This window comes from Nicotiana tomentosiformis, chromosome 10, assembly GCF_000390325.3.
Source record: "Nicotiana tomentosiformis chromosome 10, ASM39032v3, whole genome shotgun sequence".
NCBI lineage: Eukaryota > Viridiplantae > Streptophyta > Magnoliopsida > Solanales > Solanaceae > Nicotiana > Nicotiana tomentosiformis.
Window position 1 is genome coordinate 14,618,938 of NC_090821.1, and position 72,089 is coordinate 14,691,026.

Consider the following 72,089-nt stretch of genomic DNA (forward strand, 5'->3'; position numbering starts at 1 on the left):
ACCCACATCAGCCACATGGGCAACCCAAATTATTTCCTTCAAATCTAAACTCACGCAAGTAATACACGAGTAGAGAAATCAGGTAAGATGGAGAGTGTATCCAACATTGCAACTCTACACATCATTTGAATCAGTCATAATTGGTCCAAGATACTTGCAGATTGGCTTTTTTGGCAGTCAGACGCTCTATTTGAGCGTTAAAGTTGAAACCATCAGTCCAATGAGAAGCAGCAAACCATGTAGGAGCCTGAAGAGTGTGCTTTTAGACAATCAATTGTACAATATTTTCCTACCTACTTCAGGCTAATGCATATATTGCCTGTTAAAGGGGGGGAAATGAAAGACAATGAAAAATACAGAGGCCACCACGATGCATTTACGCAAGTTATAAGATGGTTGACACGTAGAAGCATCATAAAGTTATGGACACCAAGAACATGAGGGATGGCCCAAGTAACGATTGAAGATCCATCAGATTGCCCGTTGGCATTTCTTTCCTATTGACTGCTATCCTGATTCTGTTGCTATTAGCTACCACTTCAGCTATCAAGAGCACCAAGTGCTTTCATGTCCTCCAAGAATGCTGTATACGAGTCATCAACGCTTTGAGGTTTTGGTGCAGATGCGCTAGTTGATTCATGCTTGACAACAGCTGGAGCTACTGCTGGCTGGTTGACAATAATCGTGTTCGATGACTTTGGTTTGGGTTTTGGAACTGCAGATTCTCTCCTAACACGCACAGAAGCAGGAACCTGCACGAAAACAAATAAATAATCAGGGTAAGTAGCACATAATCAATACTCCCGAATCAATTTTCTATTTCTTTTTGTTTTCCCTTTTTGCATACGGTTATCTAGTGCAGATCATAATTGTGGATATCCATATTCCGATTTCTATTTTATGGATAAGGAAATAAGCGAAAAGGAAACCTATCATTTTATTTCATCTCTACATTATAGAGTGCATGATCTAATATTGCTCAAGTAATTGAAAGAATAAATCAAGTCATCTTGGGTTTCACCATTGCAATTTATCTTTCGCAATTTGATGAAAATCCTCATCACATTCTCTTCTTAAAGTTGATCAAGGAGAATTTTCATTTTTACACGAACTAGATCATGACGACCATTTTACTGTTTAAAAATATAATAGGTAACAACCAAAGATACCAAATACTATATACCATAATCCATCAACCAAATAATTAGATGTATCTTCTGTCATGTAAACATAGAATGTTCATGGCGTTCTGATACTAAATCACTGAAGTAAAAAATGATGAATGTTGTTTTAATAAAAAAAGTTACAATAAAGAGCCTGAATTTTTACTTCTTTTTAAAATATGTTGAAGTCAGTTTTAGCCTTTCACGAGTGACATTTAGTTTTAGCCTCTCAGAGTGACATTCCTTTGAATTTAGAGCATATGTTACAATACAAAAGTGATCCAGATCTCAGCATCTAAATATTACGGAGTAAGGATATTGAAGAGGTGGAAAAGAGTACTTGCAAATGAATCTTGTCATGGTAACCAAGCTGGACCCAATGATACAAGATTGTAATTATTGCCATTGGTACCCTTTTCAGCAGCTCTGGAATAAGACTCCATCTGCATCATTTATACAAGTACATGCAATTATTTTATCCTATGTGGAGGGTTGGGATTATTCTCCATTTCATATATCATATAAAATGAAGATTACATACCCAACAAACAGGATAATTCCAGTATTCCACTATCCTTTTCCCAATATCCTCCTCCTTCCCCTCTTTCTCTGTACCACATCTTTCTCCAGAGCTTTCCTTTCTCATCAATTCCCACAATCATTGGTGAAGAAACTTAACGAACAAAGGCTACTAGGATTTTGCTAATAGACGATGAAGAGGACTGCAGCTAGGTTTCATTTAATGATGAGAAAAGCTTGGCTGGGCTTCCATCTAACCAAATCAGGACAACCGTGGTTACGATTTGATCAAGTCACCTCCCCTGTTTCCTTTTCTTTTTCTGCAATTCCTAAAACATCTTATGTCAGCTATATCTTATCACTTGTGCTGTATTTTAGGTTGTTTCCAATTTTTCCTGTTTTTCCATCTTCTCTTTGCTCTAATGTGTTGTTTTATAACAGTGTTCTAACTTCTAACCGGCTAGGGCATATCTCGACTATTTCACCGTGTACCAGCTACCTCCCATTAGCACATGTACCACTCACTCTACTCACCAAGGCTTAGGCAGATGGAAGAAATCACCTAGAGCTTTTTTTGTCTCTATTGAGATTTGAACCATGGTCTCCCATGGTTTACCCACTTTATTAAGGCTAGACCACACCCTTGGGTGCCTCATTGTTGATCATTTTGGAATTAAAAAATAACTTGTCAAAGAATCATGTTGATGAAGGTTTCTGCCATGATAAAAAATTGACATGTTGATAAACTTGTCAATTTACTTTTACTTTGCAGCCAAAATATTTGATAACCGTTATATAAGTTCATTTTAAACATCTTACCTATCATTCAATAATTCGAAGTCATTTAACAATCAATTTTAAGACATTGCGATATTTCCCTTACCAAATCAACTTTCTAACAACTATATGAATGTTTTCTCCAACTACTACTAATATTATATCTAAATCAAATTACTTTTTAGTTCGACGCTAATGGGACAATCAGAGCAATTATAGCACTTACTGAAATATTTTGCACTTAAAAAAACTATACTTGCCCAAGAATGTTTTGGGTATATTAATTTTAGTGCTGCGTTAAACCAAAAGATGGATTAAATTATGCAAAGTTATCAACAAGTTATCTAATACCTAATCCAGTACACCAAATTATGGAAAAGGGTTTGAGTCAGCTCATAATTCCCTCCTGCAGCCTAGTCAGAGGAAAAACAATATGACCTAATCCAGTCCAGTCTACCAAATGAGCCTAAAACTACATTTAGAGGTTGGCCTAATGAAAGTGCCAGACCACAAAAATTAAGTATAAGCAAGAATTTGAAATGTTATCAGAGTAACTAACCATAGCTGTAAGTTCTGGTGTATGCTGAGCTAGAGGCCTCTTAACAACGGTTGAAGCAGCTGATTTAACATATGATGGCTTCTGAGTGGCAAGTGGTCTGGCACCATCTTGTAGATAAGGAGGGGGACCAGGCGGAAGTGGCGGTCTCATCATTGGTGGAGGACCAGGAGGAGGTCCGAAAGGTGGTCTTGGCATAAGTGAGAGCATGACTCCAGGTGGAGCAAGCTGGCCGGCAATTCCAGGTGGTGGCCGCATGTCAGTCGGGGGTGGGGGTGGAGGGAACCGAGGAAGTCCAGGAGGTAATACATCATGATGCAAAGTTGGGACCATGGCAGCTCCAGGAACTGAAGGCTGTTGCCTTGGAGGTGGTGGAGGTGGCGGTGGCAATCTAACATGATCTTTTGACTCTGAGGAAGCTTTAGCATCAGATTCAACAGATGTGCCATCTGACTTCAATGGCAAGCCCGGTGGAAGAGGAGGCTGAGCAAGCACAGTGGACCCATGAAAAAGCAAAGAGATCATCACTAGAAAATAAACATTATATACATATCCAGGAATTCCAAAGAGGAACTCCCTCGAACATATATTTTAAATAAGTTAGTGAGAAGACAAGACTACCGGCATTAGTTCTACTGAAGCTGGATTGTCCAGGTTATTTCTATCCCTTTCACTTCCACCAGTGCCGGGGGGAGGAGGTTGAGCAGATGGCTGAAGGGGAGGTGCGGGAGGTGGAGGAAGTGGAAGGTGAACGGCAACCTGTTCCTTTGGTGGGGGACCAGGAGGTGGTGGGGGCAAAGGAGGCAGTGGCAATGAAGTGCTCATTTCTGTCACGGGCTTTGGGGGCATAGGAGGTGGAGGTGGTAAAGGTAAAGATGCAGGCATCGCAGACACATCCACAGAATCTGCATCACCACTCTGGGGCAATGGAGGTGGTGGAGGTGGTGGAGGAAGAGTTGATAAGCTGCCATCTTCTCCATCCAACTGTGATGATGATGCTGTACCGCTTGATGAAGCCGCAGATAATGGTACTCGAGATCCTGTAGTTTGAAGCATGAATAGTATCAGAGAGACGCACACACGGAAAGCAACATTAAACTCACTAGAGAAGTGAATTATACACACCAATGGATGACTTAAACATAGGAGGTTTTCCAGGAGGAGGAGCTCCAGTTGGATTTAGAGTAGGGTGATAGTAGACCGAGTCCTGCAACCACATATTGCTAGCTGTGATTCACAGATCAGCACTAGCTAATTCCACAAAAAATGTAGGAGTTAAGTGAAAACTTACTTCAGGTTTTGGATGCTTGACCATTTCTTCCTCTTCAGCAGAGGTCCGCCTTCGAGGAGGGCCCAAGTGACTGTTGGAGAAAGTTGAGACAAGAGAACTAAGTATAGAAGAGAGTAATTTCTTGATTTTAGGGGTTGGGTGGGTCTGAGGATCGAAAACACATAAATTAGAAAAGGACCGCCTTCTTTTACCTAAACATGACTGGCTGTTCGCCCTTTTCTTTCAGTTTTTCTTCATACTCCTACCAAAAAGCAAAGCTTTAGAGTGAGTAACAAATACATCCCAATCGAACTATAGAATCAAAAGGCTTAGAAGCTGATACAAGAACACAATAAGAGTTTAACAGTTGCCATCACAATGGAGAAAGCACAAACATGACATGAAAAGGAAAAGATATGTCCAAGTAAAACATATTAACTGAGAAGGAAGGTTATATTTCAACCATCTTCCTGTATAGTCTAGTTAAACCACTCAATGCTATCAGCTGATCTCCGAAGCATCTTTTATCTATCTCTCCATATCAGCCTTGTTCATGACTCTTTTGATCATTATGAACAGTTGTTTACGATAAGCAAAGAACTTTTTCTTTTCTTTCTTTCTTGTTAGGGGGTGGTGGAATATGTGTCATGGAAATACTTGTATTTTTTCTAGAGCTGAATGGATTTTCAGTAGAAGTTAGAAGTTGCTTTGCTCAGTAACTATATAAGAAATATATAAGAAACTTCTGTCTGAACCATAGCACTGATAAAATAGGCAAAAAGGGGAAAAAAATGAAAACCTACTCCAAGTCTCTGAGAAGTTAAAAGGTTAAAGATGACCAAAGTAGTCAACAGCAACACGAAAGGTGGAGAAGGGAAGCTTCACCTAAAAATACATGATAGCAGTCTCCTTTATCCAGCCTTTCCCTCGTTAAAATTCAAGAGCACCTAGGATGCCCACAATAGTAAATAATTCTCTAGGATACTGAAATCAAATTTACCCAACTCTGAAAGTGTTGGCACTTCATATAGAGCTAGAAATGAGACATATTGACATCAAAACTTGTGATACAACTTGATGTTATGTTTAACTGAAATTTCTTCTGGTTCACTTAGAATATAAATTGCTAAAAGAAATTTTGTGAAAAACAAAAAATCAAGACGTGAATAGAATGACGGAGAGATCAATTTAGCCCAATTATGTTGAAGTTAGAAGTGGGAGCGTGAGAAATCTGGGCATTTAGACTTCCAGAAGAGTCCAAAGCAATAACCCTTGACCATATGTTTTTGAAGTTAGAGAAATCTATGTTTCTAACCGTTCTCAAAAAAAGATTTAGAGAAACGCATGTGCCCAAGCTGGTTCAGACATCACCATTATCAAAAAACAATTAGATACACCTGTCTCATTTTTACTTCCGTATAGCAAAACCGTTTTTCTTTGGGGAACTATCAAAAATCCCTTAACAATGTTATTTTTAAACAAAACACCGGAAAAGGAAACTCCCATTGGAAAAGAAAATGAAAGATTGACATCTTTTCTCTCCAATTCCATGCAATAACCAACCTACCTAAACTTGCCCATCCCCACTTTTCCTTTGCTCCCACAATAAATTTGAACAAAAGCAAAAGGGGAAAAAGTTTGAAGGCATTCAAGTATAAATGAGATATTGGTGATGCAGATCTTTTGAATTTCTCGAAAAGCATTATTGCCAAAAGGCTATGCTGGTTCATCCACAAAGAAGAGAACAGTTTTGTCAGATAAAACTAAAGTGGATTTTGGTAATATGAATATCTCCCTTCCCTTCTTTTTTCTCAAAGAACAGCGGTAGCTCTCTTTTACTAAGAACTAAAACTCTATCAAATGGCTCTCTCATTAATCCCCCAAAATGTTGACAAGATTGCTAATGCTTCTTGTACATTCTTGTATGGTACTTCTGTGAAACCATTCTCTTGGATCCTCAAAGTAATAAGATAGAACACTCCGATAAAATTTGACCACCAGTCTCAAGATCAAGTCTCTTAACTAGCTCAGCAGCTCATGATCTAAATTTGTTCTCTGCCACTTCAATTGGCATCCACAACGTCCTAAGCCTAAAATTAAACAAAAAGCTTTCACGTGTTTAAAGTTGCCAGCTGCACCAATCTTATAGTGAATTCTGCTGGGACTTACCTGATACGAGTATAAATTTAACACAGCATTTTACACGAGAAGAACCAACCATCCCACGAAAAAACAGATGACGATATCAATTTAGAAGCACCAAATATTTTGCTGTAAAATCAACTCGTTATGCAATGTTTTTCAGCATGGTTTACACTGATTAGCACATTTACTTCTTGATCAGTCTAATTGGCCTGTTATATGATCGGGAAAGAAAGACACCTAACATGGAGAGGCTAGCTCATTGCAAATAAATAGCTGTGGGACGCCTAGCAGCCTTTTCATAACAACTAAATATTATATTCCTTGCTTATCTTACCTATGGAACATAGTACCCAGAACAAGATGTGCCGTAAAGGATTGAAGGGATACCTATTTTTATAGAGTAGATGGAAACATAATCTAGAGGAATGGTTGAAAAAAGATATTAAGCTACATAATTACAAGTTGCTAATAATCTCAAGTTGCTAATAATCTCAAGTTGCTAATAATCTACAGCATACATGCTGTTACTACAATAGCTCTATGTTCTATCTCCTAAGGTAACGGAGCATTTAGTATGGGCATTAACTTATCAGACAATGACATTCAGGCATACATACTAAAAGAAGCAGCAATATAGAATTAGCAGGCATGGCATACAACAAATTTCTTATTGCGAGGACCTCTTATCTTCAACGATCATACCTAAGGGATCTACGTGTATTTTCTATATAATCACCCTAATAAAAGCACCAGGCGCACAAATAAACATTACCTTTCTCTTTTTGAGAACAAGATTAAGTGTATCTTCAAGTTGTCTCTTTTTATGTTTCCTTGCTTTGTCTAGCGCTCCCTCCGCCTCTGCATAAATTGATTACATTCAATTACAATAAGATTTTAATCTTCAGAACATCACAAATAATAATACAAGCTCAACCTTATTCTTTTCTTGATAGACAGTGCAACAATTTCTTCTTATACTTTATTGGCCAAACAAAGATGCATGACAGATAAACTAGTCCATCCACAGCTGGACCAGATTTTATTTGCCGAGTAATAGCATCAAAGGATGATATTTTTTCATAAGTAATAAATGAATCAAAAGATGAAAGTAGCTATTCAAAATTCATCCACCCAACCCTTTTCCTGGTTGACCCAGAGGTAGGTTCCAGCAAGAAAACCTCAAATTTTAAGTAACCAACAATAATCAATATGAGTTGTGTTATCATAGAAGTAAAGGAAAAATGCAATGCAACTAACAGTATAACAAAACAACAGTGAGTGCACTATTGGCTAGTTATCAGGCTGTATAACCTAGTATTCTACAAGAAGATTGGATTCAATCTGCTCACCACAATCCTATTACTACCACTAATATACTCAAAAGAAAAATCTTGCCTCAACCACTCCCATCAGGTATAAAGTTTTCACCTCAATTAACAAAACACAACTAAAAAGCTATGAGACAACTACAAACTATGTAAAATATTTAACCAATTAACTCAAAATGACAACAGGTCCAATGTTATATTACTGCTGGTAACCACTCTTCAGTCTCATGAATTTTTCTGAAGTCATTCTCCGAGCTTTAACTAATCCACTTCAGAATATGTCCTACTTCTGTCCTTCCTCTCCTTATTGCTATTATTTTACTGAACGTGATATAGGCATTACTTTATAATTCTCAGTCTTTCTTCAATGTCACTCAAAACAATCTCCAGAATTATCAACGTCAACAGAAGTGTTAAGCACAAGAGCATTTTATTCAATAGCAAATGATCCAAAAACAGAGCATTTTATTCAATTATATAACAAGAAGTATCACAGAGTTCAAATGCAGCAACTTATCCAAAGAAAAGAATTATATGGGGAACAACTTACTCATCACTTCTAGTTTCTGAATCTGATCTTTTAGTTGGTCCGGATCCTTCTTCAATATACCCACTTCTCTCACTTTCTTCCTCTCTTTCTTGTTCTGGGAAAAATAAAAACCAAAATAAATAAATTCCACATAAACCTCACCTAATAACTTGTTATGGGATATTCAAACAAATAGATCTTCCTTAGAACCATCCCTCAATTTTCCTTCTGTTTCCAATAGATGTCTCATAAGACTCAAAGCTTGTTTGTGCATACATAAAAACATAACAATAGGCTTCAAGTTTATGTTCACCAAAGCATATAAGCAAAACATTTAATCTAAACATCCCCCCGGAACCAACCAATAATGAAAGTATGAAATTAGCTGCACAATAGAATGGGCACACCACTATATGCATTGGCACGTGCTCTCCTAAGCACGGACTATATGGGTCCCCAAATGTAGTTAAAAAATGGGTAAGGGGTTTATCACATTTCCCCCTGGGTGTTACGGAGTATAAGTTCCCAAGTGAAAAATCAGCAAGGGTTCATATACTAAAGAATCCTCAACATATTCTGCTCTATTTGTTTATTAAGACAATTATTGAGTATTAGAGTGAAACAACCCCAAATGATACATTTTTCTTTTTTGAAGACAAATTATTGAGCATTAGAATAAAATGACCCCACTGGATTCCGAACTAAATAGATTATTCATATCATTGCCAATGTGGCAGTTGGGATTTGAACCTGAGACCTAAAGCAACTTTTGAACCGCCTTTATTGCTACACTAAAAATTTTCCTAATGTCAAGGGGATTCAACAGCTTATATATAATCAAAAAAGATCGTTGAAGTTGAACCCCCTTCCATCCACCTAGTTCAGCCACTAGTTCGTCGCTCCAACTAATGTTGTAATAGTCATTGTACTATAGACAACTCTAAGGAAATTTGTTAGTATATCAATTTAAGTCCAAAACATTTACTCTTTAGATAAATTATTGAGTAATAGAATGGAAATACCCCCAATTGATCCATTTTTAAAATCTATTGAGTATTCACATAATCGCCCCCAACTAGTACAGGCACAGTAATGATGTACTATAAATAACTCTAAGGAAGCTATTAATTGAGATAAAAATATACCCTTTTCAATTCCCTTTTGCGTTGTTCCTTGCGATAAGCGTCGGTAGGGTTCATGACTTTGCCTCCTTTGGTCGTCTTCATTTTGCGCTGCTGCTTTTTTGCTCCCTATTCTCCGTTATTGAAACTCGCTGTGATAATTCGATTCCCGAGCCTAAACTCGGGCGCCGGTGATAGAGAATTCCGTTGGGTCTATTCGGGGATTTACCTAAATTCTGGTTCTACGGACCCGGCTTTGGTGATGGCTCTACTTCGATTTTATATTAGGGGAAAAACACCTATAAAAGTTAAAATATTATAAAAGAATTCTAACCCTCTAAATAATTATAATCCCCTACCCATTTAATAAACAAACAATATCTCAAAATAACTACCCACAGTAATGCCCTACCTATAAAAACGCAAAAGCTGCTCAAATTTTCAGAAAATTAGCGCACAAAGATTACCGACATCTGTTGAAGATTTGAAGATCGCCACCCTAATTTGAAGATCGAAAGTGTGAAAAAATATAGTAAAGATGCTGATTTCTCTTTAAAATTTGAGTTCTTCTCCTTAAATTTTGTAGAAGTAGTTGATTTGACTTTGGAAGATGCTAAAACTTTTGATGCTCAAATTCGCATCTTATTTTTTCGATTTTGATTTCGCATATTACATAAGTTTAGCGCTCAAACTTCTGAATTTTTAGCTGAAAGTTCTGTTCTCAGTTTGGAGATATGGAGATCTGGAGGTTTGAATCATAACAACTGATTTGATTTCGAAAAATCTTCTGTTGAAATTCAGTATTTGACATCAACACTGTTGAAATTTGCATTGTCGAGATTCAATTTCGGACATAAAAGTAGTTATTACTTCAGAATGGAAAATATACTAACTCTGCTGCAGCATAGTGGAGAATGGATGATAACCATAATTTCATAAACTTTCATGTTGATGCAATTCTAATAAAGACCTGTTGGAAATTTGAACAACTTCTCAGATAAATTGCAAAGCAACTGCAAAAGGACAGTAACACAATAGTTATTTAGTATGCTATTGCTCAAGGATATCCACCAATTACAATTTGCACCGATATGAGTGTTAGTGTCTACATGAAATTGAAAAAATCAAGTGCAGGGATAACAGCATTCCCACTATGTTTGTCGTTTGCTAAAAATACTATAACTGCAAGCACCTCCAGTTTCGATGTTGCTACAATTTCATCAGAAATTGCACAATTTGAAAGCAATGATATGATTAGTACTTTTGATGTGCAAGAAGGAGATGACACTGGTATAGAACTTGATGATGCAAACATCATAACTGAACAATTTCATCAAAAAGTTGAAAAGGGACAAATTTACAAAGACAAGAACCTGCTGGCTCTCGTTATGAAACATTATGCCGTAAGAGAAAAATGTCAATATCTGGTTAATAAATCATGCCCAAGAAGGTTCGTCTGCATTTGTTCAAGTAAAAAAACTATGTGATGCCTATATAATATATCAGGATGCTATATCGGTATATTATGTGAGTATAGAATTCTACCGATTTGTATGTGTGTTTTTTATCAGTAAAATATGATACAGATATAGTATATGACTTTGCTATATCAGTATACTATGTAAGTATAGAATTATATTGGTTTGTGTTTGTATTTTTTTATCAGTAAAAGATGATATAGATATAGTATATAAGTATGCTAAATCAGTATACTATGCGAGTATAGAATTATACTGGTTTGTCTGTGTTTTTTATCAGTAAAAGATGATATTGATATAGTATATAAGTATGTTATATCAGTATACTATGTGAGTATATAATTGTATTGGCTTGTGTGTTTGTTATTATCAGTAAAACATGATACTAATATAGTATATATGTATGCTAAATCAGTATACTATGTGAGTATAGAATTGTGATGGTTTGTCTATGTTTTTTGTCAGTAAAATATGATACCGATATAGTATATAGGTATGCTATATGAGTATACTATGTGAGTATAGAATTGTATGGGTTTGTGTGTGTATTTTTTATCAATAAAATATGATACATAATTGTATTTGTATTATAAACAGGTATACCAATGAATGTATGGATGAAAGATGCACTTGGAGACTTAAAGCATCAAGCCTGCGTGCATCAAATATTTTCCAAGTGACGAAATTCAATTCTGTCCACAGTTGTTTAAATGATAAGAGATTTTGTTCACAAAAGCAAGTTGTCTCAGCTTTTGTTGCAGTTGTGGTACAAGATAAACTTGTTGACCCGCAAACCATATATACATCAATAGATATTCAAAGAGACATCCAAAAAGCATATGGTATGGACTTAAGCTACATGCAAGTATGGAGATCAAAAGAAAAAGCAATTCAATTGTTGAGAGGAATACCAAGTGGGCAATACAAGAAAATACCAACATATCTTTATATGTTAGAGTACGTTAACCCAGGATCAGTGACACGACTACACACTGAAGTAGATAGGAGCTTCTTATATGCATTCATAGCTATATATGCATCTATTGGAGGATGGATCTATTGTAGGCCAACAGTTGTAGTTGATGGAAGTTTTTTAAAGTCAACATATAGAGGGACCATACTCACGGCTTCCACGCAAGATGTAGAGGGTAAGAAAAAAAGTTGTCTCAGAATCAGTATTGAATAATTGATGTACTTTACTATTTTAAAAATACAATCCAATTACATTCAGTTAAAGCAACAAAAAAGATTTTCAAATATCATATGACACCAATATGATATATAAGTATACCAACAGAGTATATAATTACTTTGCTACATACCTGCACCTACCTATGATTATACTACTATATGAAATGATAAATTAACATTGTGCGTTGTAACTAATATTTTTTCCTTTGCTTTTACAGGACAAATGCTACCCCTCGCATATGTTATTGTTGATTCAGAAAACGATGCATCGTGGGAGTGGTTCTTCGTGCAGTTCAGAGAAACCTATAGACAAAGAGAGGGAATATGCATTGTATCAGGCATGCATGATGGTATATGGAGAGAAACTTCGATTGTCTATCCAGAAGTCCCTCATTGTGCATGTATGTTCCATCTGTGGAACAACATAAAGACGAACTTCAGGAAGAGCCAACCAAAAGCAAATCAAAGAATTATACTTTGCGTTAGCAAGAGCATACACTGTTGAAGAATTCAACAGGCATATGGCAGAGTTAGAAGCTATTGATAGTAGAGTGAAAACATACCTGATGGATATTGGATATGATAAATTATCCCGGGCGCATTTCAAGGCAAATAGAACCATGACCATGCCATCGAATATTGCAGAATCAGTAAATGCAACAAACAAGCACGCAAGAGACCTCCCAGTTGTGAATTTGCTTGACTTTATGACAACATTGATTCAGAAATGGAATTACACCAAACGAAAGGATGTCGTGGAATTATTTATGAAGATCGGTGTAAAGTATGAAAAAATATTGGTAGATATACTATCTTATCACAGACGATGACGGTATGCACTTTTAGAATCATAAAAACACTGCATGTACTATAGTTTTATTTCTGCACCTTAGAGATTTCACTAAACAACTACATATTGTTATTAAAAAAATACTATTACTTCATACAACTAATGACTTTTCTTAATTAAAATTATATTAGGTGTTTCCATCAACTCAATTCTTACATTTAGTAATTGATGGCCAAACAAGAAATGTGGTGTGCCTACATGAAAAAAAAACTGCACTTGTGGAAGGTTTCAGCTAGACAATATTCCATGTCCACATGCAATGGCAGTTATACAAAATTCCATATAGATTCATACAAGTATTTCTCGGATTACTACAGCATAGACTACTTGCTGAAAACATATGAGATACCAGTAAACCCTTTGCCTGATGAAACAACGCGGTAAATTTCAGAACATGTCTCTTCGCAGGTGGTACTACCACCAAAAGGAAAAATCAAACCAGGAAGACCTAAAAATAAGAGAGGCATAGGAGGTTGGGAAGGAAATACAGTTACATGTTATCACGACCCAAAACCTAACCCGTCATGATGGCGCCTATCGTAATACTAGGCAAGCCGACCTTTCCAAAACACTTTCAAAATTTAACAAAAATGAATTAAGACATTTAAAATAACCAGAGTTTTTCATAAAAACGGGGGTAAAACACAAACAAAACATAAGTGCAGAAAAATAGCCCGACATCGGGGTGTCACTGAGTCATGAGCATCAGACAACCAATCTAGAAACAGAGTCTACTACGGTCTGTGCCAAATGCTAATACAAGAGAGAAAAGATAATACGAAAGGAGAAACAAGGACTGCGGATGCCGGCAGCTACCTCGTAAGTCTCCGATAATCAGCTCGCACGCGAACTCAGCGACTGCCAGAACCGTACACACTTGGATCTACACATGAAGTGCAGGGTGTAGCGTGAGTACAACCAACTCAGCAAGTAACAGAATTAAATAAGGAACTGAGAAGCAGTGACGAACTATAATAATACAGATCATTTCAAAAGTTTTCAGTAAAGAGTGAACATGCTTTCAAATTCGGTGGTATAAGTCAAATCGGTTCGAGCTCAAGTAAAACAGATATGAATCTTCCAGAAATTTCACAACAACATCAGATAGCAACTAAGTGCAACAATAAATAAAAGCAAGTACAGCCTCTCAAGGCAGCAATCACTCATCTTATCTCAACAGCTCACACTCTCGGCTCTCAGCCCTCAATTCACACTCTCAATAGGTACCTACGCTCACTAGGGGTGTACAAACTCCGGAGGGGCTCCTTCAGCCCAAGCTCTATATTGTTGTGGCGCGCAGCCCGATCCAATATTGTTGCGGCATGCAACCCGATCCAATATTAATGTGGCGTAAAACCTGATCCAATATTGTTGCAGCATGCAACCCGATCCAAATTTATATAGCCCGAAGGCTTGTTGCGGCGTGCAACCCGATCCAATATACCTCATAGCTCGCAGCTCGGCACTCAGGCCCTATCTCAGTCACTAACCTCTCCAACCCCTCGGGCTCACAGAATATCATAATAATTAACCCAAATAGAGAATACAACAAGTATCAACAAGAAATGAAAGGGAACAGAGATATGACACACAAGTAAGACTGTGACTGAGTACAAGACAGCAATTAGCAGTCAATTCAATATGTATACGACCGTTGCGGGTCCCAATAGTAATATCATATGGCCTAAGCATGGTTTCTAACATGAAAGGCAGTCAATTGCTCAAAGACAAGGAAAAACAAGTAATAACAATGGCTATTTGACTTTACAGTCTCACGGGACGGACCAAGTCACAATCCCTCACGGTGCACGCTCGCACACCTGTCACCTAGCATATGCGTCACCTCCAAATATTCACATTATACCAATTCTCGGGGTTTCATACCCTCAAAACCAGATTTAAGACTGTTACTTACCTCAACAACGTAGAAATCCTACTCTGAAATGCCCTTGCCTCTCAAATCGGCCTCCAAATGCCCTGAATCTAGCCACAAACAGTACGAGATAATCAATATTGGCTAAAAGGATCAATTCCAAAAGAAAACTACTAAACTCTAGCCCAAAATCCGAAATCGGCTCACCCCCCCTCCCGGGCCCACGTCTTGAAACCCGACGAAAGTCACAAAACCCGAAATCCCATTCACTCACGAGTCTAACCATACCAAATTTATAAAAATCCGACCTCAGTTGCCTCTCCAAAACCCCAAAGATCACTCTCCAATTTCCAAGCCCTAAAACCCCAAATTTCCAACTCAAATCCCTAATTAGGTGATGAAGAAAGCCATAGATTCACGAAATTTAGACTAATCTGGGTTAGAATTACTTACCCCAACGTTTTCCTTGAAAATCCTCGAAAAATCGTCTCTCTCCCGAGCTTTCTCAAGTCCAAAGTCGAAAAATGAAAGTCCAACCCTCGAGCTGGTGTTTTTCTACCCAGAAATACTACACCTGCGAGTCCTCTTGTCGCTTCTGCGACGCCGCACCTGCGAAAATTCCATCGCAGGTGCAGATTTCACTTAAAAATCCTGACCTCGCTCCTGCAGCCCCAAGACCGCATTTGCGCCTATCGCAGGTGCAGGAATCCATCGCACCTGCGGCCATCCTTCGCACCTATGCCCAGCTGCCCGTATCTGCGACCCTCGCAGGTGCGGGAAAATATTTGCACCTGCGGCTCCTGCCCAGCTCCTTCTTGGCCACATCTGTGGCTCCTTATTTGCTTCTGTGAACTCACACCTGCGGTTCCCACTCCGCAGGTGTGGTTACACCAGTAGCAGCAGCTTCAGCTGCATTTCCTTAACTCCCTTCAGTCCGTTAACCACCCGAAATCACCCCGAGACCCTCGGGGCCTCAACCAAACATGCCAACAGGTCCTATAAACCGATACGAACTTAGTTGAACATTCGAATCACTCCAATCAACTTCAAAATACCAAACTACACCCGGATTCAAGCCTAAAGAACTTCTAAACTTTTGAATTCCACAAACTACGCCGAAACCTAACAAACCACGTCCGATTGACCTCAAGTTTTACACACAATTCAAAAATGAGATCACGAACCTATTCCAACTTCCGGAAATTCATTCCGACCCCGATTTCAAAATTTTCACTGCCGGCCAAAGTCGCCAAAATTTTAACTTTTGCCAATTCAAGCCTAATTCAACTACAGACCTCCAAATCATATTCCGGATGCACTCCTAAGACCAATATCACCTAAAGGAGCTAATTAAACCATCAAAATTTAAATCCGAGGTCGTTTACACACAAGTCGACATCCGGTCAACTTTTTTCCAACTTAAGCTTCCAATTAAGAGACTACGTGTCTCAATTCACTCCAAAACCACTCCGGACCCGAACCAACCAACCCGGTAAGACATCATACAGTTGTAAAGCATAAAAGAAGCAAAAATGGGGGAAACAAGGCTATAACTCTCGAAACGACCGGCCGGGTCGTTACATCCTCCCTCTCTTAAACAAACGTTCGTCCTCGAACGAGTCTAGAAACATACCTGGAGTCTCAAATAGGTGTGGATATATGCTCTGCATCTCCCGCTCGGTCTCCCAAGTGGCCTCTTCCATAGGCTGACCTCTCCACTGCACCTTCACTGAAGCTATATCCTTTGACCTCAACTTCCGAACCTGCCGCTCCAAAATGGCCACCGGCTCCACATCATAAGTCATATCACCATCCAACTGAACCGTGCTGAAATCCAAAACATGGGACGGATCGCCGATATACTTCTGGAGCATAGAAACATGAAATACTGGATGCACACTCGACAAGCTAGGTGGCAAGGCAAGATTGTAAGCCACCTCCCCTATCCTCTGAAGTACCTCAAAAGGCCCAATGAACTGGGGGCTCAACTTGCCTCTCTTCCCAAACCTCATAACACCCTTCATGGGTGATACCTTCAGCGGAACCTTCTCCCTGACCATGAAAGACACATCACGAACCTTCCTGTCAGCATATCTCTTCTGCCTAGACTGCGCCGTGCGAAGTCGCTCCTGAATCAATTTTACCTTGTCTAATGCATCCTGGACCAAGTCAGTGCCCAATAGCCTAGCCTCGCCCGGCTCAAACCATCCCACCGGAGATCTACATCGCCTCGCATATAAAGCCTCGTACAGAGCCATTTGAATGCTCGATTAATAACTGTTGTTATATGCAAACTCCACGAGTGGCAGAAACTGGTCCCATGAACCCCCAAAATCAATGACACAAGCGCGTAGCATGTCCTCCAATATCTGGATAGTGCGCTCGGACTGTCCGTCCGTCTGAGGGTGAAAGGTTGTGCTCAACTCAACCTGAGTACCCAACTCTCACTGCACGGCCCTCCAAAACTGCGATGTAAACTGAGTGCCTCTATCTGAAATGATGGAAATTGGGATACCATGAAAGCAAACAATCTCTCGGATGTAAATCTCAGCCAACCGCTCTGAAGAATAAGTAGTACTAACTGGAATGAAGTGCGCGGACTTGGTCAGCTGATCCACAATCACCCAAATAACATCGAACTTCCTCGAAGTCTGTGGGAGCCCAACTACGAAATCCATAGTGATCTGCTCCCACTTCCACTCTGGGATCTCTAACCTCTTAAGCAAGCCACCCAGTCTCTGATGCTCATACTTAACCTACTGACAGTTAAGACACCGAGCCACAAACCCAACTATATCTTTCTTCATCCTTCTCCACCAATAGTGCTGTCTCAAATCCTGGTACATCTTTGCAACAGCCGGATGAATAGAATACCGTGAGCTGTGGGCCTCCTCAAGAATCAACTCCCGAAACATATCCACATTGAGCACACATATCCGGCCCTGCATCCTCAACATTCCATCATCACCAATAGTCACATCTCTGGCATCACCTCGCCGAACCCTGCCCTGGAGGATGAGCAGATGGGGGTTATCATACTAACGCTCCCTGATACGATCGTAAAGAGAAGACCTAGAGACCACACAAGCCAATACCAGACTGGGCTTCGAAATATCCAATCTGACAAGCTGGATAGCTAAGGCCTGAACATCCAATGTCAAGGGTCTCTCTACTGCTGGAAGAGATGCTAAACTCCCCAAACTCTCTACCCGGCAACTCAAGGCATCGGCCACCACATTGGCCTTCCCGGGATGGTACAAAATGGTGATATCATAGTCCTTAAGAAGCTCCAACCACCTCCGTTGACGCAAGTTAAGATCCTTCTGTTTGAAAAGATATTGCAAACTCCGATGATCAGTGTAAATCTCACAATGAACCCCGTACAGATAGTGCTGCTAAATCTTCAAGGCGTGAACAATAGTTGCTAACTCAAGATCATGGACAAGATAGTTTTTCTCATGGGTCTTCAACTTGCGCGAAGCATAAGCAATCACTCTACCTTCCTGCATCAGAACACATCCAATACCTATCCGCGAGGCATCACAATACACTGTGTAAGAACCAGAAGCTGATGGTAGAACTAGAATTGGAGTCGTGGTCAAAGCAGTCTTGAGCTTCTGAAAGCTCTCCTCGCACTCATCCGACCACCTGAATGGAGCACCCTTTTGGGTCAATTTGGTCAAGGGCGATGCAATAGATGAAAAACCCAAGCTCCTAATCTCCGTGGCTGAGGACGATCTGGGCCAACTCTGCACCACCTCTATCTTCTTCTGATCCACCTGAATACCCTCGCTGGATACCACGTGTCCCAAGAATGCCACTGAACTGAGCCAAAACTCACACTTGGAGATCTTTGCATAAAGCTTCTCCTCCCTCAATCTCTGTAACACAATCCTCAGATGCTGGGCATGCTCCTCCTGGCTATGAGAGTACACCAGGATATCATCAATGAATACAATAACGAACGAGTCCAAATAAGGATGAAACACATTGTTCATCAAATGCATGAACGTTGCTGGGGCGTTAGTCAGCCCAAAAGACATCACAAGGAACTCATAATGGCCATATCGGGTCCTGAAAGCTGTCTTAAGAATATCTGAATCCCGAATCTTCAGCTGGTTATACCATGACCTCAAATCAATCTTGGAGAACACCCTCGCCCCCTGAAGCTGGTCAAATAGATCATCAATACGTGGCAAAGGATACTTGTTCTTGACCTTGACCTTGTTCAACTGCCTGTAGTCAATGCACATCCTCATAGAACCATCTTTCTTCTTTACAAATAGAATCGGTGCACCCCCAAGGTGACACGCTAGGCCGAATAAACCCCTTATCAAGGAGTTCCTGAAGTTGTCCCTTCAACTCCTTCAACTCCGTCTGTGCCATACGATACGGTGGAATAGAAATGAGCTGAGTGCCCAGCACCAAATCAATACCGAAGTCAATATCCTTGTCAGGCGACATGCCCGGCAGGTTTACAGGAAACACATCCGGAAAATCACGCACCACCGGAACAGAATCAATATCAGGAGTCTCTGCACTAACATCCCTCACAAAAGGCAAATAGGATAGACAACCCTTCTCAACCATCCGCTGAGCCTTCAAGTATGAAATCACTCTACTGGGAACATAGTTTATAGAACCGCTCCACTCAACCCTCGGCAACCCCGGCATCGCCAATGTCACAGTCTTAGCGTGACAATCTAGAATAGCATGACGTGGAGACAACCAATCCATACCCAATATCACATCAAAATCGACCATACTAAGCAATAAAAGATCCACTCTGGTCTCTAGACCCCCAATAGTCACCACACATGACCGATATACACGGTCCACAATAATAGTATCTCCCACAGGAGTAGATACATGAACAAATAAAACTAAAGACTCACAGGGCATATCCAGAAAATGCGCGAAATACGAGAAAATATATGAATAAGTGGAACCAGGGTCAAATAATATAGAGGCATCTCTGTGGCAAACTGAGACAATACCTGTAATCATAACATCTGAAGCAATGGCATCTGGTATGGCAGGGAGGGCATAGAAACGGGCATGGCCACCCCCTGATCTGCCTCCCTCTCTCGGGCGACCCCTAGCTGACTGGGCTCCACCCCGGGCTGGCTGAGCGGGTGGTGGAGAGACTGGTGCTGATGACGTAGACTGGCTCCTCTATGGAGCTGGACCTCCCACTATACGGGGATACTCTCTCCTCATGTGACCAAACTCCTCACACTCATAACAACTCCACGGTGTTGATGCGGGGAACTGAAGGGAGCCCCGAGCACCGGGATAACTGGCAGAAGGACCTAGCATAGATGAACGCTGACCCGATGGAGCACGGGACGAACTCTGAGGTGGGAGGGAACAGAGAGATGAACGACCCTGCTGATAACTGTGAGAACCATGGTCAGATGATGCATCGCGGTGACCTGGACGAGCCGTCTGAGCATGTCTGAAAGGACGGCCTCTACCGTGCTGGAACTGACACCCAGAAGAAACATCGCTAAATCCTCCCTGTCCACGAGGCCTCTTAGCCTCCCTCTCAACCCTCTCCTGACTGCGAACCATCTCAATCTGACGAGCAATGTCGACAACCTCATCAAAAGTAGTACCAAACACTCTCTCTCTGGTCATAAGCAATAGCAGCTGATAAGTGAGGCCATCTATAAACCTCCTGATCCTCTCCCTGTCTGTAGGAACCAACCAGATAGCATGATGGGCCAACTCCGAGAATCACATCTCATACTGCGTCACAAACATATCACCATGACGAAGCTACTCAAACTGTCTACGTAGCTCCTTTCTGCGGGACTGAGGCACGAACTTCTCCATAAAGTTAATGGAGAATTGTTGCCAAGTAAGGGGTACTGCGCCGACCGGCCTACGCCTCTCGTAAGCCTCACACTAACTGAATGCAGCCCCAGAGAACTGAAAGGTAGTCAACGAGACCCCACTAGTCTCCAGAATGCCTGTTGTATGGAGTATCCTCTGACAACTGTCCAAGAAACCTTATGCATCATTTCCCTCTACACCACTGAAAGATGGAGGCTGGAGTCTCCCAAAACTCTCCAATCTACGCTGCTCATCCTCAGGCATAGCAGGAACCACATAGTCCTGAGCAGCTGCAACCGGCTGGGCTGGTGGTGCCCCCGGTGTTTGGAATCCCTGTACCACCTGCTCTAGTGTGCGGGCAGCAGGAGTCTGAGCACCTCCCCCAGCCTGAGAAGTGGTTGCCACGACCGGAACAGAGATCGCATGAGCAAGACTGATACACGCGGTCAGAATCTGAGCTAAGGCCTCCCGAAGGCCTGTAATCACAATAGGCACAGGTAGTGCCTGAGCTGGTGCATCAATAACTGGAATCTGGTCCTGATCTGGGGCAACTGGTAGATCTGCAAGTACTGCCCCAGATGTTGTGCAGGCTGCACCTCCGCGGCTCTGCCCCTAACGTGACCTCGGCCTCTCGCGGCCCTAACTGGGGGTACTAGTGGTTGTCCATCCTGCCCGGTAGTACGAGTGTTCACCATATGGGAGAGAATGAAACAACAGATGTTCACTTACAAGAATCAACAGATACGCACGACAAGAATTCAAGAATGTGGAGTTTCCTAAGGGTTCTGCAGCCTCTCGAAGATAAGTACAGACGTCTCCATACCGATCCGCAAGACTCTACTAAACCCGCTCATGACTCGTGAGACCTATGTAACCTAGGCTCTGATACCAACTTGTCACGACCCAAAACCTAACCCGTCGTGATGGCGCCTATCGTGATATTAGGCAAGCCGACCTTTCCAAAACACTTTCAAAATTTAACAAAAATGAATTAAGACATTTAAAATAATCGGAGTTTTTCATAAAAACGGGGGTAAAACCTAAACAAAACATAAGTGCGGAAAATAGCCCGACATCGGGGTGTCACTAAGTCATGAGCGTCTAACAACCAATCTAGAAACAGAGTCTATTACAGTTTGTGCCAAATGATAATACAAGAGAGAAAAGATAATACAAAAGGAGAAACAAGGACTGCGGACGCCGGCAGCTACCTCGTAAGTCTCCGATAATCAGCTCGCACACGAACTCAGCGACTACCAGAACCGTACACACCTGGATCTGCACATGAAGTGCAGGGTGTAGCATGAGTACAACCAACTCAGCAAGTAAAAGAATTAAATAAGGAACTGAGAAGAAGTGACGAACTATAATAATACAGATCGTTTCAAAAGTTTTCAGTAAAGAGTGAACATGCTTTCAAATCCGGTGGTATAAGTCAAATCGGTTCGAGCTCAAGTAAAACAGATATGAATCTTCTAGAAATTTCACAACAACATCAGATAGTAACTACTAACCCATATTGCACAAGAAAACTACTAAACTCTAGCCCAAAATCCGAAATCGGCTCAACCCGCCCCCCGGGCCCACATCTCGAAACCCGACGAAAATCGCAAAACCCGAAATCCCATTCACTCACGATTCTAACCATACCAAATTTATAAAATTTCGACCTCAATTACCCCTCCAAAACCCCAAAGTTCACTCTCCAATTCCCAAGCCCTAAACCGCCAAATTTCCAACTCAAATCCCTAATTAGGTGATGAAGAAAGCCATAGATTTACGAAATTTAGACTAATCCGGGTTAGAATTACTTACCCCAACATTTTTCTTGAAAATCCTCAAAATATTGCCTCTCTCCCGAGCTTTCTCAAGTCCAAAGTCGAAAATGAAAGTCCAACCCTCGACCTGGTGTTTTTCTGCCCAGAAATACTGCACATGCAGTCCTCTTGTCGCTTCTACGATGCCGCACCTGCGTAAATTCCATCGCAGGTGCAGATTTCACTTAAAAATTCTGACCTCGCTCCTGCGGCCCCAAGACTGCATCTGCGCCTATCGCAGGAGCGGGAATCCATCGCACCTGCGGCCATCCTTCGCACCTACGCCCAGCTGCTTGCATCTGCGACCCTCGCAGGTGCGGGAAAATCTTCGCACCTGCTACTCCTGCCCAACTCCTTCTTGACCGCATCTGCGATCCTTATTCGCTTTTGTGGACTCGCACCTGCGGTTCCCCCTCCGCAGGTGCGGTTACACCAGTAGCAGCAGCTTCAGCTACATTTCCTTAACTCCATTCAGGTTGTTAACCACCCGAAATTACCCCGAGGCCCTCGAGGCCTCAACCAAACATGCCAACAGGTCCTATAACCCGATACGAATTTAGTCGAACATTCGAATCACTACAATCAACAACAAAACACCAAATTACACCCGGATTCAAGTCTAAAGAACTTTTAAACTTCCGAATTTCACAAACGACGTCGAAACCTACCAAACCACGCCCGATTAACCTCAAGTTTTACACATAAGTCAAAAATGACACCACGAACCTTTTCCAACTTTCAAAAATCCATTCCGTTCCTGATATCAAAATTTTCACTGCCGGCCAAAGTCGTCAAAATTCCAACTTTCGCCAATCCAAACCTAATTCTACTACGGACCTCCAAATCACATTCTGGACGCGCTCCTAAGTCCAAAATCACCTAACGGAGATATTCGGTCGACTTTTTTCCAACTTAAGCTTCCAATTAAGAGACTAAGTGTCTCAATTCACTCCAAAACCACTCCGGACCCGAACCAACCAATCCGGTAAGAAATCATACAGTTGTAAAGCATAAAAGAAGTAAAAATAGGAGAAACAGGGCTATAACTCTCGAAACGACCGGCCGGGTCGTTACACATGTGCACTATGCGGGAAAAAAGGACACAACCGGAGAACGTGCCGAAATATTCCAAAGAGATATTGATATAATGCTGCAATATTTTTATAGAACTCATATATCGTAGAATCATATCATTTGATTTGCAAAGAAATAAAATGCATGTCTTGCACTCGACATATATTTGGTATGGTGATTCTTTGCCAAATTACTTTTTGGCAAATATTTTATATGGCTACTTGTGTTTTCAATAAGAATATGTTTATTTTATAATTTAGTATATAAAAGTGGGATGCATTTACATCTAGTTGTTGCAGGAAAAAAGTGCTAAAATATAACGTGATACCCAAGTGGTATATCTGTATACCTTATTGGTATCAAAATATGTGCAGAAATAGAAGTGGTGCTCCAAATGCAATATTTGCACATACATCATTAACAAAATGGATACGCTTTGCAGATCATGTCAATATTGAAGTATAACAAACTGGAAGCCATTAACATGCAGTTATTGTACATCATCAAGTACTCAAATACAAAGTGATACCCAAATGATATATTTGTATACCTTATTGGTATATAGTTGTATTGCACTAATATGGTTAAACCAAAATATATGTAGAAATACAAGTGGTGAACCAAAACAAATGCAACATCCGTACATACTTCCTTAATAAAATGGGCACACTGTGCAACTCATGTCAATATTGAAGTATAACAAAAAGGTACTCAAATACAATGTGATACCCGAATGGTATATTTGTATACCTTATTGGTATATAGTTGTATTGCACTAATATGGTTAAACCGAAATATGTGCAAAAATACAAGTGGTGCACCAAAAAAATACAACATATGTACATACTTTCTCAACAAAATGGGCACACTTTGCAACTCATGTCAATATTGAAGTATAACAAAATGGTACTCAAATACAATGTGATACCCGAATGGTATATTTGTATACCTTAATGGTATATAGTTGTATTGCACTAATATGGATAAACCAAAAATATGTGCAGAAATACAAGTGCTGCACCAAAAAATGCAATATTTATACATACTTCCTCAACAAAATTGGCACACTTTGCAAATCATGCCAGTATTTATATCTAGTTGCTGCAGGAAAAAAGGTACTCAAATACATCGTGATACCCAAATGGTATATCTGTTTACCTGATTGGTATATAGTTCTACTGCACTAATATAACCGAACCAAATTCTTTGCAGAATACAACTTGTGCAGCAATGCAAAATCTGCACAGAATTTCTTAGATTCAACTAACCAGTTCACTTTCTAAAAATATTTCTTCTCATTCAAATCAATGCTCGCCCTGTTCTTCAGCCATATAGCAACATAGTTCCTCTTTTTGAACGTCGTAACTCCCTTAAAAATACACTTCCAAAAACAACGTATGTTGGTGTATTACAGCGAACTAACAATGCTCCTCCTCCTACAAGTGGCAGTAGGAGTAGGAACTAACAGTGCTGCTGTAACAGTCATGTTCTGCACTAATGGCTTAACTTCAAGTACTGAAAAAATTTTATCTCCGAAAGGCACTCCTAATAAACCAATAACTTTATTAAAGAAGCCTAAGAAAAGCCTACTAAAACAAATTGAAGATAGATTCCAATATTAAAATAGTTATATCAACATATTATACTATTACAATTGTATTCATAGAACACACTTTTAAAATCTAGCATTTTTATAATCTAATAATGCAAAATACCATACTTCACTAAAAACTATTAAAATCCTGCAAAGTTTTCATGCTACGATTAACTAAAAGCAAAAAGAGACCTATACTACTTCTTGCGCTTCTTTCCACGAGTCTTTTTTGTTGCTACTGGAGCCTCAGATTCACTTGATTTGCCATGCAACTGCTTGTTCCTCCCATAGTGCCACAACAGTATACCAAACCTAGCTCGAAGACTATCCACATCAAAATTGGCAACAAGCATTGGAAGACCTTCAATAATGTACTCAGCAAAGCATGCAAGATATACTCCACAATCTCTGAAATAAAATAAATGAATAGAATATAAAAATCGATTAGTAGTAAAAATGTTAATATGAATGAGGAAAACAAAGTAAAAAAAAAGTAACTATTCTTACGAATTTTGATGTGTTGGCAGATTTATAATCAGTTCAATCTCAAATGGATCGGTCAAGTCCTTTCCCATGTGCAGACCATTTTCTACTACAATGTAACTTCTTTGGTTATAAAATTCAATGCTAACTAGAAACAGGGGGATCGACAAATTATATGCCTCTGCCACCTTTTGAATAGCTTTATTGTGCTTTAGACTACGTAGCGAGTCATATACATAAAAATATCTCTTATGGAATGATACACACCCCAATATCCAATGCCACTTTTCTGCCAAATTAATTGGAATGAGGACATGATCAACCTGGTGCCATGGAGTGTTGCAATGCATCCTAAATCCTTTTATGTACTCCATGATATCGTCTGATCTATCAATCAAATGATCTTGTTTCCCACCTTTTATAAATTCTGTGTAGACTCTTTGAATGATATTATTAAAAAGAGTATCTGTAGTTGTGACTTTGATTGGCATATTAATTTCATATTTCGCCTTCTTCCTAAGATAGTAGAATATAATATTCAAGTGCTGCAAAAAAGAGAGTAAGAAAACATTACTAATACTAACAATATGCATGAACTAATACAACAACAAAAATAAAAAGCAGTACACATACCGAACTAGATAACGGCCTGCCAGAATAGTTTAATGTATGGAAAAACGTCTTATCATCAATCTGTTCAACTTCAAAGTCAAAACAAGGGTCCATCTTTTGATCACCAGGTAAATACACTTCCCTATTTCGTATAAAAGAATATATGGATAAGAAATATATCAACAAAAATTAAGAAAACATGAAAACAAAAGTACATGAAAACGAATACGCACTCTCCCAAATGCATGTTTGCTTCAACAAAGTTTGAGAATGCAGTCGTAAGCTTATAATCAGCAGCCACTGAAATGTCATTTACAAATGGAAATCTTCCTTTGATAACCTTCGAGGATCCCCCAACTGTACTAACACCAGATTGTCAGTCATTCCTATACGGTGACTGTTTTACAGCTGCAGGGCGCCTTCACCGTGTGAAAACTGCAGGAGTTGTTTCAACATCTGTTTGTGTCTGGACAACAGTTCTTGATACCGACTGATCAGGTTTAGACTTATTTACATCAAGAGTTGTCAGTTCATTTCCATATTGATTTACATTACGTCTCCCTCCTTGTGTAATGGAAGCAATTAGATCAAGTTGAGAATCAGTATATTCAAAATTAGAATCCAGTCAAGTTCACCATCGTATCGACATGGAGCTTAAATTAGAAAATGCTAGTGAATCAACAAATATACAAAGTTAAGAATTTTTTTTAAAAAAGAATGAAAAGTTATATATAGAAGACATTACCAGAAGGCAAATTCACATTACTGCCATCAACATCCACTTGACCAACACCATCAACCCGAGATGCTGAACACATAAAAGCAATATCAGCATCACTATTTAAATAAAAAAAACTATCAAAAATCTCTCATATACGTACTAACTTTAGAATTAGTAACATCAACAATCGTATCCTGTGGAGCAGTATTAGACTCAATAACAATATCTGGTCGTATCCATGCAGGGATTCCTGATGGCAACGGAGTAGGTCCAGACTTGTTAACATCATGAGATGGGTCCTTATATTTTTCTTGTTGTATAATGGCGGTGATTTGATCAATTGCAGATGCAGACAGTTCAAAGTTAGAATCCAAGCCAAGATCATGCTCATTTACGAAGGGGCTGAAAAAGTTTTAAAAAGGTTAGTGGACGCACAAATACATACAGTTAAATAAATAAAAAAAGAATAAAAAAATTACATATACAATATTTTACCAGAACACAAATCATCATTAACTACGCCATGCCTTGCTGTGACGTTCTTCACATTGACACCACTGACACCACCCTCTCGACCAACCCCACCAAAACGAGATACTAAACATATAAAAGTATAATCAAGAGTACTATTTTCAAAAAATAACACCAAAAAAATCAAATCAAATATGTGATTTACATACTAGAAGGCGCTTTGGGCGTGCTATCTCCAATAACTATAGGATCATTCCCAACGTCGCCCTTTCAACTTGGTCATAATCATTATGCATCTCACCAAAGTAAGGATCATTATCCTATTACTTATGCTGAAAATGAGAAAATAACAATTTTATTAATATGTATATTACAAGAATACTGTGTGCACTAAAAGTAAAGAATGGAATAGTATCCTATAAGCATATATTGCATCTTTGAACAATATAATATAGCATTATATTATATAAAAGATCAATACCGCTGAATTTCCCTCTGGTTTCATTGACTACCTACCAATAGCTGCAAGCACCTCCTCAAACTTGGTCTCTACAAAAAGCTTCAAACCTTGTAATTCCTTCATTACCTCAGCATTGGTAGGTTCGGAATCACCTCCAGTACTTTGATACATACTTTGTGTCTTTGGCAATTGAGTGCCAAAAACCTGAAAGCTATTAGGCTGACTGTCAGTGCAATCAACTTCAATTTCAAAATTTAGACCACGCACATCAAAGTTGCTTCTCAGCATCAGTTGGGGTGATGTTCTTTAGCTGCAATTATTAAGCACACTAGTTAGAAAAAGAAATAATAATAAAACATGGAAAGATAAAATATCCCTATTACCATATGATACCAATATGGTATACATGTATACCAACAGAGTATATCATTGATCTGGGATATTGCTACAACTACATGTGACTAAACTACTGTACCAAATCATTAAAAGATGCAATAAAAGTATAGAAAATTAAAAGTATAAGTAGAAATAAAAGTATAAGTAGCAGAAAAGATCCCTATTATCATATGATACCAATATGGTATACATGTTTACCAACATAGGAAATCATTGATCTAGGATATTGCTACAACTACCCGTGACTAAACTACTGTACCAAAACATTAAGAGAGGCAATAAGAATATGAGAAAATTACATGCTCGTGTTGCAAGCTAAAGATTCGCAAAGCAACTCGCTCATTTTGTATTTGACACATGACCACCCAATTTAGAATTCGTGGAAGTTTGTTTCCAATATGATCAGCAAAGTGACCATCCAAACTTGGGCATCATTCATACAACCAAATCTATAAATCCAACGGGAAGCCACCGAGTTTATAAAAATAAGGCTTATCTTGAAACTTGTTGGAACACGAGTTGATTGTAGCGTTATAAACATCTATACCCCAGGGATAATTATTAAAATCACCGCACTAAACTAAGTCAATGTAAGACCGTGTAATAACCTTTGTTTTGAGTAGAGAAAGTAAGAAGTTGTTCACAAAATAAAGAACTGCTATCTTCAACGCATCATCATCTGTTTCCCATTTTTTCTTCGTAAAACAGTCTACTAGTTGGGCCAATGCCACAGATGCAGTCCTAAAATATTTTGAAATCAACTTATCCTCTTCTATACTCTCTATACTTGTATCATCCTTACATTTCAGCCCAGTAACGAGTGAAAATTCACCCAAACCAAAGCGCAACCTAAAATCACTAACTACAAACCGCATCTCATTTTTCACCTCATGATGTACTTTTCTAATAAGCAAATGGTGCATAACCTGAATCTACACAATAACTGGTGGCAAATCCAAAAATTATCCAAAGCTTGTTTTCTTAAACATCCGAAGTTGCATCTTTGATAAATTCTCTTTCAACAGACGAATAACAAGACAGTTGGTATCCCAATCAACCTTTGGTTTATAATCTATGTCCATAGGCACAAGGAAATCCCAACACTGCAAAACATATTCATATAAATAATTTCAGAAATATAATTCACTTAAAAATATAACTAAAATAACCAAAAATATTACAACTACCATACGATACCAACACGACATATAACTATACCAACAAGGTACACAGTTCTACTGGCTAATTCCCGGTAACTAAAAATGACTATACTACTATTACATAACAGATAGGCATAAAGAGAAAAAGCAAAAAGGTATGCAGCTATAATGTATTTTCAAGATATTGTACGATACTACTATTATTAAAGAAAAAACAAATAGCCAAGACAGCCAAAAAAGGATCCAAAAGCATATGATACCAATATACCAATATAGTATATAGCTATACTAACAAGGTATATACTTATACGGGGTTGTTCCAACAACTGGCTATAACTAAAACTATTACATAACACACATACACTATGTCTATAGGCACAAAGGAATCTCAACAATACAAAACATGATCATATAATTATTTCAGAAATAGAATTCACTTCAAAATAACACAACTGACTATAACTATAATATAATACAAAAGCATACTAGGAAATCAAAAAATAACAATGTACTATACATTCAAAAGCAGAAATCCTAATTTTAAGAAAATTACCTTCTTGGGTGCGACACCAATATTTTTCTTCTTTAAGTAAGAATTATTGCTATATATATATATATATATATATATATATATATAAGACGTTACCAGAAGGCAAATTCACATTACTGCCACCTACATCTGCTTGACCCACATCATCAACCTGAGATGCTGAGCACATAAAATCACTATCAACATCACTATTTAAATAAAAAATTATCAAAAATCTCTCATTTACATACCAACTTCAGAATTAGTAACATCAACAATCGTACCCTGTGGAGCAGTATGTTATAGTAAAGAAGGAGCTTTAGACTCAATAATAGCATTTGGTCGTGTCTATGCAACGATTCCTGATGGCAACGGAGCAGGTCCAGACTTTTTAACATCATGAGATGGCTGTTTATATTTTGTCTGATGTGTAATGGCGGTGATTTAATCAATTGCAGATGCAGACAGTTCAAAGTCAGAATCCAAGCCAAGATCATACTTATTTATAAAGGGGGCTGAAAAAAGTTTAAAAAAGGTTAGTGAACGCACAAATACATAAAGTTAAATAAATAAATAAATAAAAGAATAAAAATATTACATATACAATATTTTACCAGAACGTAAATCATCAGTAACTATGCCATGCCTTGCTGTTACATTCTTCACAATGACACCACTGGAACCACCCTCTCGACCAACCCTACCAAAACCAGACACTAAGCATATAAAAGTATAATCAAGAGCACTATTTTCAAAAAATAACAGCAAAAAAAATAACCAAATCTGTGATTTATATACTAGAAGGCTCTTTGGGCGTGCTATCTCCAATAACTACAAGATCATTCCTACTGTCACCCATTTCAAATTGGTCATAATCACTATGCATCTCACCGAAGTAAGGATCATTACCCTATTGCTTATGATGAAATTGAGAAAATAATAATTTTATTATTATGTATATTACAAGAATACTATGTGCACTAAAAGTAAAGAATGGAATAGTATCATATAACCATATATTGCATCTTTGAACAATATACTATAGCATTATATTATATAAAAGAACAATACCGCTGAATTTCCTTCTGGTTTCATTGATTGCCTACCAATAGCTACAAGCACCTCCTCAAACTTGGTGTCTACAAAAAACTTCAAACCTTGTAACTCCTTCATTACCTCAGCATTGGTAGATTCGGAATCGCCTCCAGTACTTTGATGCATACTTTGTGTCTTTGGCAATTGAGTGCCAAAAACCTGAAAGCTATCAGGCTGGCTGTCAGTGCAATAAACTTCAATTTCAAAGTTTAGACCACGCACATCAAATAGTTGCTTCTCAGCATCAGTTGGGGTGATGTTCTTTAGCTGCAATTATTAATGACACTAGTTAGAAATAGAAATGATAACAAAACATGGAAAGATAAAATATCTATATAACCATATGATACCAACATAGTATACATGTATACTAACAGAGTATATCATTGCTCTGGGATATTGCTACAACTACCTGTGACTAAACTATTGTACCAAAATATTAAAAGATGTAATAAAAGTATGAGAAAATTAAAAGTATAAGTAGCAGAAAAGATCCCTATTACCATATGATACCAACATGGGATATACATGTATACCAACATAGTATATCATTTCTCTAGGATATTGCTACAACTACCTGTACCAAAACATTAAAAGATGCAATAAAAATATGAGAAAATTACATGCTCGCGTTGCAAGCTAAACATTCGCAAAGTAACTCGCTCATTATGTATTTGACCTTTGACTACCCAATTCAGAATTCATAGAAATTTGTTTCTAATATGATCAGCAAAGTGACCATCCAAACCTGGGTAGCATTCATACAACCAAATATGTAAAGCCAACGGGAAGCCATCGAGTCTATAAAAAGAAGGCTTATCTTGAAACTTGCTGGAATACGAGTCGATTGTAGTGTTATAAACATCGATACCCCAGAGATAATTATTAAAATCACCGTACTCAGCCAAGTCAATGTAAGACCGTGAAATAACCTTTGGTTTGAGCAGAGAAAGTAAGAAGTTGTTCACAAAATAAAAAACTGCTATCTTCAACGCATCATCATCTGTCTCCCATTTCTTCTTCGTAAAATAGTCTACTAGTTGGGCCAATATCACAGATGCAGTCCCAAAATATTTTGAAATCAACCTATTCTCTGGTATGCTCTCTATACTTGTATTACCCTTACATTTCAGCCAAGTAACGAGTGCAAATTCACCCAAATCAAAGCGCAACCTAGAATCACTCACTACAAACCGCATCTCATTTTTCACCTCATGATGTACTTCTCTAATAAGTAAATAGTGCATAACCCGAATCTACACAATAACCGGTGGCATATCCAAAAAATATCCAAAGCATGTTTTCTTAAACATCTGAAGTTGCTTCTTTGTTAAATCCTCTTTCAACAGACGAATGACATTACAATTGGTATCCCAATCTACCTTTGGTTTATAAATCTATGTCCATAGGCACAAGAAAATTCCAACACTGCAAAACATGTTCATATAAATAATTTCAGAAATAGAATTCACTTAAAAATGCAACAAAAATAACTAAAAATATTATAACTATCATATGATATCAACATGTCATATAACTATACCAACAGGGTATACAGTTCTACTGACTAATTTCGGGCAACTATAAATGACTATACTATTATTACATAACAGACATGTATAAAAAGAAAAATCAAAAAGGTATGCAGTTATAAAGTATTTTCAAGATATTGTACGATACTACTATTATTAAAGAAAAAATAAATAGTGTACCAATTAAATGCATCCAATACAGCCAAAAAAGGATCCAAAAGCATATGATACTAATATACCAATATAGTATATAGCTATACTAACAGGGTATATAGTTATACGAGGTTGTTCCAATAACTGCATATAACTATAAAAACTATTACATAACACACATAATTTATGTCCATAGGCACAAGAGAATCTTAACAATGCAAAACATGATCATATAAATAATTTCAAAAATAGAATTCACTTAAAAATGCAGCTAAAATAACCAAAAAATATTACAACTATCATATGATACCAATATGGCATATAATTATACCAACAAGTTATACAGTTCTACTGGTTAATTCCCGCTAACTATATATGACTATTCTACTATTACATAACACACATGCATAAAAAGAATAATAAAAAAAATAGTGTACCGCATATTAATATAATAAAGTATTTTAAGATATTGTACTATATTACTATTATTAAAGAAAAAGTAGATAGCGTACCAATTAAAGGAAGTTAATAAAGCCAAAAAGGTATGATATCAATATAGTATATAGTTATACCAACGGGGTATATAGTTGTATGGGATCGTTCCCGCAACTGAGGTTCCAACAAACATATGATATCAATATATTATATAGTTATACCAACAGGGTATACAGTTATACGGGGTCGTTTCCAGTTCTCACAACTGACTATAACTATAATATAATACAAAAGCATACTAGAAAATCAAAAAATAACAATGTACTATATGTTCAAAAGCACATATCCTAATTTTAAAAAAATTACCTTCTTGGATGCCACACAAATTTTTTTCTTCTTTACTTGAGAACCATCGCTACAATCAACATCGACTGGTTAAGTCTCTGAGTTAGGCATGGATTCACGTCGGCTTCCCCCTAACTCAGAATCCTCAACAACTTTAGCTTTTCCCTTATCATTCACCGCAGCACCTGCTATGACTGGTTCAGAATTTATTTCGGGTAATGACTGGTAGGGAGTTCCATCGACTGACAAAGCATCAATATTGTTGCCTTTTCCACCCTCTAATTCTATATTTTCAGTTGTGTTGAAAATACAACTACTGCTAGGGTTAGGACTAAACACAGACGGAGAATCAGAAAATAATAAAAAACTAGGACCGAACATGGCTGAGGCAACTGATTCAACTGCTACTTGTGTTGAAGAATGATGTTGTGTACGATGCCACCATCTACGCGCACAACGCTTCCGACCCATAGTGAAAAAAACAACCCACAGACATTGATTCACAAAAGTACAAAGAAAAATACAAAACTTCTATAATTTTGAAAACCCATTTTCACTAAAATATACTTTCACATCCAAAAATTTCACCCAGAAATTACTATTAGACGAAGAGATAGAACGAAATCTAAAGAAAAAATTCAAAAGTCGAATAACTAAATGCTGGGTGAAATATGGTTTCTCATGGTTTGGCTATGGAGGTTTTTAAACTAACTCTGTAACGTTAAAGGACGAAGATAAATTAAATGAGGCATTAAGTGACGGTGGGTATGGGAATCCGCTAATGGCGTGGGCTGCTGGGTGAAATAGCTTGGGCCGGGTATAGGAATTCGCTAATGGGTGGGCCGCGTAAATAGTCTGGGTCGCATGGGTAGAAAAAGTAAATAGTTTGGGCCTGAGTATTAAAGGGTAAATAGTTTGGGCTTAATAGGTATAAAGTGAGATTTTCTCTAATTAAAGAGGAGGAAAGGACCCGGAATATAAAAGAGAAAATATCACTTTATACCTATTAAGTCCAAACTATTTACCTTTTAATACCCAGTCCCAAACTATTTACTACTCCTATCCATACGGCCCAGACTATTTACGCGGCCCACCTATTAACGGATTCTCATACCCGGTCCAAGCTATTTCACCCAGCAGCCCACACAATTAGCGGATCCCATACCCACCGTCTTTAATGCCTCATTTATCCAAATCTCCATAGCCAAACCATGAGAACCCATATTTCACCCAGATTCGAGTTTTTAATTTTTTTTTCAGATTTTGTTCTATTTCTTCGTCTAATAGTAATTTCTGGGTGAAGTTTTTGCTTGTGAAAGTATATTTTAGTGAAAGTGGGTTTTAAAAATCATAGAATTTTTGTATTTTTCTTTGTACTTTTGTGAATCAATGTATATGTGTTGTTGTTTTCACTATGGGTTGGAAGCATTGTGCGCGTAGATGGTGGCACCGTGGACAACATCATTCTTCAACTCAAGTAGCTGCTGAATCTGTTGCCTCAGTCATGTCCGGTCCTAGTTTTTTATTATTTTTTGATTCTCCGTTTGTATTTAGTCCTAACCCTAGCGGTAGTCGTGTTGAAAACATAACTGAAAATGTATAATTAGAGGGTGAAAAAGGCAACAATATTATTGCTTCGTCAGTCGATGGAACTCCCTACCAGTCATTACCCGACACAAATTCCGAAACCTGTCATAGCTTTTTATTCTTTTTTTTAAAATTTCTTAACTTTGTATATTTGTTGATTCACTAGCATTTTGTAATTTAAGCTCCCTGTCGACACGAGGGTGATCTTGACTTGGATTCTGATTTTGAATGTACTAATTCTCAACTTGTTCTAATTGCTTCCATTACACAAGGAGGGAGACGTAATATAAATCAATCTGGAAATAAACTGATAACTTGTGATGTAAACAAGTCTAAACCTGATCAGTCGGTATCAAGAACTGTTGTCCAGACACAAACAGATATTGAAACAACTCTTACAGTTTTCACACGGAGAAGGCGCCTTGCAGCTGTAAAATAGTCGCAGTATAGTAATGACTGGCAATCTGGTGTTAGTGTTAGTGCAGTTGGGGGATCCTCGAAGGTTATCAAAGGAAGATTTTCATTTGTAAATGACATTTCAGTGGCTGTTGATTATAAGCTTACGACTGCATTCTCAAACTTTATTGAGACAGACATGCAATTGGGAGAGTGCGTATTTGTTTTCATGTACTTTTATTTTCATGTTTTCTTAATTTTTGTTGATGTATTTCTTATCCATATCTCCTTTTATACGAAATAGGGAAGTGCATTTACTTTGTGATCGAAAGCTGGACTTTTGTTTTGACTTTGAAGTTGAACAGATTGATGATAAGACGTTTTTCCACACATTAAACTATTCTGGCAGGCCACTATCTAGTTCGATATGTGTACGACTTTTTATTTTATTTTTTGTATTAGTTCATTCATATTGTTAGTGTTAGTTATGTTTTCTTCTTCTCTTTTTTATAGCATTTGAATATTATATTCTACTATCTTAGGAAGAAGGCGAAATATGGAATTAATATGCCAATCAAAGTCACAACTACAAATACTCTTTTTAATAATATCATTAAAAGAGTTACACAAAAATTATAAAAGGTGGGAAACAAGATCATTTGATTGATAGATTAGACGATATCATGGAATGCATGAAAGGATTTAGGATGCATTACAACACTCCATGGCACCAGGTTGATCATGTCCTCTTTCCAATTAATTTGACAGAAAAGTGGCATTGGATATTGGGGTGCGTATCATTCCATAAGAAATATTTTTATGTATATGACTCTCTACGTAGTTGAAAGCACAAAAAAGCTATTCAAAAGGTGGCAGAGATAGTAACAAAAAAGACTCGTGGAAAGAAGCGCAAGAAGTAGTTATGTCTCTTTTTGCTTTTAGTTAATCGTAGCATGAAAGAAGCGCAAGAAATAGTATAGGTCTCTTTTTGCTTTTAGTTAATCGTAGCATGAAAATTTTGCAGGATTTTGATAGTTTTTGGTGAAGTATGGTATTTTGCATTATTAGATTGTAAAAACGCTAGCTTTTAAAAGTGTGTTCTAGGAATACAATTGTAATAGTACAATATATTGCTATAACTGTTTTAATGTTGGAATCTATCTTCAGTTTATTTTATTAGGCTTTTTCAATAAAGTTGTTGGTGTATTAGTAGTGCATTTCGGAGATAAAATTTTCTCAGCACTTGAAGTCAAGCCATTAGTACAGAACAAGGCTGTTACAACAACACTGTTAGTTCCTACTCCTACTGCCATTTGTAATAGGAGGAGCACTGTTAGTTCGTTGTAATACAACAACAAAAGTTATTTTTGGAGGTGTATTTTTAAGGGAGTTACAGCGTTCAAAAAGAGGAACTATGTTGCTATTTGATTGAAGAACATGGCGACTATTGATTTGAATGAGAAGAAATATTTTTAGAAAGTGAATTTATTTTGAATTTGTATTGAGAGCAGTTTTTAGCTGTAGTTGAATCCAAGAAATTCTGTGCAGATTTTGCATTACTGCACCAGTTGTATTCTGCAAAGATTTTGGTTCAGGTATAGTAGTGCAGTAGAACTATATACTAATCAGGTATACAAATATACCATTTGGGTATCACGTTGTATTTGAGTACCTTTTTTCCTGCAGCAACTAGATGTAAATACTGACATGAGTTATAAAGTGTGCCAATTTTGTTAAGGAAGTATGTACAAATATTGTATTTTTTTGGTGCACCACTTATATTTCTGCACATATTTTGGTTTAGACATATTAATGCAATTCAACTATATACCAATAAGGTATACAAATATACCATTCGGGTATCACATTGTATTTGAGTACATTTTTTTTATACTTCAATATTGACTTGAGTTGCAAAGTGTGCCTATTTTGTTGAGGAAGTGTGTACAGATATTGCATTTTCTTGGTGGACCACTTGTATTTCTGCACATATTTTGGTTTAATCATATTAGTGCAATACAACTATATACCAATAAAGTATACAAATATACCATTTGGGTATCACGTTGTATTTGAGTACCTTTTTGTTATACTTCAATATTGACATGAGTTGCAAAGTGTGCCCATTTTATTAAGGAAGTATGTACATATGTTGCATTTTTTGGTGCACCACTTGTATTTCTATACATATTTTGGTTTAACCATATTAGTACAATACAACTGTATACCAATAAGATATATAAATATACCATTTGGGTATCACATTGTATTTGAGTACCTTTTTTCCATGCAGTAACTGCATGTAAATGACTTCCAATTTGTTATACTTCAATACTGACATGACCTGCAAAGCGTGCCCATTTTGTTAACGATGTATGTACAGATATTGCCTTTGGGGTACCACTTTTATTTCTATATATATTTTGATACCAATAAGGTATACAGATATACCACTTGGATATCACATTATATTTTAGTGCCTTTTTTTCTACAACAATTAGATGTAAATGCATCCCACTTTTATATACTAAAATAGCAAATAATCAGATTTTTATTGAAAACACAAGTAGCCATTTAAAATTTTGCCAAAAAGTAATTTGGCAAAGAATCACCATACCAAATATATGTCTAGTGCAAGACATGCATTTTATTTCTTTGCAATTAAAATGATATGATTCTACGATATATGAGTTCTATGAAAATATTGAAGCATTATATCAATCTCTTTTTGGAATATTTTGGCACGTTCTCCGATTGTATCCTTTTTCCCCGCATAGTGCATATGTAACTATATTTCCTTCCCAACCTCCTATGTCTCTCTTCTTTTTAGGTCTTCCTAGTTTGATTCTTCCTTTTGGTGGCAGTACCACCTGCGAAGAGACATGTTCTGGAATTTGCCACGTCGTTTCATCCGGTAGAGGGTTTATTGGTATCTCATATATTTTCAGTAAGTAGTCTATGCTGTAGTAATCCGAGCAATACTTGTATAAATCCATACAGAATTTTTGTATAACTGCCATTGCATGTGGACATGGAATATCGTCTAGCTGAAACCTTCCACAAGTGCAGTTTTTTTCATGTAGGCGCACTACATTTCTTGTTTGACCATCAATTACTAAATGTAAGAATTGAGTTGATGGAAACATCTAATATAATTTTAATTAAGAAAAGTCATTAGTTGTATGAAGTAATAGTATTTTTAATAATAATATGCAGTTTTTTAGTGAAATTTCTAAAGTGCAGAAGTAAAACTACAATACATGCAGTATTTTTATGATTCTGAAAATGCATACCGTTATCGTCTGTGATAAGCTAGTATTATCTTCTAATATTTTTTTATACTTTACACCGATCTTCATAAATGATTCCACGGCATCCTTTCGATTGGTATAATTCTATTTCTGAATCAACGTCATCATAAAGTCAAGCAAATTCACAACTGGGAGGTCTCTTGCGTGCTTGTTTGCTGTATTTATTGATTCTGCAATATTCGATGTCATGATCATGGTTCTATTTGCGTTGGAATGTGCCCGGGACCTTTTATCATATCCAATATCCATCATGTATGTTTTCATTCTACTATCAATAGCTTCTAACTCTGCCATATGCCTGTTGAATTCTTCAACAATGTATGCTCTTGCTAACACAAAGTATACTTCTTTGATTTGTTTTTGGCTCTTCCTGAAGTTCGTCTTTATGTTGTTCCACAGATGGAACATACATGCACAATGAGGAACTTCTGGATAAATAATTGAAGTTGCTCTCGATATACCATCATGCTTGTCTGATACAATGCACATTCCCTCTCTTTGTCCATAGGTTTCTCTGAATTGCACAAAGAATCACTCCCACGATGCATCGTTTTCCGAATCAACAATTGCATATGCAAGGGGTAGAATTTGTCCTGTAAAACCAAAGGAAAAAAAATATTAGTTACAATAACAACATTAATATATCATTTTATATAGTAGTATATTCTTGGATAGGTGCAGGTATGTAGAAAAATAATTATATACTATGTTGGTATACTTGTATACCATATTGGTATCATATGATATTTGAATATCTTTTTTGTTGCTTTAACTGAATGCAATTGTATTGTATTTTTAAAATAGTAGTACATCCATTATTCAATACTGATTCTGAGACAACTTTTTTTCTTACCCTCTGCGTTTTGCGTGGAAGCCGTGAGTATGGTCCTCAATATGTTGACTTTAAAAAACTTTCATCAACTACAACTGTTGGCCTACAATAGATCAAGTCTCTAATCGATGCATATATAGCTATGAATGCATACAAGAAGCTCCCATCTACTTCAGTGTGTAGTCGTGTCACTGATCCTGAGTTAGCGTACTCTAACATGTAAAGATATGTTGGTATTTTCTTGTATGACTCACTTAGTATTCCTCTCAACAATTGCATTGCCTTTTCTTTTGATCTCCATGCTTGCATGTAGCTTAAGTCCATACCATATGCTTTTTGGATGTCTCTCTGGATATTTGTTGGTGTATATATAGTTTTTGGGTCAACAAGTTTATCTTGTACCACAGCTGCAATAAAAGCTGAGACAACTTGCTTTTGTGAACAAAATCTCTTATCATTTAAACAATTGTGGACAAAATTGAAATCTGTCACTTTGAAAAGATTTGATGCTTGCAGGCTTGACGCTTTAAGTCTCCAAGTGCACCTTTCATCCACGCAATCAAGGGTATACATATTTATAATACAAATATAGTTATGTATCATGTTTTACTGATAAAAAACACACACAAACTAATACAATTCTATACTTATATAGCATACTTATATACTATATCAGTATCATCTTTTACTGATAAAGAACATAGATAAACCAGTACAATTCTATACTCATATAGTATACTAATTTAGCATACATATATACTATATCGGTATCATATTTTACTGATAAAACACACACACACACAAATCGGTAAAATTCTATACTCACATAGTATACTCATATAACATACTTATATATTATATTGGTATCATCTTTTACTAATAAAAAACACAGACAAACCAGTATAATTCTATACTCACATACTATACTGATTTAGCATACCTATATACTATATCAGTATCATGTTTTACTGATAAAAACACACACACAAACCAGTAGTATTCTATACTCACGTAGTATATTCATATAGCATACTTATATACTATATAAGTATTACTTTTTACTGATAAAAAATACAGACAAACCAGTACAATTCTATACTCATATAGTATACTGATTTAGAATACATATATACTATATCAGTATAATGTTTTAGTGATAAAAAATACACACACAAACCAGTACAATTCTATACTCACATAATATACCGATATAGCATCCTGATATACTATATAGGCATCACATAGTTTTTTTACTTGAACAAATACAGACGAACCTTCTTGGGCATGATTTATTAACCAGATATTGACATTTTTCTCTAACGGCATAATATTTCATAACGAGAGTCAGCAGGTTCTTGTCTTTGTAAATTTGTCCCTTTTCAACTTTTTGATGAAATTGTTCAGTTATGATGTTTGCATCATCAAGTTCTATACCAGTGTCATCTCCTTCTTGCACATCAAAAGTACTAATCATATCATTGCTTTCAAATTGTGCAATTTCTAATGAAATTGTAGCAACGTCGAAACTGGAGGTGCTTGCAGTTATAGTATTTTTAGCAAATGACACACATAGTGGGAGTGTTGTCATCCCTGCACTTGATATTTTCAATTTCATGTAAATAATAACACTCATATCGCTGCAAATTATAATTGGTGGATATCCTTGAGCAATAGTATACTAAATAGCTATTGTTTTTCATTCTTTTGCAGTTGCTTTGCAATCTCTCCGAGAAGTTGTTCAAATTTCCAACAGGTCTTTATTAGAATTGCATCAACATAAAAGTTTATGAAATTATGGTTATCATCCCATTCTCCACTATGCTGCACCAGAATTGGTATATTTTTCATGATTATACAGATCTAAAGTTATAACTACTTTTATGTACAAAATCGAATCTCGATAGTGCAAATTTCAACAGTGTTGACGTCAAATACTGAATTTTAACAGAATATTTTTCGAACTCAAATTAGCTGTTATGATTCAAACCTCCAAATCTTCAAACTGAGAACATAATTTTCAGTTAAAAATTCAGAAGTTTGAGCGCTAAACTTCTGTAATCTGCGATATCAAAATCGGAACAATACAATGCGAATTTGAGCATTAAAAGTTTCAACATCTTCGAAAGTCAAATCAGCTTCTATGGTTCTAACAGATTGATACTTCTACAAAATTTAAGGAGAAAAAGTCGAATTTGAAAGAGAAATCAGCATTTTCGCTTTGTTTTTTCAGGCTTGCGATTTTTAAATCTTCAACAACGATTCTGTGATGCTGGTGAAAATCTCAATTTTTGTGCGCTAAATTTTGTGTACCAAATTTGAGCAGTTTTTTCGTTTTTATAGGTAGGGTATTAGCGTGGGTAGCTATTTTGAGATACTATGTTTGTTTATTAAATGTGTAGGGGATTGTAATTATTTAATGGGTAGAGCAGGATAAATATTTTCACTTTTATAGGTACTCCTGTCTTTTCCCCTTTAATAAGTAGTAATTTCAACGAACTGATTTTTACTTTTATTTTCTTATTTACAGAAAAAAGTGATTTTCTAATGAAAGCTTCTATTAGAGAATAAGACAATTTCTACTTTATCCATTAAAGATTTCATTCAGCTATTTGTATGGTTGTCTCAAATTATATAATAATAAATCAACTAATGATTTCGTTAATAATCACAAATTAGTCAAGAAATCCTAATACCAATTGTAATATTATGACTTCTAATCACTGTTTATTTGAGTTTCCTTATTCCTCTACAAAGAAATTAATTAAAAATTAAGTTTGAAAGATTGTTTTACTATCGATAGAGAAGTATTCTACAAATAAAATAGCAAGGGAGAACCGGAGGAGACAAGTGATGTGCACATATTTCTCACTCATATTAGCACGACTCAACAATCAAATCCTTGGTTTGGACAATTATTTAGGTAAAAAAATTGTCCTATCTCAATAGATAGGTATACAACTTTTCACGATGTTTGCTTCCATACCATTGCTTGAGCAAGACCACCTTATGTTTCAACCTTGTCGACTTTCTTTGATACTAAAGACCAAATAACTCAATTCTTTTGGCTCATCAACATGCTTCAACTCATCTTCTTCACGTGAGCTCTCCCTCGGATGTTAGCACCGAAAGAGCTAAAACCCCTACATATTACACTCAGAGCATATAACACAATCACAAATAACTGCAAATTTTTAACGACATGGGTGAAATTATCACGACCCAAAATCCGACTAGTCGTGATAGCACCTAACCCAACCCGCTAGGTAAGCCAATTATCAACTATCCAATTTCAATAAAATTTAATAAGGCAATTAATTAAAAGAAAATATGTGAAACTAATACATTTCTCCAAGAACTGGTAGTACAAATCATGAGTTTCTAATAATAGAATTTACAAAGCTAAAATGAAATAAATATATCGTCTGTTTGAAAAGTACATATATGGAGTTTTATAGATCTAAAGCTAACACAAACAAGGGGAAGCTACAACCGGAACACATGTACATCTTCAATTCAGCTCCCATCGAACACAGCAATATCAACAACCAACATCTGCACGCAAGGTGTAAAAGTGTAGTATGAGTACAAACGACTCCATGTACTCAGTAAGTAACAAACCTAACCTTAGGTTGAAGGTAGTGACGAGTTAACACAAGATCGGGTCCAATACAAATATCCCACAACAGTTCATAATAATATAATACAAGTAATAAAAGATGTATCTCAGAAGTAAAATGCTCAGCTCGTTCACAGTTCCAGAAAATAGTCATACTTTTCAAGTATCTTAGTAAAAATCCAAATCTTTTACCGAAAATGCCAAAAATATGAGTAAGTTTGAAAACTGTAATTTTTTAAAATATCCTTTCCACAATAAATAAGACGTTTCATTTTTTTTTTCCAGATAGCAAGTGTGAAATACCTCTCTATGCCCACATATCAATGTGTGTAAAAAGTCATGAATGACGTGATACCGTACAACATGAGGAAAAATGCATCTCTATGCCTGTATGTGATATGTACATGCCAATGTCATGTATCTCAGAGATGAATCATGTACTCACACTCTCACAGTACCCAATCTCACTGTCTCACACTTTTCACTCATCATGCTCAACCACTCGGTACTGTATATAACCCATACGGCCCAGGGAAGATCCATCCCGGAATATATACATCACTGACCATCAGTCACTCAGTACCGAGGAAGGCCAATCCGGCCCCATGGAGAAGATCTATCTCCAGGTATATAAATGCTTCGGACAAGATCCATGTCCAGGAAAGATCTATCCCTCAATATAATCAACCGCGCTCACTGGGAGTGTGTGCAGACTCCGGAGGGGCTCCTTCAGCCCAAACGCTATCATAAATCAGTATCAATATCAGAATTAATCAGGCCCTCGGTCTCACTCAGTCATCAATCTCTACAGTCTCTCTCTCATGGGCTCACAATGTCATGAAAATAACCCGAAAGTGATGATACGATGTATCAATAAATAACAACAGAGAGTGAAATATGATATGCATATGAATGAGTATGTAATGCAATGAAAGCAGATAACTTAACAGCAGAAATGACCTCGGTGGGTCCTGATAGGATAGACATCTAGCCTAAACATAGTTTATAGCATGAATCACATTTTGATAACTCTAGTACGTAGATATTTTTATGATTTCAGACAAGTTCAAATAACTACACAGTACCACAAAAATAACAGAGTCACAACTCACACGGTGCATGCCCACACGCCCGTCACCTAGCATGTATGTCACCTCAATACCAAATATATAACACGTATATTCAGGGTTCATACCCTCAGCTCCAAGATTAGAAGAGTTACTTACCTCGAACAAGATGAATCCAAAGTCGAGCAAGCTAAACAATGCTCCAGAAATTCCATTCTGCACGTATCAAATTCTGAATGGCTCGAATCTAGCCACAATAAATTTGATTTAGTCCACACAATTTATAGGAATTAGTTCTATAGCAAAATACTAATATTTTCCCACAAAATCCGAAATTACACTCCAAATATCGTTCATGGGACCTACGTCTCGGAATCCGACGAAACTCATAAAATTCGACAACTCGTCCAATTACAAGTTCAACCAACTAATTTCACTCAATTCTGACTCCAAATCGACGTTCAAAACTCAAAATTTCATATTATGAACTTTAGGCCAGCACCCCCAATTTCCTCTTTAAATTCATCAACCAATTGCTAAAAATGAAGATGTATTCACGGAATATAATCACAAGGGATTTAAAAACACTTATCCCAAGTCGTGTGAAAAAATTCCTATACAAAGTCACCCAAACCGAGCTCCAAAATGTCCAAAATGAGAAAAATCTCGAAAACCCTCGTTTTTAACACTGCCCAGGCATTTCCGCACCTGCGGTTCCTGGGCTCGCACCTACGCATCCACTTTTGCGTAAGAAAATGCGTGCCTACGGACACATCCATCCTTCCAAATCCTCGCATCTGTAATGCCCTGCTCGCAATAGCGGGCTCGCAGATGTGCATTCCCTTCGCACCCACGTTCGCCCTAGGCCAGTCCCAGTCCCGCATCTGCGCCAACCCCTCCGCACCTGCAGCATCGCACCTGCGGCCAAAACCCTCGCAGGTGTGATCATACCAGAGGCAGCTGTTCCAGTATTTTTCTTAAGTCTGAATTTGATCCGTTAACCATCCGAAACTTACCCGAAGCCCCCGGGACCTCAACCAAATACACCAACAAGTCCTAAAATATACCACAAACCTATTCGAGGCCTCAAATCACATCAAACAATGTCAAAATCATAAATCATGCTCCAATTCAAGCCTAATGAACTTTGAAACTTCAACTTCCACGACCGATGCCGAAACCTATTAATTCTTGTCCGATTGACCTAAAATTTTGCACACAAGTCATAAATGACATAACAGATCTATTTCAATTTCCAGAATCAGATTCCGAGCCCAATATCAAAAAGTCAATCCCCGGTCAAACATCCCAAAAATTTAACTTTCGCCATTTCAAGCCTAATTCCACTACGGATGTCACGACCCAAAATCTAACTGTCGTGATAGCACCTATCGTGGAACTAGGCAAGCCACAACTCAACGCAGAAAAATCTTTGAACATAAAGACGAAAGCAATTTAATAATTTAGGAAAGCCTTTTTGAAACCAGAAATATCCAAAATACGGTACAATCCATCCCAAAACCGGGGTGTCACAGAGTACATGAGCATCTAAATCAGAATACAGTCCACTACAGTGTCTAGAGAAATAAACTGAAAATACAACTAGTGATAAAGAAGAAAAGTCGAGGCCTGCAAACGCCGTGCAGCTACCTTGGTAGTCTCCGAACTCTAAAGTCGCAATCAGTAACCGCCGCCGTGAACAAAAATGCCTGGATCTGCACACGAGGTGCAGGGAGTAACGTGAGTACATCCAACTCAGTAAGTAACAAGTCCAAACTTTGGACTGAAAGGTAGTGACGAACTCATTCGGTACAGATAAAATAGAAATAACTGAACAGAAACGTAGGCATGCTTTCAAATTAAATAAGCAACTCAAAACAGTAAAGTAAAGCAGATCCGAATAGTGTAAAGAATACAACTCTGCTATCTCTACATGCCAATGCACATGCTGTATGTGATGCACCATGCTGTCAGCCTCATGTGCTCACACTCTCGAATGCTCAACCACTAGGTACTGTATATGGCCCATACGGCCTAGGGAAGATCCATCCCGAAACATATACATCACTGACTATAAGTCACCCAGTACCGAGGAAGGCCAATCCATCCCTGTGGAGAAGATCCATCTCCAGGTATCAAGTACTTCAGGCAAGATCCATGTCCAGGGAAGATCCACCCCTCAATAATATCAACCGCGCTTACTAGGGGTATGTATAGACTCCGGAGGGGCTCCTACAGCCCATGCGCAATCATAAAATCAGTATAATTGCTGCGGCGTGCAACCCGATTCCATAACTGTCACTCATAATCAGGCTCTCAGCCTTACTCAATCATCAATCTCTCTAGTCTCACTCACGGGCTCACAATATCATGAAAACTAGCCCGAAACAATGATATGATGTATCAATAAATAATAACTGAGACTGAGATATAATATGAAATACATGAACATGACTGAGTACGTAATATCAATGAAATCAGTGAGATGACAGCAAGAAATGACCACTAGGAGTCCCAACAGTACCGGCATAAAGCCTAAACATGATATATAGTATGATTGATAGCTCAATTACTTTATCACATGATGAAAACACGGATATCAACCAGAGAGTCACTATACATTGCCATGGAATCAATCATGCCACAATTCCCACGGTGCATGCCCGCACGCCCATCACTTGGCATGTGCGTCACCTCAATACCAATCACATAACAGACAGTTCGGGGTTTCGAACCCTCATAACCAAGTTTGAATGCGTTACTTACCTCAAACCGGGCAAATCCTTACGTCGAAATGCCTTTGCCTCTCAAATCGGTCTCCAAACGTCCCTAATCTAGCTACATGTAATACAATACAATCAATATAGGCAAAAGGATCAATTCCACAAGAAAGTACTAAATCATAGCCAAGAATCCGAAATCGGCTCTAACCGGCCTCTGGGCCCACGTCTCGAAATCTGACAAAAGTCACAATACCCAAAAGCCCATTCACTCAAAAGTCTAACCATACCAAATTTACCAAAATACGACATCAAATGGCCATTCAAATTCCCAAAACTCACTCTCCAATTTTCAAGCCCTAAACCCCCAAATTTCACTTCAAAATCTCACTAATTAGGTGGGGAAATCAATAGAGAAACAAGTTTTATGATCCAAAATGAGTACAAGAAGCTTACCTCAATAATCATCTCGAAAATCTTTCTCCAAAATCGCCTAAGTCCGAGTCCAAAATGTTGAAACAAGACAATATTCGCGAACCCTTGATTTTAAACCTTCTGCCCAGGCTTTTCGCACCTGTGGCCCTATTTCCGCACCTGCGGAACCACTCCTGCGCAAAATTATCCGCACCTGCGGAACCCACTAAAAACACTGGGCTCGCACCTGCGCTCCAGGTCTCGCACCTGCGGCCCTTCGTCCGCTTCTGCGGAAATGCCAAACTTTTCCTTTTTTCGCATCTGCGGCCCATCCTTGCATCTGCGGCCTTGCAGATGCGCATCCTTTCTCGCACCTGCGCCCCCTGCCCTTCCTGGCCTTGCCCGAATCTTCGGCCTCCTCTTCGTTTCTGCGTGTCCGTGTTACATCCCGCATTTTTGTACAATAAAGTTTCGTCATAAGTTAATCGACGTAAGTTCGGAAATGAAATTATTTTGTGATTATAAACATTATGCTATGTTAAATAAGTGATGAGTAAATTGGTGAAGGTGAGAGGGTAAGCAAATAGATGAAAATAAATTTCGTCAAAGTTTGACATTTTGGGATAAACTATGGCCCGAGCTAAAATACCCGGTATTTATGGACTAGTACCATACAAGGTACCACATGGCCATGATAGTGAGGTGTATAAGGTATGTTAAAAATGAGCAATATTTTAAGTAATTTGGGATAATTCTTAAGTATGTGGGTAATTGGTTAATTATTGATTAATGGGGGATTGGCAAATTAATTAAGGAATTAATTATTACATTGTTGGAAAATATTGACCATCCCAAAACGTGGCAGCAACATAAGAGTCTTTTAGTGACTCTTAGATCACCTTTCTAGGTGTTACTTTTAAAGGAATTCTTGGCTAAGCCATACAAAAGCTCTAAGTCCACAAAGTATATGAAAAAGGGTAACGTTCTTTAGCAAAAGCCTTAGAATATTTCTCCAATTCAATAAAGTCACAAATCCATTTCTATGTGCATTCAAAAACGTGAATGTTTATATGTTACAAAGTTCTGATAAATTCAAACACTTCTTTGAGGATTGGTCTTTGTAAAAGAACTTAGAAGATGCAGGTTGTGATAGATAATACATGTATTAGTTAGAAGTTGAGGAGGATTGCCACTTATTTTTGCACTCTCTAATGGCAATTGATATCTTGAATAAGTTCATTATACTCATGTGCAAGTTGAAGCTCTTGAAAGGATATATCATGAGTGTCTCAAACCCAGTTCAGTACATCGCCAACGTTACATAGAAACTTTACAATTCAAGCACCAACGTTAATTCACTTTCCAAATAGCAACGTTGTTGCTAAGTTCTTAAGGAAAGGTTTCAGTTAAGATTTTCTTTGCATAGCAACATGATTGCTTCGAGCTTTTTATACAACTTGTTCCGTGTTTTGTCGCAATTAACGTGTATTAGAGGATTGTTAAGAGAATCGACTCAGGTATGTTAAGGCTATCCCTTCTTTCTTTGTGGCATGATCAATACGATACAAACGAAACGAGCAAATGCATAATATCCATAAATGACTCTATTCATAGAAATATTAGGGGTGTTTATATTCTTGATTCCCCATGTGAATTATTATTATATCTTTTATTCATGGGTCTTAGAAAAATACGTATTTGATAAAATTTATCCGACATGCATATTATTTTTATGACATTCCGAGAAAATCTTATTAACGTATTTCTTATGCATTTCATGCATTTATACATGTACATTGACCCATGACCAGATGATGTTATATACGCGTATATTATATGTATATGGGATATGGGAAAAGGTTATGGCGTTATATACGCACCACCACCTGATCAGCTGATATACGTTGATGATTTGCCCACAATGGCCGAAATGATATAATGGGATGCCCTCAGAGGCTTGATGATGTTATGAACACATATACCTATGTATGGTATGACATTTATACGCATATGCATGGCGTTATAAAAATGAAATGATTCACAGAGCTATGCAGACGTACATGTCGAGTCTTTTACTCCATGTTTCTCTCATGTCTATTATTTTCTAATTTTCATTCCTTATATACTCGGTACGTTATTTGTACTGACATCCCTTTTGCCTGGGGACGCTACGTTTCATGCCCGCAGGTCTCGATAGACAGGTCGAGAGTCCTCCAAGAAGGCGATCAGCTCAGCGGAAGATATTGGTATACTCCATTTGTTCCGTAGTTGCTTATGTGGTCAGTATGATTAGGACATGTACTGATTAGTATGGCGGGGCCCTGTCCCGACCTTTATAACATTTATGTACTCTTAGAGGCTTGTAGATATATGTCGTGTACGTGAAAGATTGTACGGCCTTGTCGGCCTATGTTTTGAGTTTATAAATGATGATGTTGGCCTATTAGGCCCGTATGTCACGTGTATATGATGATGTAATAAGAAAGATACGTTACGTTGGTACTCGGTTGAGTAAGGTACTGGGTGCCCGTCGCGATCCATCGGCTTGGGTCATGACAAAAGTTGTGTCAGAGCAGTTCTGTCCTAGGGAGTCTACAAGCCGTGTCTAGTAGAGTCTTGTTTATGGGTATGTCATGCACCACACTTATAAGCAGGAGGCTACATGACATTTAGGACTTTCACTCTTTCTTCTTACTCTAGATCGTGTCATAGAGCTCAATTGTAAGAACTCAATTTCTTAACTCTATCTTATTCATAATACGATGATGCCTACATCCAGAAAGACGGTTGGTAAGAGATATAGCTGTGGAAGAGTTGAGTCAGAGGAACTCGATTTTTGCATCATGCTTATGATGGATAAATATGAGGTATTCAACAAATCATGTGTATACTAAGATGTGTAAGCTTCTTGATAAGGATCCCTAAGGCAAGAATGCCAATCCACTCTTATAGTAAAAAGGAATAAGGAGGGAGACACAAGTTTCAGTAAGTAAAAGATGCAAGGTGAAGAAGGGTACGAGGCACCCAGTTAATGAAGATTATCAGTATTATAGTTCCGGCAGAAAAATATAAGAATTATGAGTTACCCTCAACAGTAACATAGGTATGTATAATTGGCCATACCCATCTCAGTTATAACTTATTGGGGGCTAACAGGTATAGATTAAGATAAGGACGGGATATCAGAATCCGACTGGGGTTAGAGTAACCCAAAATAGTGAATTGATTGTTTGTGTTAGTTGACTTTTCCGAAGGATATTGCAAATGTGCTAACAGGTCTCCTTGTGAGACACCCAAATGGTGCACCCTGAAATAGCACAGCTAGATATGAGTACTACAAAGATAAGCACTGGAAGCCTGGAAGAGATAAATATTATCTTAGTGTGGCTCCCATCCCTGGTAGAAAGAGAATGTTAGGCAATTCGAGGAGCCAATGGATGGAGCAAGAGGGGCTAAAAGCAAAAAAATATTTTATTCGAGTTTTTAGAATAAAGTGATAGACATAAATGTTAGCGGGAAATAAGAAAAGAGTTAATGAAGCATTGTAAGTAAGATATGATACTTGGATGACAACGGTGGATCAAAAAGATGACAGTATTACAGAGTCTATAGTCAATTGAAGAAAAAGACGAGAGGTGACATGCCTTGAGACAACAAAAGAGTATAGGCCATAAAGTCATATCTTCATTTCAAGAAATAAGTTCGTAACTCCAACGTGACTACAGGAAGGAAAAGTTAGACTCCAGAACAATAGAAATCAGTATGGGCTGGTGAACAAGATAAACTAAACATGAATTAGGGACTGCGTGATTGGATAATAGTCAGCATCATGAGAATTTCAGATTTCGTTCCGACGATGATAGAGTGGACAACAGAAGAAGATTCATGAGAAATTCAGAGAATGGTCATTCAGGAAGATGCTTCCCTAAAGCAAGCAAGGTGAGTAAAGTTAAGCTTAAGGGATTGTATGTGCCAGTTACACTAAGTGTCACCCAAAGGATTACCGCGAGGCGAGTAAGGATTATCGATGATGTGAAAAGATGCCAAAAATGAGAGGGTAAAACATCTATACGTAGATCGTCGTAGCACTAAATCTTAGTGCTCCCCTAAAGGGGGGAATATGGTGTGATGTGGTATTAGGTCAGAATTAAGTGGTTCTAGTAACTATGAAAATAGTAAAGGAAGAATGTGATAAGAATGAGAAAGGGATAAGATTGCACTTATTCAAGTCCTGCAGATACGCTACGATTCCAGAACATTATGCAAATACGACGTCAAGGAGATGAGGTAAGGGTTCCTGCCTGAGATGTTATTGATAGATATGGAGCCAGTGCGGGACATAAGTTAAGATAAATGAAATGGACCATGAAAGATTACGCAGAATATTGATATGAGAATGAGCCAATGAGTAGTTAGTAGTTGATTCAGGAAGAGCCTAGTTATGGCTAGACAAGAGGATATAGATAAATCAATAGATCGTGCAAGATAAACGGAGTGAACCCCAACACGGGGATTTCAGTCTCGCAGATATGACATCGTGACCCTGAGAAATATTCGGATATGAGTTGGGGTAGTTAAAGATACCGTATGAGTGTTAAGGGAAGACAGTCAAAACTTCAGTTTGGGAGCAACCGTACAAGCATATAAGTATGGAGGTAAGTAACTAAGGAATTTTATATGTGAGTACGAACATCAAAAATTCCGCCGAGTATATGATGTAATAAGCTCGCAGCCTTGCAAGAATCAGAGGGTCCTCCCTAAGTACTACAATGAAAGACTAGCGGAGGAAATAAGGAAGAAGGCTTTAACCAAGCACATTCACCTTAAGAGGAAATGGTCATGTAACAACAGTCTCACAACAACATTGTATGCACTTCATCAGTAGGTGGCACCTATCGTGGCTAATGAACGGGAGGAAGAAAAAAAAATATATATCAAAATTAAAAGGTGATATTCAAGATCATATGGGTTGTATGGAATTCTAATATGTGTGGGCACTAAAATAAGCTAAGTATGCAGGCAACAAGGAGGCAGAACAACCAGGAAAAGCGATTGCTTGCATTTAAAGAAAGTTGAGAAGGAATGAAAGGAATTATTCGATCAATAATCCAGAGATAATTACCTAATGAATGTACCTAAGATTTCGGAGTATTATCCATGCTGCATATATGTTGACAATCATACAATCGTAGAAGATTCCGATATAGGTTAAAAGAAAGAATTGAGCCCAGGTCATAGACAAAAGATTGAATTGTTATAAGATTGTATCATGGATGTTCCATGGCGTCCATGAAGGGCTAAAGTAATAACTACTGCCATGAGCCGCCGATCGGAAGATAGCTTAAGCCTGCATAAATGTTGATCAGAAGGAAGAGAAAACTAAAGAGTTACAACAACGAAGTAAATGAGGAGTCTGATTATTGGACCTAGAAAATTATAGAAATTGCACTTGTGAACACGACAGAATCACTCTTAATATCAGAGGTGCAAGAGAGATGATGCAACAACCATATTCTATAATGGCTCTATAAGGAAGCCAGTTAGAAGAAGTACCAACCTTATAAGAAGTCGGTATGAAGCTCTCACTGGATTGTGTATACACCAGAGGTGCAAGTATTATAATAGAGCTTTAAGTTGTGAATATGAATTATACCTATGTGGAAAGGAGGTCATGAAAGAGATAGAAGATGTGATGTGAGATTTTAAGGTAAGTAAGGTAAAAGTGAACAACATACGAGATACTCAGATGCAAAAGGTTAGGAATAGTCCATACTTCGGATAGAAAGTTAGAACCGCGGGGATTCAATATCCAGGAATGATAGCGGCATCGTCAGTGGAATATCTTATAGCCTATGGTTTCTAGGTATCGATAGGTCTAGTTAAGAAAGTAAAAAAAGAGTTAGATACAATGTGATGTCTCACTTGATGTTCCAGAATAACACAAGGAAATCTATAGTGCAAGAAAGTTAAAGGAAGGTTGCGAGTAGTATAAATGGATATGTATGGGTCGTAAGCTAAAGTATGGTAGAGCGACAAGATTGTAGGAAGACAGGAGTAAGGATAAGAAAGGGTGAGTGAGAAGGTGACGAGAATGGATAAGCCCTCAGGATTAAGTCCACGAAAATGAGAGAGAGCTGATGGGTGCCTGAATAAGCTCAAAGGAGTCTATAACTAGTAGCATTTAGAAGAGATGAAATGCTGCCCTGGTAGTGAAATAAGGGTGTGATTGCGATAGATAAAGAATGACGTTTAGGCCTTCGAGTGAGTAATGATTTGAAGAGGATTTCATGGATTGTACGAGATTAAAATACCCACGTAAGTGAATCACATTGGGATGCTATAAAATACAGTCATTGAAGTACAGTATCACCCCTAAGTGGATTAGAAAAGTCACTTCAAATGTTCCCCGATGAGACGTGAGCCCTAGCGGTAGTATTACATAAAAGGCCAAGTTATCGGTATTAAGATGAATCAACAATGGTTGGACAAAGGTCACAAAGTATGAGATGAGATTAGGCCGTCATTATTAAGATGAACAGTAATGATGGGGCATTAAAGGACTTAGCTTATTACATATAGGATAAACAACGAAAGTAACCTGGAGTTCGGTAGCAGCCCTCAATAACAATAAATAAGAGTAAGAGTTATGGCAGTAAAGTCATACGGATGGATAAACGGATCTATGATAGAAGGTAGCAACAGTTACGAGATTAGAAGGATTCCGACTACAAGTCATGGTGTGAAAAAGAAGCTTAAAGGGGGGAATGCCCTGTCCCTTAGAATTATTCACAGAACAATTGCTTAGATGACAAGGAAAGTACTAAAGTATTCAGAGGACATAAGTTATGAAAATGATAAGTATATCAGTCAACATTCGAGGACGAATGTTCCAAAGGGGAGAATGATGTTACATCCCGTATTTTCGTACGATAAAGTTTAGTCATAAGTTAATCGACGCAAGTTCGGGAATGAAATTATTTCGTGATTATAAGCATTATGCTATTTTAAACAAGTGATGAGTAAATTGGTGAATGTGAGAGGGTAAGCAAATCGAAAAAAATGAATTTCGTCGAAATTTGATATTTTGGGATAAAATATGGCCCGCGCTAAAATATCCGATATTTATGGACTAATACCATACAAGGTACCACATGGCCATGATAGTGAAGTGTATAAGGTATGCTAAAAATGAGCAATATTTTAAGTAATTTGGGATAATTCTTAAGTATGTGGGTAATTGATTAATTATTGGTTAATGGGGGATTGACAAATTAATTATTACATTGTTGGAAAAGATTGACCATCCCAAAACGTGGCAGCAACATAAGAGTCTTTTAGTGGCTCTTAGATCACCTTTCTAGGTGTTACTTTGAAAGGAATTCTTGGCTAAGCCATACAAAAGCTCTAAGTCCACAAAGTATATGAAAAAGGGTAACGTTCTTTAGCAAAAGCCTTAGAAGATTTCTCCAATTCAATAAAGTCACAAATCCATTTCTATGTGCATTCAAAAATGTGAATGTTTATATGTTACGAAGTTCTGATAAATTCAAACACTTCTTTGAGGATTGGTCTTTGTAAAAGAACTTAGAAGATGCAGGTTGTGATAGATAATACATGTATTAGTTAGAAGTTGAGGAGGATTGCCACTTATATTTGCACTCTCTAATGGCAATTGATATCTTGAATAAGTTCATTATACTCATGTGCAAGTTGAAGCTCTTGAAAGGATATATCGTGAGTGTCTCAAACCCAGTTCAGTACATCGCCAACGTTACATAGAAACTTTACAATTCAAGCACCAACGTTAATTCACTTTCCAAATAGCAACGTTGTTGCTAAGTTCTTAAGGAAAGGTTTCAGTTAAGATTTTCTTTGCATAGCAACATGATTGCTTCGAGCTTTTCATACGACTTGTTCCGTGTTTAGTCGCAATTAACGTATATTAGAGGATTGTCAAGAGAATCGACTCAGGTATGTTAAGGCTATCCCTTCTTTCTCTTTGACATGATCAATACGATACAAACGAAATGAGCAAATGCACAATATCCATAAATGACTCTATTCATAGAAATATTAGGGGTGTCTATATTCTTGATTCCCCATGTGAATTATTATTATATCTTCTGTTCATAGGTCTCAGAAAAATACGTATTTGATAAAATTTATCCGACAAGCATATTATTTTTATGACATTCCGAGAAACTCTTATTAACGTATTTCTTATGCATTCATGTACATTGACCCATGACCAGATGGTGTTATATATGCGTATATTATATGTATATGGGATATGGGAAAAGGTTATGGCGATATATACGCACCACCACCTGATCAGCTGATATACGTTGATGATTTGTCCATAGTGGCCGAAATAATATGATGGGATGCCCTCAGAGGCTTGATGATGTTATGAACACATATACCTATGCATTATATGACATTTATACGCATATGCATGACGTTATAAAAATGAAATGATTCACAGAGCTATGCAGACGTACATGTCGAGTCTTTTACTCCATGTTTCTCGCATGTCTATTATTTACTGATTTTCATTCCTTATATACTCGGTACATTATTTGTACTGACGTCCCTTTTGCCTGGGGACGCTGCATTTTATGCCCGCAGGTGTCGATAGACAGGTCGAGAGTCCTCCAAGTAGGCGATCAGCTCAGCGGAAGATGTTGGTACACTTCATTTTTTCCGGAGTTGCTTATGTGGTCAGTATAATTAGGACATGTACTGATTAGTATGGCGGGGCTCTATCCCAGACTTTATGATATTTATGTACTCTTAGAAGCTTGTAGACATATGTCGTGTATGTAAAAGATTGTACGGCCTTGTCGGCCTATGTTTTGAGTTTATAAATGATGATGTTGGCCTATTAGGCCCGTATGTCACGTGTATATGATGATGTAATAAGAAAGATACGTTATGTTGGTACTCAGTTGACTAAGGTACCAGGTGCCCGTCGCGACTCATCGGCTTGGGTCGTGACAGTCCGCACTTGCGGTTCCCCACTCGCAGGTGCGATTACACTAGCAGGAACAACACTTCAACTATCCTTCAACATCAAACTTTGATCCGTTCACCCGAAATTGATCCGAGGTCCCCGGGACCTCAACCAAATATACCAACAAGTCTTATAACCCGCTAAGAACTTAGTCAAATCCTCTAATCACTTCGAACAACACCAAAAACACGAATTACACATGAATTCAAGCCTAATGAACTTTGAAATTTCCAAATTCTACAAACGACATCAAAACCTATCAAATCAGGTCCGATTAACCCCAAATTTTGTACGCAAGTCATAAATGACACCACGAACCTACTCCAACTTCTGGAATTCCAATCCGACCCCGATATCAAAAATTCTACCCCCGGTCAAACTTCCTAAAAATTTGACTTTCGCCATTTCAAGCCTAAATTAGCCACGGACCTCAAATTCACAGTCCGGACACGCTCATAAGTCCAAAATCACCCAACGGTACTAACGGAACTGACAAAACTCTATTCCGGAGTCGTCTTCACACAATTCCGACCACGGTCAAAATCTTAAGACTTAAGCTTCCATTTTATGGAATAAGTGTCCCAAAACACTCTGAAACCAAAAATAAGACCTCCTGGCAAGTCACATAAGCAGGAACAGATATGGGGAAAGCAGTAAATAGGGGATCGGGGCTAATACACTCAAAACGATCGGCCGTGTCATTACAGCAGACCTTCAAATAACTTTTCGGACACGCTCCTAAATCCAAAATCACCATACGAAGCTATTGGAATCATCAGAATTCAAATTCGAGGTCGTTTACATATAAGTTGACATCCGATCGACTTTTTCCAACTTAAGCTTTCCATTATGAGACTAAGTTTCTCGATTCATTCCGAAATCTCTCCGGACCCGAACTAACTAATCTGATAGGTCATAATACAGCTATAAAGCACAAATAGAGTAGTAAATGAGGGAACGAGGCTATAATACTCAAAACGACTGACTGGGTCGTTACAGTCTCCCCCACTTAAACATACGTTCGTCCTCAAACGTGCCAAGAGTTGTTTCCAAGCCATTAAATCACTATTCTATCTTACCACGCACGTACCCGGGGGTGATCCCACATCACCCTATTCCATATAGGCCTAACATCACAACACAACAAAAATCATTAATTTAATCTTGTCCCAAAAACCTTGGAATTCAATTCCCAACATTTAGAATTTCTTTAAGGTCAGAATCTCGCATCTACACACTATATAAGTCTGAACAAGCTGTAACCATAATCCAAGATGTAATCACATGATATACCGCATAACTCAAATACTCATAACAATAATTTCTAATCACAGTAGCTGCTCAAAACCACCCAATATCGTTAATAAACCTCATGTCAAACAAAACCTCGTTCTAAAACCTTCGTACACTGCTGATGATGAAAGAAACACACAGAACTCATAACCATTCATCAGATCAACCAGTCATGGAATTCCCTCTCATTCGACAAGAACTATAGCCAATTCTAAGCCGACTTTCGATATTATCCTTCCAAACATGCTGTAATTAATTCTGATAGTATCCATTCTAGGTCCAATGATCTCATCTCATCCAACACGACCACTCTAGTGACATGCCACATCAATACAATCTAAAGCCATAACCCGTGCAATCCGTGCACCAATAAGCAACATTCCAAATATACTCATATCATGGAAAACTGACTCAGACGGGAGAACTGTCCCGCAAACTCAACAAGTACCACCACAACGCAATGCTAAGAACCTATCACACACTGTAGAACCAAAACACACGAATCTAACATAAGGAATCATATCTCAACATAACTCCGCTGCAATGTGTGACCCCATCCAAACACTGGTCCATATGAAATACCTCAGCCACTATGCTCAAAATCAATAACCACGCGAAATTCGACATCAAGTACCCAAAGTGCATTACCGTAACCCAGGAGAGAAAATAACACAATACCACAATCCGGAAAGAACATAGCCAACACGTAAACAATCATGCAATATTCAAATACTCATCTCATTCAAATTTCGCTATAAAGCCCAAATAGAACCACACAGTGTGTGCATATAAACCACGAATCGCAACCCCTCATAGCATAGAAGAGTAACTCACAGATCATTTCAGAACACGAATAAGCTCAACAACAACCAAATGGCACATCCCTCAACAATAGCAGTACTGAGCCAACCAATCTGATTTGATGTAGAATACCCATCCTAGATGGGCCTACCAATGGGCCCCCAAATCGACTTTGGTCACCCACCAATAGATAAATAATCCTCCGAAGGTCCACAATGTCTGAATCATAACACATACTATCATCTGGCTAGCTTCGGCCACGACTTCACAGTCCACAACCATGAAACAATCTGCTCAGGTAAACTCCCAATCTCCAAATCCATAGAACACATGGATCACCATTTCTGATTCTATCTCCACAACCCGAATGTCTAACACATCTCTCATACATGATCATCCCACGAGGAATACTTCTCCCATTCTTTCGTGCCACATAACAACATCTTAAAATTGACAGTCGATCAACCAGGAGAGTGCCGCAATACCTATGAAATATCCATAATTCAAAGCATAGTGCGCTTTCTGAACTGTACACTCTACTCACGCAATACCACATAGTTATAGCATTCATCTAAACATCGAAAACTGTCCATGCCCTCTAAGATTTTATGACCTCACCGTGACCTTGCACACGCAAACCTTAATTCCACACAACACAACGCATCTATCATGCCATCATATGAAAAATATGAGAACCTCATAATCATTCTGAGTCACAAGTAGAATACATATCCGATCAACCAGAAGCCTTATATTTGATCTCATCCGGTAGAAAATCACACTACTCAACATACTCCTCAGGCCGGTAGGAAATATCCATCTCAAATCACGGTAGAAATCCTCGAGAATGCCTTGGGATCCATTTGCACATAATCAAGCCCTTAGAACTGAATCTCTCCAACTCAACCAAGCCACGCAGGTTGCCAAACCCAAGAGTATTTCCACAAAGCACCTGTAGAAAACCCCCACATCATAAGCACCCAAAGAACCGATCATATCCATTATCATACTGATCCAACCTACCACCAAGCTGTCCTATTTCTCCGAGTCCTTTCCGAATTTGTCTTCAAATTTATACTTATCCTTGCTAAAACACCACGATCTTTAACCGCAACTTACCCCACGAACCCTAGCATAGAACCACAATGCCCTATGACCCTTAAGCAACTGTATTCTTCTTAAGCACCTCCATAAATACCACAACTGTAACACTCACTCTGAAAATACCTTATGTGAATTTAAAATTGTTCTTCTTACCTTCCTTATACAAAAATGTAGAATCCATAGTCATACAAAATTTCCACAAGTCCAGGTACCATCAAATGCGAATCTCAGATTTTATCCATACAAAAGTCCGGAGGAATTCTCAATTGCTATATGTAAACCTCAAACCTATTGGAACTTTCTCGAGAGTCACCCGCTTTGCTCAAATCTAAAAATTGCACCGACCAAACAGGCTGCTGAAAGACACGTGCCTCATTAGCACAGCACCACTCAAAGAAGTAACCATGCCTTAATACCACCGATCCAATTCATACTCTGTACATACTATATCCTTAAAAAATAATAGCTCACTCATCCCATGATTTTCCTATACTCCTAAAGTTCCATTACCCGTATCCAGAAATTTTCTTACTCGAGTCATTCTCGAACTCCACTTCTGCAAGTCATCACCGATTCCCAAGTATACTTTAGACCAAATCAAAACTTTGACACATAACCATGAATTGAATTGTCAATAGCAGACTCCCCCACTTGGCTCAAAGTCATGGAATAAAATATCTGACTACTTACAATAACCATACCCCATTACTACCATAATACCACAGTGAGATTCCATTAAATCCTTCATCCGCTCATGCTACACAAACCATCTAGTACCTCAAATCATCTGCAAATCTCGCGTTCATCCTCGTGATGGTTAAGCCAACTTCCACAGGCGATCCAAACTCAAATTGCAACATATATCATTCACTAATAAAAGAGAACTGTCTATAAAATATCTTAGGGATCACACAACCTCAGGACACCTCGCAGGGGATAACCCACCTCCTTTGCCTCAAACTAACATCTTTCTACACCCTTCCACAGTCACGACTACTACGCAATCACTTAATCTTCTCGATTCTGAACTCATCAACAAGACATGAGAATCTACTTCACCCCACAACTAAACAACATGAGAGATCCCTCAATACACCCATAACTCGAGACCATATGCCAAATCAAGACAAGAAATCAGACACCCCATAGTCCTTTCTACATCTCAAGTAAACTCTTCTCGTCACATTAGAACAATCTGAACACATCCCACAGTCACATCATACTCACCACATAGTCATCCAATCACAAATTCCACTAATAGGGACACTACCGAACATATAAGTCTCAAAAGCACGTGCATCACATAATCGAAATCTCCGTGCTCAAGCTACAGTCAAAACCCGATCTCAAGTCCCCCAGACTGTCCCATCATCAGCATGCCAAAATCATATCTCACACCTCAACCATGGAATCACAAGCTGTCGATGCACAACTAATACTGAGTGCTCATGTGCGCATACGAATGCGTGGAAGGAATTCAAAGAATTACGCTTCAAGCTGAATCAATGCCGCATGATAAGGAAAGAAAGATGGGAAGTATATCCTAAATGTCCTGTAGCCTCTCGAAGATAGGTATGGACGTCATCATACCGATCCGCAAGACTCTACTAGATACTTGCTCATGACTTGTATAACCTATGAACCTAGAGCTCTGATACTACCTTATCACGAACCAAAATCCGACTAGTCATGATGGCACCTAACCCAACCCGCTAGGTAAGCCAATTATTAACTATCTAATTCCAATGAAATTTAATAAGGCAATTAATTAAAAGAAAATATATGAAACTAATACATTTTCCCAAGAACTGGTAGTACAAATCATGAGCTTCTAAGAATAGAATTTACAAAGCTGAAATGAAATAAATACATCGTCTGTTTGAAAGGTACATAAACAGAGTTTTATAGATCTAAAGCTACCACAAACAAGGGGCAGCTACAACCAGGACGCATGTGCATCTTCAATCTAGCTCCTATCGAACACAGCAACATCAACAACCAACATCTGCATGCAAGGTGCATAAGTGTAGTATGAGTACATCCGACCCCATGTACTCAGTAAGTAACAAACCTAACCTTAGGTTGAAAGTAGTGACGGGCTAACACAAGGACGGGTCCAATACCAATATCCCATAACAGTTCATAACAGCATAATACAAGTTATAAAATATGTATCTTAGAAGTAAAATACTCGGCTCGTTCACAGTTCCAAAAAATAGTCATGCTTTTCAAGTATCGTAGTGAAAACCCAAATCTTTTACCGAAAATGCCAAAAATACGATTAAGTTTGAAAACTATAATTTTTTCAAATATCCTTTCCACAATAAATAAGATATTTTTTTTTCTTTCCAGATAGCAAGTGTGAAATACCTCTCTATGCCCACATATCAATATGTGTAAAAAGTCATGAATGACGTGATACAGTACAACATGAGGAAAAATGCATCTCTATGCCTGTATGTCATGTGTGCATGCCAATGCCATGTATCTCAGAGATGAATCATGTACTCACACTCACAGAGTACTCAATATCATTGTCTCACACTTTCCACTCATCATGCTCAACCACTCGGTACTGTATATGGCCCACACGGCCCAGGGAAGATCCATCCCAGAATATATACATCACTGACCATCAGTCACTCAGTACCGGGGAAGGCTATTCCGGCCCCATGGAGAAGATCCATCTCCAGGTATATAAATGCTTCGGATAAGATCCATGTCCAGGGAAGATCCATCCCTCAATATAATCAACCACGCTCACTGGGGGTGTGTGTAGACTCCGGAGGGGCTCCTTCAGTCCAAACACTATCATAAATCAGTATCAATATCAGAATTAATCAGGCCCTCGGCCTCACTCAATCATCAATCTCTCCAGTCTCTCTCTCATGGGCTCACAATGTCATGAAAATGGCCAGAAAATGATGATATGATGTATCAATAAATTACAACAGAGACTGAGATATGATATGCATATGAATGCGTATGACTGAGTATGTAATGCAATGAAAGCAGATAACTTAACAGCAGAAATGACCTCGGTGGGTCCCAACATGATAGACATGTAGCCTAAACATAGTTTATAGCATGAATCACATTTTGATAACTCTAGTACGTAGATATTTTCATGATTTTAGACAAGTTCAATTAACTACACAGTACCACAGAAATAACGGAGTCACAGCTCACACGGTGCACGTCCATATGCCCGTCACCTAGCATGTGTGTCACCTCAACACCAAACACATAACACATATATTCAGGGTTCATACTCTCAGCTCCAAGATTAGAAGAGTTACTTACCTCGAACAAGATAAATTCAAAGTCGAGCAAGCTAAACAATGCTCCAAAAATCCCATTCTATGCGTATCAACTTCTGAACGGCTCGAATCTAGCCACAATAAATTTGATTCAGTCCACATAATTTATAGGAATTAGTTCCATATCAAAATACTAATATTTTCCCACAAAATTCAAAATTACACTCCAAATATCGCCCATGGGGCCCACGTCTCGGAATCCAACAAAACTCACAAAATCCGACAACTCGTCCAATTACAAGTTCAACCATACTAATTTCACTCAATTCCGACTCCAAATCGATGTTCAAAACTCAAAATTTCATATTATGAACTTTAGGCCAGCACCCCCAATTTCCTCTTTAAATTCATCAACCAATTGCTAAAAATAAAGATGTATTCACGGAATATAGTCACAAGGGATTTAAGAACACTTATCCTAAGTCGTGTGGAAAAATTCCTATACAAAGTCGCCCAAACCGAGCTCCAAAATGTCCAAAATGAGAAAAATCTCGGAAACCCTCATTTTTAACACTGCCCAGGCATTTCCGCACCTGCGGTTCCTGGGCCCGCACCTGTGCATCCACTTTTGCGGATGAAAATGCGCGCCTACGGACACAGCTAGCCTTCCAAATCCTCGCATCTGCAATGCCTTGATCGCAATAGCGGGCTCGCAGATGCGCATTCCCTTCGCACCTACGTTCGCCCGAGGCTAGCCCCAGTCCCACATCTGTGCCAACCCCTCCACACCTGCAGCATCGCACCTGCGGCCAAAACCCTTGCAGGTGCGATCATACCAGAGGCAACAGTTCCAGCTTTTTTCTTACGTCTAAATTTGATCTGTTAACCATCCGAAACTCACTCGAGGCCCCTGGGACCTCAACCAAATACACCAACAAGTCCTAAAACATACCACGGACCTACTAGAGGCCTCAAATCACATCAAACAATGTCAAAATCACAAATCATACTCCAATTCAAGCATAGTGAACTTTGAAACTTCAACTTTCACGACCGATGCCGAAACCTATCAATTCTCGTCCGATTGACCTCAAATTTTGCACACAAGTCATAAATGACATAACAGACCTATTTCAATTTCCAGAATCGGATTCCGACCCTAATATCAAAAAGTCAACCCCCGGTCAAACTTTCCAAAAAATCAACTTTCGCCATTTCAAGCCTAATTCCACTACGGACCTCCAAATAATTCTCCAGACACGCTTCTAAATCCAAAATCACCATCATCAGAATTTAAATTCGAGGTCGTTTACACATACGTTGACATCCGGTCGACTTTTTCCTGCTTAAGCTTTTCATTATGAGACTAAGTGTCTCGATTCATTCCGAAATCTCTCCGGACCCGAACTAACTAATACGATAGGTCATAATACAACTATAAAGCACAAATAGAGCAGTAAATGGGAGAACGGGGCTATAATACTCAAAACGACCGGTCGGGTCGTTACAGAAATGAATTACTAACGTAACATTGAGCCAGTGAAAAGAGTATCTTGGCTATAATCTAGAATTGTCATGATTTGTAAGAGCAGTATTAAGAAACAAAATGACTCTTGAAGTAGTATTTCTTATATCAATGCTACTTATTCTAAGTAATTGTCTTTTGGTACCTTTTGTAGTTAGTTGTAAACAGTGCCATAATGCTTAATATATCTAACTATTGTTGTTTTAAGCTCCATTTGCCCCTATTGCCACAAGGACAACCAGAATGATTTGGAAGGATATAAACTTGAACTTTACAAAGACAAACTTCAACTACATTAACGCTAGGAAATAAGCTATGAGATGGAATTCTGTAAAATTGTAGATATGATGCTTATTTTGAAGTTCAGAAATCTCGCCCTATTATGTAATCAACATGTTCCAAGTTGTACTGGTTTAATGCTTGGTTTATTTGAGTTCAGTTGAAGAAAGATGGTAAGCTTTTGGTTGAACATATAATTAAGTTTGTAACTATGTACTTCCATTGAAAAACATTACAGGCCATGTAACATTATTATCAACAATATGTTTACTCTGTGTAGTTTTTCGATATCGTGCATAATGATCTTCTTCTTAACTCTGAAGAACTGTTAATAACTATAATGCTACTGCACGCGGGCAAAGGCGGATTTATGTGGAGGGGTAGGGTACATGCACTCATGCTCCCCTCCCTAGGCTATGTATAAATAGTACCAATTTTAAAATTATCTATATAAATATGTTTGTTGCCACCCATGCTAAATTGATTACCTTAGGTCATCTCCAATCCTTGCCTACATTTTCTCCTCCAAAATAGAATAAACTCTAAAATGAAGTAAAGTTACTCCAACCATTTGTGATGACCCGATAGATCATCTTATGTTTTAAAATCTAATTCTGTGATCCGAAACCTTAAAAATCTCATTTTATCCTTCTCGAGTTGCGTGCGCAGTCCATGCGTATTTTCGAAAAGTTTTTATGTTAAAAACTGTGAAAAATATGAATTTTTTCTTTGAAAATTATTTGAGTTGACTTTGGTCAACGTTTTTGAGTAAACGGACCCGAATCTATATTTTGACGGTCCCGGTAGGTCCGTATCGTAATTTGGGACCTGGACGTATGCCCGGAATCAAATTCCGAGGTCCCTAGCTCGAGATATGAAATTTTGATGAAAAATTAAAAGTTTGAAAGTTTAATGATTTTAAGAATTGACTGATGTTTGGTTTTGTTGATATCGGATCCGTATTTTGGTTTCAGAGTCCGGTACAAGTCCATTATTATATTTATGACTTGTATGTGAAATTTGGTGAGAAACGGAGTTAGTTTGACGTGATTCAGATGTTCGGTTGTGAAAATAGAAGTTTTAAAGTTTTCTTGAAAATTTCATTTGATTTGGTATCCGATTCATAGTTCTAGGCGTTATTTTGGTGTATTGGTCACGCGAACGAGTTCGTATGATGTTTTGGGACTTGTGTGCATGTTTAGTTTGGAGCCCCGAGGGCTCGGGTGAGTTTCAGATAGGCTACAGGATGATTTGAACTTAGAAATTCTGGTTTTTCTGCAGTTTCAGGTGCCTTCTGGTTTCCTTCTTCGCGTTCGCAAAGGCACTCTCGCGATGTGTGAACTGGGTTGGGTGAATTTTTCTCCTACGCGAATGCGAGATTATTGTCGCGAACGCGGAGTATTGGGGGGATTGCTCTACGCGAACGCAAATAGTCACACGCGAACGCGTAGCAATAGGCAGGTTGGGAAGGGAATCAGGGGTGACTCTATGCGAACACGAGCCCTGTCTCGCGAACGCGAAGGTGAGGCAGGATATACCTTTGCAAATGCGTTGAGTCTCCTGCGATCGCATAAGCATTAAGGCTCTGCTCTTCGCGAACACATCAGTGTTCACGCGAACGCGATGAACACTGACGCCCAGTGATAAAACCGTCCCAATTACGGGATTTTTCCATTCTTTCAAAAATTTCAAAACTAGAAGACCTAGAGGCGATTTTTCTAAAATATTTTCTTCTCCAATTTGTTGGTAAGTGATTCTAACCTACTTTCTTTCAATTACCCATCACATTTTATGAGTTTTCAACCTAAAATCTAGGATTTTCATGGTGAAAATTGGGGATTTGGGTAGAATTAGGGATTCTTGCATAATTGAAATTTAGACCTCGAATTGAAGTCGGACTTCGAAATAAATTATATAATCGAGCTCGGGGGTGAATGGGTGAATGGATTTTGGTCCGAACCTCGGGTTTTGACCAAGCGGGCCTGGGGTCGATTTTTGACTTTTTGGGGAAAAGTTTGGGGAATCTAAATTTATGTATTGTAATTGATTTCTTTAGCAATATTTGATATTATTGAGTTGTTTATGGATAGATATGAGTGGTTCGGAGGTGGATTCTTGAGGAAAAGCGGTAATTGAGCATTGAATGGCCTTTGGAGCAAGGTAAGTGTTGTGTTTAACCCTAACTTGAGGGAATATGACTTGTTTCTATTTGCTACATGTTTAAATATTGGGGAACAACGTATATGTGAGGTGACAAGTACTTATGCGTTATAGTCGGGTTAAAGCATGCGGGTGGGGGCTTGGTTTCTTGCAATTATAGCTTCCTTTATTCATATTATCCATGTTTATTGTTAAATTGATCGTTGTTATCATGTTTACGGATCTTCTGGTGATAATTGAGTATTGATTTCGAAGTTGAGGTTGGTATTGTGGAACCAAATATTGACGTAAGGCTTGTACTTGTTATTCTATCTCCCTGTTGTTATTTGTTGATTGCATTATAGTAGGGGAGAGTGTTAATATATGAAGGGTGATGCCGTGCCATATTGTGAGTGTTAATGCACGAAGGGTGATGCCATGCCATGTTGTGAGTGTTAATGCACGAAGGGTGATGCCGTGCCATATTGTGAGTGTTAATGCACGAAGGGTGATGCCATGCCATATTATGAGTGTTAATGAACGAAGGGTGATGCCGTGTCACGTTATGAGAGTTAATGCACAAAGGCTGATGCTGTGCCGTATCTATTGATTTATATCGTGAGGCTGAGAGTAAAAGCATGAAGAGTGACGCCGTGTAATTTTCTTCATTGTGTTTAGTTGTTTTCACTGGTTAAAAGCATGTTGACTATTTTGATTATCATTTCTACTGTATTTCCTATATCCTGTGCCCCTTTAGCATATTCTCCCTCCCAATAGTACATGTTTAGCTGTTACTGTTGTTTTCTTGTACATATACTATTATCTACACAAGTTTATTATGTAGGTGTCTTGTCTTAGCGTCGTCACTATTTTATCGAGGTTAGGCTCGCCACTTACCAATACATGAGGTTGGTTGTACTGATACTGCATTCTGCACTTCTTGTGCAGATTTTGGTATCGGTCCTAGCTGATCGTAAGTCTTGGTAGCTTGGATTTTTTGTTAGGAGACCAAAGGTAGATCTGCTGGCGTCCGCAGACCCCAGAGTCTCTTCCTAGTTTTATCATTTACTGTTTCCTTACTTCAAAACAATGTATTTTTTCTTTTTCAGACTCTGTTTGTAGTAAATCATAGTAGCTCGTGAGTTGTGACTCCAGATCCAAGTGATAGTAATTAATGAAGTTTTATATTATTCCGCACTCGCTGTATTCCATTTTAGCTTATTTGTTGTTATTTTCTTAATTGCATAAGAATTGGCTTAATAATTCTCTAATGTCGGCTTGCCTAGCAAGTGGAATGTTAGGCTCCATCACGGTCCCGACGATGGGAATTCCGGGTCGTGACATGTTGGTATCAGAGCACTAGGTTGCCTAGGTCTCACAATTCACGAGCAGGCTTAGTAGAGTCTGGAGGATCGGTACAGAGACGTCTGTGCTTATCTTCCAGAGGCTATGAAGTTTAGGAACAAATTTCACATCTATTCCTCTATGTCGTGCGATTTTGTTCTCATAATGCTAATTGAACTCTACTACTCTTATTCTCTCGCAGATGGTGAGAACACGTACTGCATCTTCAGCCGAGTAGCAGCCAGAGCCTCCAGTGGCAGCTCCTACCAGGGGCAGAGGTCGAGGCCGAGGTCGTGCCAGAGGCCGAGGTAGGGGCAGAGCTCAGCCTAGAGCCCGAGGCAGGGGCAGGGCTAAGCCCAGAGCCCAAGGCAGGGGCAGGGCTCAGCCCAGAGCCCGAGCAGCACCACCAGCGGTAGAGCCTCAGGTAGAGTTTGATGAGGAGGTTCCACCCCAGGCTGTGCCTGTCGGACCAGCTCAGGTTCCGGAGGGGTTCATTGCCACCCCAGTGCTTCAGGATGCTTTGGTCTGTTTGGTGGGCCTTATGGAGAGTGTGGCCCAGACTGGCGTATTTCCCATGGCACAAGCCATCTCTCAGGCTGGAGGAGGAGCCCAGACTCCTGCTACTCACACTCCGGAGCAGATGGCTCCCCAGTATCAGATTCCAGCCGCTCATCCAGTTGGAGTAGTTCAGCCGGTTGTTATGGCACAGACCGGTGATGGGTTAGTTATGTCTTCTGAGGCTTTATGGAGATTGGACAGGTTTACCAAGATCTTTCTAGTTCAATTCAGTGGTGCACCTTCTAAGGACCCACAGAATTATCTTGACAGCTGTCATGAGGTGCTTCGGAACATGGGTATAGTGGAGACCAATGGGGTCGATTTTGCTATATTTCAGATGACTGGTTCCGCCAAGAAATGATTGAGAGATTATTTGTTGATCAAACCAGCGGGGTCGCCTGCTCTTACTTGGGACCAGTTCTCTCAGCTCATTCTGGAGAAATTTCTGCCCTATCACACTGAGAAAGGAGCATCGTCGTCAGTTCGAGCGTCTCCAGTAGGGCAGTATGACTATTACTCAGTATGAGACCCATTTTGTGGATTTGGCCTGTTATGCTCTTCTTCTGCTTCCTACCGAGAGAGAGAGAGAGGGTGAGGAGCTTTATTGACGGACTTGCTCAGCCTATCAGATTGCAGATGGCTAAGGAGACCGGGAGTGAGATTTCTTTTCAGGCGGCTGCCAATGTCGCCAGGTGAGTCGAGATGGTTCTTGCTTAGGGAGGTCAGGGGTCTGACAAGAGACCACATCATTCCGGGGGGTTCAGCTGTGCCTCATCCGGAGGCAGAGGTACTTTTGGTAGAGGCCATCCTCCCAGGCCGTTTCATTCAGCACTCTAAGCATCCCACGGTGCCTCAGGTGGTCATGACCCTCATATGCCTTATTCCAACCAGTTAGCCTACAGTGCACCACCAGCTCCTATTAGTGCACCTCCACTCCAGAGTTTTCAAGGTGGTTGCTCAGGTCGACAGGGTCAGTTTCAGGGTCAACAGTCACAGCAGCCGAGGTCCTATTATATGTGTGGTGATCCGAGGCACATTGCTAGATTTTGCCCTCGGGCATCGGGCAACTCACAATATCAGGGTTCTCGTGCCATGGTTCCGGCACCAGTTGCTGCACGGCCTGCTCAGCCAGCCAGAGGCAGGAGTCAGGCAGTCAGAGGTAGAGGCCAGACTGTTAAAGGTGGAGGTCAGGCCATTAGAGGTAGAGGCCAGCCAGCTAGGGCCCGTCCTAGAGATGTAGTTCAGAGTGGTAGGGCCCAGCCCCAATGTTATGCTTTTGCAGCCAGGCCTGAGGCTGAGTCATCCGACGCTGTTATCACAGGTACTGTTTCAGTTTACAGTAGAGATGCTTCAGTTCTATTTGATCCGGGTTCTACTTATTCCTACGTGTCATCTTATTTGGCTTCATATTTGGTTGTGCCTCGTGATTCTTTGAGTGATCCTGTGTACGTGTCCACACCTGTGGGGGATGCTATTGTTGTAAACCGCGTTTATCATTCATGTGTAGTCACCATTGGGAGTCTTGAGACTAGTGTAGACCTTCTACTTCTCGATATGGTTGATTTCGATGTCATTTTGGGTATGGACTGGCTGTCACCTTATCACGCTATATTTGATTGTCACGCTAAGACGGTGACCTTAGCCTTGCCGGGGTTACCTCGATTAGAGTGGAAAGGGACTCCTGGACATTCTACCAGTAGGGTTATCTCTTATATAAAGGCTTGGCGTATGGTCAAGAAGGGGTGTCTAGCTTATTTGGCTTATGTCCGTGATTCTAGTGCGGAGGTTCCTTCCATGGATTCAGTATCCGTTGTTCGTGAGTTTTCAGAGGCGTTTCCTGCAGACCTGCCGGGGATGCCACCCGACAGGGATATTGATTTCTATATTGATTTGGCTCCGGGCACTCAGTCCATCTCTATTCCGCCATACCATATAGCCCCGCCAGAGTTGAAAGAATTGAAGGAACAATTGTAATATTTACTTGATAAGGGCTTCATTAGACCTAGTGTCTCGCCCTTAGGGTGCACCTGTGTTGTTTGTGAAGAAGAAGAATGGATCGATGAGGATGTGCATAGATTATCGAGAATTGAACAAAGTCACCATCAAGAACAAGTATCCATTGCCGAGGATTGACGATTTATTTGATCAGCTTCAGGGTGCCAAGGTGTTTTCGAAGATTGATTTGAGATCTGGCTACCATCAATTGAGGATTATGGCATCCGATGTCCCTAAGACAGCTTTTCGGACTCGTTACGAGCATTATGAGTTTCTGGTGATGTCCTTTGGGTTGACAAATGCCCGAGCAACATTCATGGATTTGATGAACCGAGTGTTCAAGTCCTATTTGGACTCCTTTGTGATTGTGTTTATTGATGATATCTTGATCTACTCCCACAGTCGAGAGGAGCATGAGCATCATCTCAGGATTGTACTTCAGACTCTGAGAGCCAGCCAGTTGTATGTTAAATTTTCAAAGTGTGAGTTTTGGTTAGATTCAGTCGCTTTCTTGGGGCACATTGTATCAGCAGAGGGCATTCAGGTAGATCCTAAGAAGATTGAGGCAGTTCAGAACTGGCCTAGACCCACTTCAGCTACGGAGATCAGGAGTTTCTTGGGTTTGGCGGGCTATTACCGTCGATTTGTGGAGGGGTTTTCAACTATAGCAGCCCCGTTGACCAGGTTGACCCAGTAGGGTGCCCCGTTCAGATGGTCAGACGGGTATGAGGCGAGCTTTCAGAAGCTCAAGACTGCTTTGACTACATCGCTGGTGTTGGTGTTGTGCACAGGTTTAGGATCTTATACAGTATATTGTGATGCGTACTGTGTAGGGCTCGGTGTGGTATTGATGTAGGAGGGCAGGGTAATCGCATATGCGTCGCGACAGTTGAAGGTTCATGAGAAGAATTACCATGTCCATGACTTAGAGTTGGCAGCCATTGTTCATGCGCTGAAGATTTGGAGGCACTATCTTTACGGTGTGCCGTGTGAGGTTTTCTCGGATCATCAGAGCCTTCAGTATTTGTTCAAGCAAAAGGATCTCAATCTGAGGCAGAGGAGGTGGTTGGAGCTATTGAAAGACTATGATATCACTATTTTGTACCACCCCGAGAAGGCCAATGTGGTGGCCGACGCCTTGAGTAGAAAGGCAGCGAGTATGGGCAGCCTTGCTTTCATTCCAGTCGGTGAGAGGCCGCTTGCATCAGATGTTCAGATTTTGGCCAACCAGTTTGTGAGGTTGGATATTTCAGAGCCCAGCCGTGTTCTAGCTTTTACAATCGCTCGGTCTTCCTTGTTTGAGCGTATCAGAGATTGGAA

At 38.7% G+C, this 72,089-nt stretch overlaps 2 protein-coding genes across 2 annotated transcripts; one reads left to right on the forward strand and one right to left on the reverse strand.

Annotated features, from left to right (window-relative positions):
* Positions 1 to 240: 240 nt before the first annotated feature.
* On the reverse strand, positions 241 to 9,772 carry LOC104111547 (protein EARLY FLOWERING 5). Its single transcript, XM_009621262.4, has 9 exons — positions 9,433 to 9,772; positions 8,309 to 8,402; positions 7,203 to 7,288; positions 4,498 to 4,547; positions 4,307 to 4,376; positions 4,141 to 4,222; positions 3,637 to 4,055; positions 3,019 to 3,498; positions 241 to 752 (listed from the first exon to the last, which is right to left on the reverse strand). Exons 1-9 carry the CDS (start codon positions 9,511 to 9,513, stop codon positions 540 to 542), a joined length of 1,575 nt encoding a protein of 524 aa, XP_009619557.1. The 5' UTR covers positions 9,514 to 9,772; the 3' UTR covers positions 241 to 539.
* Positions 9,773 to 10,499: 727 nt separating this feature from the next.
* LOC138899795 (uncharacterized) lies at positions 10,500 to 13,311 on the forward strand. The gene is made up of 5 exons (XM_070186488.1): positions 10,500 to 10,858; positions 11,484 to 12,034; positions 12,296 to 12,427; positions 12,519 to 12,861; positions 13,194 to 13,311. Exons 1-5 carry the CDS (start codon positions 10,500 to 10,502, stop codon positions 13,309 to 13,311), a joined length of 1,503 nt encoding a protein of 500 aa, XP_070042589.1.
* The last annotated feature ends 58,778 nt before the right edge of the window (positions 13,312 to 72,089 follow it).

What these genes read in the sequence shown, in the direction of transcription:
- LOC104111547 (XM_009621262.4), bottom strand. Translation starts at nt 9,513, where the DNA reads ATGAAGACGACCAAAGGAGGCAAAGTCATGAACCCTACCGACGCTTAT. An exon ending in GCAAAAGGGAATTGAAAAGG is followed by an intron (nt 8,403 to 9,432) that starts GTATATTTTTAT and finishes TATTTTTCCCAG; the next exon opens with AACAAGAAAGAGAGGAAGAA. An exon ending in GAACAGCCAGTCATGTTTAG is followed by an intron (nt 4,377 to 4,497) that starts GTAAAAGAAGGC and finishes TTTCTCCAACAG; the next exon opens with TCACTTGGGCCCTCCTCGAA.
- LOC138899795 (XM_070186488.1), top strand. Translation starts at nt 10,500, where the DNA reads ATGAGTGTTAGTGTCTACATGAAATTGAAAAAATCAAGTGCAGGGATA. An exon ending in TTCCACGCAAGATGTAGAGG is followed by an intron (nt 12,035 to 12,295) that starts GTAAGAAAAAAA and finishes TTGCTTTTACAG; the next exon opens with GACAAATGCTACCCCTCGCA. An exon ending in TTTATGAAGATCGGTGTAAA is followed by an intron (nt 12,862 to 13,193) that starts GTATGAAAAAAT and finishes ATGCAATGGCAG; the next exon opens with TTATACAAAATTCCATATAG.